The sequence below is a fragment of the Schistocerca americana genome, chromosome 5 (assembly GCF_021461395.2).
Source record: "Schistocerca americana isolate TAMUIC-IGC-003095 chromosome 5, iqSchAmer2.1, whole genome shotgun sequence".
Classification (NCBI taxonomy): domain Eukaryota; kingdom Metazoa; phylum Arthropoda; class Insecta; order Orthoptera; family Acrididae; genus Schistocerca; species Schistocerca americana.
In genome coordinates, this window is record NC_060123.1 from 176,042,309 (window position 1) to 176,114,397 (window position 72,089).

Sequence of the window (72,089 nt, forward strand, 5' to 3'; positions counted from 1 at the left end):
TAATCATTACCAGTTGTGAGGTGAAATCATACTCGATGGCTTCCCACCTCATGATGCGAGGAATAACTCTGCTGTGCCTCTCGAAAACATTGGAGGAAGGGGCTTCTCCCCAGGTCGACGTCACACGCGCGTACGATGGCCATGGGTTGTGCTCAACACAATGTACCGCCATTCATCAACAGTCCGGCAGTTACGACAACCTCCCCCCCCCCCCCTCCCCCCTTCCAAACACAGCCGTTCGTGTCGTGGTTCCAGCACGGAATTTCCTAGCCCGGCTGCTGCTAGTGTCCGAGAAATGGTGCGGAATGACACAGAACGCTGCATATAGTCCCGTACTTGTTCTCGGATGGCAGGCACAGGCTTGAAGAGGTTACGATGTGCCTGGTGCACAAGTCGGCGATCCTCCCTTGTGAGGGTCAGATGTTTCGCCCGGAACACTGAGGACGAATAAGCCTGCCCTTACGTTCCCATGCTGTCCAATATCTGGCCACTGTCACATCAGTATGCCTCACAAACCTGTGCGATTCGATTAGCCGGCCAATTGGAGACCAATTATAAAGTCCCTTTCACGCTGTCAGGAGCTGATAACGCTATCTTACACGAATACACGGCGTCTTCGTATCTTTCACAGTAATCAAATGGTTCAAATGGCTCTGAGCACTATGGGACTTAACTTCTGAGGTCATCAGTCCCCTAGAACTTAGAACTACTTAAACCTAACTAACCTAAGGACATCACACACACCCATGCCCGAGGCAGGATTCGAACCTGCGACCGCGGTTCCAGACTGTAGCGCCTAGAAACACTCGGCCACATCTGCCTGCTCACAGTAATCAATCAACATTTGATCACGCCCCTTAATACGCCACCAAGTCTGGTAACAACACTAAACACAAACACCTCTAATACACTCTAGTGGCCGTTCTACGTGTCACAGAGTATTGCGACCAGAATCACTTACATATCAGCCGGTGATGTGTACGTGTACAAAGTTCAACTGTCGTCCACCCACGTCTTCTTGATGCCTTACTTTCTTTGTCGAGCAGTGTATGTCGGTTGCGGCTTACCACCACTAATACTGTTTAACTACAATAATCCCACTACACACAGCTAGTCGATGCACGGCTCTGTTTGGAATATCGGCACGATATCGCCAAAGGATCGAGCCGTACAAGTCTGCTTTAATTGTAACTTCTGGCATTGGTCAAATTTACCTAAGTGTCGGCAATTACGTGGGTGGTTTGAAAAGTTTTCGGAACGGAATAGAAGAAAAGTACTTACATCAGTGAAATTTATTTTTCAATGTATCTCCTTGTAGATTAATGCACTTAGCCCAACGATGCTCCAGTGCCTTGACCCCATCTCGAAAATGAGTTTCTTGCAGGCCTGCAAAATAGTTGTCAAATCCGGCTGTCAATTTTCGTTTGAAGTGAATCTTCGTCGACCAAGAAAAATTTTCAGTTTTGGGAAGAGATGGAAGTCTGACGGAGACATTTCAGGTGAATAAGGTTCGTGTGCTAACAATTCATACCTTAAGTTCGTGTAATTTTGCCGTGCTGACGACATATGTGTGCGGGCGCGCATTGTCTTGATGGAAGATGACTTTCTTCGTTGCTGAACCTCGCCTTTCTTCGCGTATCTTTTGTTGCAATTGATCCAGTAATTGTTTGCCCAGTGGGGAGATAATTTACAAACAGCATCCCCTTCGCATCCCAGAACACTGATGCCAAGACCTTTCCCGCCGAAGGAATTGTCTTTGCTTTCTTTGGTGGCGGAGAATCAGCATGTTTCCACTGCTTTGACCGTTGTTTTGTCTCTGGGGTATAGAAGTGCACCCTAGTTTCATCTGTGGACATAAACTGGCGCAAAACATCTTGTTCGTTTCTCCTAAAACGGCCCAAACATTGTTCTGATGTGAAACTTCCTGGCAGATTAAAACTGTGTGCCGGACCGAGACTCGAACTCGGGACCTTTGCCTTTCGCGGGCAGGTGCTCTACGGGGCGTGAGTCGTGCTTGGGTAGCTCAGTTGGTAGAGCACGTGCCCGCGAAAGGCAAAGGTCCCGAGTTCGAGTCTCGGTCCGACACACAGTTTTAATCTGCCAGGAAGTTTCATATCAGCGCACACTCCCGCAGAGTGAAAATCTCATTCTGTATTGTTCCGATATGTCCATTCTCATACGTTTTTGATCCAGCGTCAAGAGTTGTGGCATCATCTTGCAGATAATTTTTTCATTTCTAATTCTTCAGTTAAAATGTAATATACCTTTTGAGATGACATCTGGCAAGCGTGAGCAATTTCACGCTCTTTCAATCGGCGATCCTCCATGACCATTTTGTACACTTTTGCAATAATTTCTGGAGTAGTGATACATCTTTGGTCGACCACTGCGCGTATCATCATCTGAGCTGCCCCGATCAAATTTAAAAGCATTTGTCCACTTGGCAACAGCTGAATATGAAGGAGCAGAGTCCCCCAGTGTATTCTGGAAATCGGCATGAATGTCCTTTGCTTTCATACCTTTGTTTACGAAGTACTTAATCACTGCTCGAATCTCGATTTTTTCCATCTTCGCAAATCAACACGCGGGAACAACAACAGAGCCACGTCACCGCAACAGCTCTCTTCCAAGAGCACTGAGGTGCCACTTGTTTACAGGCAACAGTCCAATGAATATGACGTGAACAGCTCGTTGCTCTACCGCAGTCTTCTCGTGGTGATTCCGAGAACTTTTGAAACCACTCTCTTAACACGAATGTAAAAAATACCAGCTGCAGCGCAATAAAAAATAATTAAATGATGAATAAAGGTTAGGTGTATTCTTTTGAATAATAGATGTATTCGATACCAAAGTTTTTAGTTTGTAATGAACAGATCATTTATTCGGTCAGGCAAGCACGAAAGTAACTTAAAATGGTGGTACTATAGATATTGTTTACCCATGAAATGAAATGACAGTAATATTGAAGCGGAGCGAAACTTGCTTGATTACGTATTTCTTGTGGGAGCGGATTCTCCATTTGCTATTTAAATATCACTTGGCAGCGAAAAGAGGAATCCCATTTCGTTGGCTAACCACAAAATATTTGCCAGCTCATAAATATATAAAGTCCACTGTGGCGATGAATATATGAAATTCGCGTAACCACGAATAGGCTACCGCAGTCTATTCAATACTTCCAGATTTGTTGACAAAAATCATCGTGTTGAACAGTGCGCATCGCTTATGACTCGCGAACTGTTAACGTTGCAGATGGCTTACTAATTCTAAGACCCATCTGACTCGAAATTTTTCTAAGTGCCAACAGACGTTTCCCACCCAAAAACTATCATTTCACAAGTCCGGAACCACGCTCTCAGCAGCGTAGCAGACACGACACCTCGAAGAAAGATCCGCACATGGTGACCGCCTGACAAATAATGACCAGGAGCTGCCATTTGTACACACTTAAGAAGCCATTTGTTTGCCCGCCAAAACACATTGTCCTATGTCAAATAATTATGCAAAACCAAATAAAACATGAAATTTGCGCACATGTGCTTCTATGAATAATCAAGAAATTGTTGATAAAACATGAGAAAAAGTAAAGGTGACCTTTTCAATAGAAGCATGTCTTTGCGGTCTACTCAATGCTGATATCAAATATTACATTTAAGTTACTACTTTCAAGTAATGCGAGTCTTTAGTAAAGACCAAGTTTAATATTTAAATAAAATAGAAATCAGCTAATAATCTACATATGTGACATACGGACACATATGGAGAGGTACAAGGAAAGTCATACTGCGCTTATGTTCTGATTAAGCGTGGAGAATACGATTGTGTGACATATTTACATAACCAGAAAGATATAAAACATGTAGTAATTGAATCAATAAATAAAATACATACATGTTTGGCTTTTAGTGATGATACGTAGTGTCCTACACTATCATTTAATACCTCGTTTTGTTAAGATCACATCTACATCTTCATGTACATCTACTCTGCTATTCACAATAAAGTGCCTGGCAGAGGGTTCAGTGAACCACCTTCAAACTGTCTCTCTACCGTTCCACTCTCGAACGGCGCGCGGGAAAAACGAGCACTTAAATTTTTCTGTGCGAGCCCTGATTTCTGTTATTTTGTCGCGATAATCATTTCTCCCTATGTTGGTGGGTGCCAACAGAATGTTTTCCCAATCGGAGGAGAAAACTGGTGATTGAAATTTCATAAGAAGATCCCGTAGCAACGAAAAACGCCTTTGTTTTAATGACTGCCACTCTAATTCATGTATCATGTCTGTGGCACTATCTCCCTTATTTCGCGATAATACTAAACGAGCTGCCCTTATCTGCACTTTTTCGATGTCATCCGTCAATCCCATATGATGCGGATACGACACCGCACAGCAATACTCCAGAATAGGGCGGACAAGAATGGTGTAAGCACTCTCTTTAGTAGACCTGTTGCACCTTGTAAGTGCTCTGCCTATGAATCGCAGTCTTTGGTTGGCTCTACCCACAACGTTATCTATGTGATCATTCCAATTTAGGGTATTTGTAATTGTAAACCCTAAGTATTTAGTTGAATTCACAGCCTTCAGATTTGTGTGACTTATCGCGTAATCTAAATTTAGCGGATTTCTTTTAGTACTCATGTGAATAATTTCACACTTTTCTTTATTCAGGGTCAATTGCCACTTTCGCACCATACAGATATCTTATCTAAATCATTGTACTTTCAACATTGCAGCCCAGTCAGCAATCGTGATAATCTAATATATAAGAAACTATCAGCCTCGACTGCGGTAAGGAAACCAACCTTTACCTAGGTTTCAGCCCAAATAATTGAGCCTTCTTCTGAAGATATACCTGAATCTGTAATTTGTCTAAGAGGAAATGGTCTAGGCTGCTTAGTTTTATTTCTAGACCTTGCCCTCTTAGACAAATTATAGATTAAGTTATCTTCCGAAGAAGGCTTAATTATTTGGGCTGAAACCTAGGTAAAGGTTGGTTTCATTACCGCAATCCAGGCTGATAGTTTTCTTATATATTATCTAAATCATTTTGCAGTTCGTTTTGGTCATCTGATGACTTTAAAAGACGGTAAATGACAGCATCATCTGCAAACAATCTAAGACGGCTACTGAGATCGTCTATGTCGTTCACATGGATCAGGAACAATAGAGGGCCTATAACACTTCCTTGGGGAACGCCGGATATTATTTCTGTTTTACTTGATGATTTTCCGTCTATTACTACGAACTGTGACCTTTCTGACAGGAAATCACAAATCCAGTCGCATAACTGAGGCACACAGTTTGGTTAGAAGACGTTTGTGAGGAACGGTGTCTAAAGCCTTCTGGAAATCTAAAAATATGGAATCAATTTGACATCCCCTGTCGATAGCACTCATTCCTTCATGAGTATAAAGAGCTAGTTGTGTTCCACAAGAACGACTATGTGTCAATAAATCGTTTTCTTCGTGGTACTTCATAATGTTCGAATATAGTATATGTTCCAAAACTGTACTGCAAATCGACGTTAGTGATATGGGCCTGTAATTAAACGGATTACTCGTACTTCCCTTTTTGGGCATTGGTGTGACTTGAGCAATTTTCCAGTCTTTAGTTGCGGACCTTTCTGCGAGCGAGCGGTTGTATATAATTGCTACATATGGAGCTATTGTGTCAGGATACTCTGAGAGGAACCTGACTGGTATACAGTCTGGACCGGAAGTCTTGCCTTTATTAAGTGATTTAAGCTGCTTTGCGACACCGAAGACATCTATTTCTATGTTTCTCATCTTGGCAGTTATTCTTGACTGGAATTCAGGAATATTTACTTCGTCTTCTTTGGTGAAGGAGTTTCCGAAAATCGTGTTTACTAACTCTGCTTTAGTGGCACTGTCATCAGTGACTTCAAATGAAGTGTTCAACAGTTACTAGTTTTTAAAGATTTTTATAAGTGTATAAATTTGGTATCACTACATAAAATCGTTGACATGCACGATGCCAATGTCTGAAAACATGCACCTTAGTACTGTGATTACTCTGACGTGACTGGCTTTGTTATACGTCGAAACTGTAAATTATTGTTTAATTTCAAAGTATTTCTAAGCAGACCTAGTCCAAAATTTGCGATTGCCACCATCTATAGAATCAGCTCCTTCATCCATGTGCTGTCCGAACAGCTAAGCACCTCCCCCCAACTCTAGAGCCCTGAGAAAACCCACCGGTTACCCGTAACTGGCCTCCCACTCGCCAGCGAAGGTGTAGGTACTAACCTGGCAACATGACTTCTCCATACAACTCGAAGCCATTGCTCCACGGCTCCTCAGCCCAATCAAAACTTACAATTCCAAGTTTCCATTCACTTTAGGCGGCTGAACAGTTCCCCAACATGAGCGTTACGTTACAATGTCTATTCTCTGGAAATCATTAGAAAGAATTTGGCGGTTGTTTGTGATTGTTTGTCAGGCTATAAGTCTCTGTGTGAGCTGTTGTCATAAATAGGATACATCCGTTCATAGTAGTCTATCTTTTGCAAGTCTTTTCATTTCTGCATAACTGCTATTATGCACATCCATTTGAACATTCTTTTTGTAGCCACGGCTTGATTGCCGCCTTACTTCCCCCAGTTATCAAATTAACTATTCCTTGATAGCTCGAGATGTTTCCACATAAACCTATCCCTTCTTTCAGATAAACTGTAGCATAAACCTCTTTTCTCCCTGATTCGATTCAGTACCTCTCTAACCCCCCCCCCCCCCCCCCCCCCGAAATCTACGATACTCTTCAGTGCCACCACATTACAAAAACATTTCTGCTTATCGTCCAGATATCAAAAATGTTCAGATGTGTGTGAAATCTTATGGGACTTAAGTGCTAAGGTCATAAGTCCCTGAGCTTACACACTACTTAACCTAAATTATCCTAAGGACAAACACACACACCCATGCCCGAGGGAGGACTCGAACCTCCGCCGGGACCAGCCGCACAGACAATGACTGCAGCGCATTAGACCGCTCGGCTAACGTCCAGATATCAATTCTACGCAAAAATACACTCAGAAGAAATACTTTCAGTAAAAACTCTTTAACACTTAATTTTATTTTCGAAATAAGCAGAAATTTCTCTTTTTCAGAAACGTTTTTCTTGCTATTGCCAGTGCACATTCTGCTTCCCTTTATTCTGCTGTCTCAATTCGTCTGCTGGCCAAGAAGATAAATTCGTCTACTAAAATGAGCATATCATTTTTTAATTTACTTTCTCCCAAATCACCTGCTTTAATTTGCTTACACTTCATTACCGCAGCTTGACTTTTATTATTTTCGTCCTGTATCCAACGTTACAACTTCTTTGTCGCCTCTGACGGAATCACAGTGTCATCCACAAATCACAGAATTTTATTTCTTCCCTCTGAACTTCAATTCCATTTCCAAATTTCTGTGTCTTTTCCTTTTCTTCTTGCTCATTGTACAGATTGAGTAACATGGAGGTACGCTAAAGCTCTGTCTGACTGGAGAAGGACGCGAGGCCAAAGGACAGGGAAGTAGAATAACAGCAGCTTGAAGCGCACAGTGCATTGCACCGCACGGTGGCTCTCTATCACGAATGCAGTCATCATAGCATTTTATGCCACGGCGCGGCTGACGGGCGCCTAGCGGCTAACGGCATCCACCGCGTCCAGTATCAGGTTCTAGCTGCGGTCGTTCTCTGAGGCTTCCGCTAAGAGGGGCTGTGTGTGGGGGTCGTCAGACACGGCTGGTGGCTCAGGGCTGCACGCTTGCTGCAGCTGGAGCCTCCAGCGCAACGACCGGCGCCGCGTGCAGGGACCCCCACCCACGCAAGGAGGGACTGTCGGTTGGCTTCACCTCTCGGCTGCCACTGATGGCACAGTGGTCCTGCTGAGCTTCTGAGAGTGCAGCACCGGTGCAGACGGTAGTAGCGCAGCTCCTGGAGGTACTGGACGGGTTCCTCAAGTTCTGCTGGAAGACAGAGGGTAGGTATCGAAGATGGGCGACATGTAATGAACTATTTCAGTAGCACTGTTACTACATCGCATCTACTCATATTAAGCAAATAATGTGTTACATGCTGGAACATATTACATGTTAAGCAGCAAGAGAAAAACGAGTTTTCGTCATTCACTTACTTTTGGGATAGCAATGAGAAAAACAGTTTTTATTGCACTGCTTGTTCTCATGCTGTTAACATTTCAGTAATCTTGAACAAATCAGTACCACTCGTGAGTGCATCTTGATGTTTTTGGCGGCGGAATAATTCTTACATAAATTTCGGGAACGCGTTGTCATAAACTTTATTTCTTCCGCCGTTTAAAACCAAAGAACACGCGTGCCAGAGATCCTGATATCTGGCAAAGCATATGAACAAACTGAATCTGAGACTACGAGATCGATTTATGCTGGGATATCGATGTGTCGTTATTAGCTACACTGCAACGACGTCTTTGGGAGTTGATTAAAGAAAGGGCCGGATTCCATGATTTGAAATCACTGTCTTTGTTATTTCATTCCTCGCCAAACCTAGACAAATCATGGACTCTGGCTCCTTCTTTAATCGCTACAGTGTAGCTAATAATGACACATCGATATCTCAGCATGGATCCACACCGTAGCCACAGATTCAGTTTATGCTTACTCATTTAGCTCCGATAAACGTTTCTGGTCCTTGTGCTTCGATGGTTTGAAACGCTGGAATAAGTAATGTTGTGCACTATCGCTTCAACCGACACATTCCTAAAGCCGGGTTCACACACGCATGTAATGTGGCGCCACACCTTGTGGCTTGCTGTAGTGGCATCGTGAGCTACCGTTCACACAGGACGCCACAAATTCTATGTAGTTGCTCAACTTTCAATATGGCGTCAATTGAAATTATACCGGCGAGTACGAACGTTGTAGCGCAGGTTATAGCCTTAGACCTTGACAAGAGTTAAATACAAGGAAAATGAAACCCAAGTGTTGGATCCGAAAGTAGATCTCGCACGTGGATAAACCAGGGGATAAAAACACATTTATGAAAGAAAGAACACACGGAGACGAAAATGCTGTCTGCAATGGCAAACTAACCAACAGCTGGCATGTAAATATCATCTGCAGACACGCCACTCTTCCAGGATCTTAGAATCTTGCTGTATTCATTGATATAGGCATTTCTAAAAACTAATTTTTAGTTTAACAGTTGCCACATCACGTTCCGGAGCTATTTCCTGCATATAATCTATCGCTTATACAATGCTTGGTCTCAGGAATTACGAAGTTTATACGAATCCCATTTTTGGTAACATATATTAAGTTTATTTATACACACACTGCTGCAGAAAATCAGGTTGCAATTCTCGTAGTTCTAAAAGCTACGAAAGTGTATCTGCCGACATTGTTTTCACTTTTATTAGGAATAAAATATAACACACTGAAATAGGACTGAGTACAGCAGCAATTACTCCACTATAACTGTTACAAAATGCTAGTGTTTCGAATTACTGCCACCAGAGAGCAGTGGTGGTAGGAAAGTGGCGCAACAAAGTACAACCTATCTTAACTTTTTGTGGCGTGAGAAAAGTTGCATCTCTTAAATTACGCCACTAAATGTTGGGAGTTCTGCAGTGTGACACTAGCCGTGGCGACACTTTTGTGCGTATATGAACCCGGCTTAAGATGGCAGGAAGATACACGGCAGGAATATTAAAAGAAATGAAGTTTATGCGGTTGCATTCCCTAAATTTTATGGATAAACCGTTCGTGTGCTTTGTCATAGCCTCAGAGTTCCATCCCGCAACCTATTACGCACAGGTAAGTCCGTGCGGCCAGGATGTTATCCTCACGATTGCAACGTCGTGTTCATTCCTTGGGAACGTTCTACCACAGCCGTTCGTTCCGTAGCTGTTACTCAGTATTACTGTTATTCAGTTTCTTTGATGATAGCTAATGGTGGGAGAGATGTCGGGTCGTTCCATTGTACAAGCAGTGCTGTCGTTCGAATGCAGAAGCTGTAACGTTTTTACAGCTTCAGGTGTTTTGTGCATTCTTGACTGTAGTCCTGTATTTCCGTAGTATGCAAATGCGATACGCTATAGGTAATCCAAGTGCATAACTTTTGCAAGTAGTCGTGTTTTTTAGTTTCGCGTTGTCTTTCTTTTTAGTTTCGCGTTGTCGTCAGAAATGAATTACAATCTGGGCATTTAAGGGGACACGTATCGTCGGACACGTACGCCATTGGAGCGACCATATGTTATCAGAGAAACTGTGGAAATTTGATTGATGTTATTGCTATTTATCAGCGTCCCACTGATTGTGGGAAACCTGCTAATGGTCTGCAGAATTCTTATAGTTACAAATGGCAGCTGTAGGTTGTGATATCTTCAAGCTTCATTGTTAACTCTCCGCTCCGTATTGCCGCATCGAATTCGTTGACGCCTGCAGATAGGCAACCCGATGTACAGATCTGCCTTCCCGGGGAATTCGTTTGGCTGAATTGCACACTCGCATTGACGTTTGACGCGTCCCAAACGGTGCCCGTACTGAACACCTACCTGCAATGTGAGTTAAAAACTTGGAGAGAGTCTCTGCCCACTGACGTGTATCTGTCTCCTGTAAGCCTTGTAGTTTTTCTGCAGTCGTCTTCTGAAGCCCCAGAGGTACTTACGAATAGCCCTTCCGCAAACTGGAATACGAAACGGTGGGTAATATTTTTTAAAAATTTTGTTAGTTCTGAATAAGACATTAACTAAAATCATTACACATTGTCCGTCGCTCCAATAAAAGTGGCATTTGAAGGTTCAGTGCGAGTGATAGTGAAACGGTTTGGCACGATGGCCACCAGTAAAGGTATTTCCTTTTCCCCGTCGCATGGGACTACTGGGAGGAACGGGACACTCGGTAACTACTTCCTTAGTAGGTAAGTATGTTTACAGAGTTATAACAGTGAGAAAGTCACACTGCACCGTGTGAATAAAACTGAAATGCAAGATTGGAAGATAAAAGGAGGAAGTCACAACATCTACTTGCAAGCAAAAGGATGAAATCAAGCTGTTTTTCAGATTGTATGAATAACTTTTTCCATTTACTTCTAACACAAAAGCTCTTAGCTGTCTGCCTCGCCTGCACTGTCAGTAGCCTTTGTTTTTTTTTTTTACCTAAGGCCTCGTTGCAATTTGTTGTAAGTGTGGCTTATAGATTAACGATGTCCTCATCCGATTCAAATGAAGGATCGCCGTGGAAATCCAGTGCAGTATCCTCAAAATCTTCATCCTGAAGATGTTTTGCAAAATTATGCAGCACAAAGCAGCAAGCTATAATTATTGAATGATTTGTTAAGGCAACTCTGCACTCATACTATACAATAGCAAACCACCTCTTCAGCTGATCAAAACAACGCTCCATCACACTGAATGACTTGTGACTACCCTCTGGTGAATTACGACAGGGTTCATCAGCCAGCGCTCTAGGCCATAGCTTTCATAACCCAAAAAAAGAGTGCTCTTAAAGTCATTTAGCACTTCCCGGGCATTTTACTTTCTTCATATTCGAACGTCGTGTGATGACCCGGGCCAGATAGCCTTAATGCTACAGATATGTTCATTTACATTGCATATAGCATGCACATTTATACCAACGTAACGATTTATGTTAATAAATTCGTAGGCATACTACGCTGGTTTCGGAATTCAGACGCGCAGTCAATTACACCAGTACCACCTGAAATTTACATTTATCTAGCCACTCTTTTTTTGCCACAATCAGATCATGTGGTGACGACTGAAATTTCATCCACAAGTCAGCTTTTTCCATTATCGTTTTAAAAGCACTAATCACTGTAGTTTGATGAGTGCTCATTTCTTCTGCAATGCCGGACTGGAATCCTGGATTCAGCTACATTCCGAAGGAAATGCCTCATCGTCTGTTCTGACGATCGAGCTCCACCTCGGCTCTTCGCTAGGTCTGGCAGAAAATGATTCTCAATCTATTTAACATTTACTTCGTTGAAATGATATAGACCTTAATAATGCTCTCCAGTTGAACATTTGATAGGTCTGTAAAATTTTTCGCGGCGTACACATGCTGCTGGTTGAGCCCCAACTGCACCCTGCAAACAAGACCGTACTACTGACCAGACCTCACACTTTAGAAGCTACTTCTTCCAGAATGAAGTCCAAGCTTCGTTTTATTTATACAGTTTATCCAATGTCGAAAGCAGAGCTCAAGGTGAGGGAAGAGGTACTTTCTCCGTTTTGTTCCCACAAACTAGAGCTCTTGCTTCATCTTTTATTCATAAATTCCGAAACTTAAGCTTCTAACTTGGAAGAAAAGCGTTTCCTTCATTTTATTCATACGGCTCAGTGGTTTTCGTTCGCCTAAAATAGCCGTTAAAAATGAGTGCAGCGATTGCGAATCCTGCCAAACGTGAAATCTGTTCTTTGTAATATGGCTTGTGGCGACAGTAATCTCAAAGCTGTTGTTACTCTCCTCTACACGCGTGATGTGTGCGGACCGAATGTGGTAAGTGGATGTGTTGCGCGTCAATTGTGTCGTTTGTTTCAGAATGAAAGGACGAGTGTTTGTGATGATGACAGAAGTGGCTATACGACTGTGGAATGTGTCTGTCAAATTTCCGGAAGTATATTCAAGTTTTTTATATAAGATCGTGTCTAAACGACAAGGGCCCCACAAGTTCCGTGCTGGTTGGTTTCAAAAGTCTTTCCTATGATCTAGAAATTTAAGAATGACTCTGGACATTCGCTTTTGTTACGATGCAGAAGAGAAATGCCACTTTACATAACTGTAGTCGGTGAAGGGACAGGGGTTTCCTAGTTAACGAAGAGACAAAACAGCAGTTAATTCTATCTGGGATCACGTCCCCTCGCCCAATAAACCAAAACACGTGCGGCAAATCCTGTCAGTCAGGAGGGTTACGACTGTCAAAGAAGCTAAGAAATCCTGCTTTCAATTTTATGCAATGTGTATAAATAATCAATTCTGAAGTGTACGGTGAGACATTAAGAAAACTGAGTGAGTCTTAACCCCCCCTCCCCCTCCCTCCCCTTAAATGTGCATTCAAAGGCAGGTTTCTTGGGTAGAAAGGAAGTTGATACAAGAAAACTAACCAACTCTCTCTGTTATTTTGTACTTATTTCCTAACAAGCTGCTTCTCCAGAGATATCGAAATCGACTGAGCGAGATGCGGCGATAGTATCTTTGTATCAGACGCTTCCTCTTTGGAACGGCCACGACTCAGAAGTCGCGACTGATACAACTACATTGGAGAGCCTAAATAGCAGCGGTTCTCAAACTGTGGGACGCAACCTCCATGGGGATTGTTTAACTCTCTATACAGAGCGACGTGGGGCAGCAGTGGCGCAGTGGTTGACACTCTGGACTAGGTTCGGTAGGACGACGGTTCGAAGCCCGTCTGGCCATTCAGATTTAGATCCTCCGTGATTTCCCTAAATCGCTTAAGGTAATGTCGGGATGGTTCCTTTAAAAGGGCCCGGCCGGTTGCGTTCCCCATTCTTCCTTAATCCGAGCTTCTGCTCCGTCTCTAACGACCTCGTTGTCGACGGAACGTTAAACACTAAAATTACTTCCTTACTCTGAATCTCTACCTGTAACATCACTTTAAAGCAATGTACAAATTGATGTCACCCAACAGTCAACTGGAGTCCCGATCAGTTCATTGGAATAAATAATTATTAAACCAGCTGCCCTTTGTAATAAAAAATAACGATGAACCTGGTGTCATGTGAAGTCCGCTCGGACCAAATGCCGAGAGCGACAAAAAAGAGTGGTCAACGCGACAGACCCTCATCTATTGCCAGGGATTTTTCCTCGGTGGTGGAACTTGACCGGGGCGTACTCGACGTCGTGATGCCAGACTGAGGTGCTGCCTAACTGAGAGGTAGCGAGCGGCTCCAAGGTCGTAACGGCGACAGCGGCCGGGAGTGCCGTGTGCTGATCCCATGTTCCTCCATAGGGCATCCGATGACCGAGGCTGAGGATGACACGGCAGGCGGTCGGCTATCGAGTGGTCTCGAGGGAACGATCGCGGAGTTTCCTTTTCCTTTTTCTTTAAAGCAATGTACTAATTATTATGAAAGACCTTACGTTACAGACATAGACTACTCATACTTTAAATCACTGCTCTAGTTGTATACATATATTTTTCAACACAACTTGTTTCGGCAGCCAAATCATTCTGCGTGTTCAGGAAATTTTTAACAGAACAAGTTGTTGGCTAAGGACACAGTCGAAATATTCACAAAAGTTACGATTATTGAAATTTCCTTGGCTATTAAACCGTAATGGAATGGATTTCCTCGATAAACGCAATATTTCGTCCGCGTTTGCAGAGGGCATCTTCAGAGGAGGAGGGGAGTATTGGTAACGATTAACTGCACGCTATGTGTCTAAGCTGACTAATGGGAAATTTGGTAGTGAAGTATATCAGCAATAGGGAGTGATGTCATATGTCTTTCGAATTCGACAGCAGTCAGCGTTTGTAGGTTATTGTACACTACCGCTACCGCCCCACGGTGGGAGGCTGAATTTCCTCCACAGAACTGGAAATGAGGTCGAGGCCTCCCTCTCTCCTATTGAAACTATTGTTATATTAGCGATGCAGATTGCCAAACACGACAATAGCTTCAGTTGTAGCGAGGAAGTAAATGATAACTGTCAGAGATGCTAGAATAAAAAAAATAGTCGTCACGCTATGTACAAGGATAGGAAATTTCACATCGCAAAGTAGTGAGGCCGTTTGTGCAGTGAATCGAAGCCACGACACCCTCTAAAATGTCTTCCGTCAAGTTTACTGCTCGGCTACGAATCAATAGCCCGGAAAGATTTAACAATCTCCCCGGACTCCTTAATCCAGTGTTGTTCTTAGTTTAGCAGATCCAGCGGTAGATAGATTGTTCGTTTTAAATTAAATATATTTTCAAAACAACGACCAAATAAATAGTTCTGGATGCTAAATACTACTTATTTAGTTGTTATTAACGGAGTGTTTCGTCTTTGGGTACAAATCTTGAACTATTACTTTTCGGATGAAGTTGTGAACAGTGACAAAACGTCTCCAGAAATTGCAATAGTGCTTTTCTGTTCATTGAACTCACTTCATAGTTAATACTGTTTTCAAGCACTAGCGTTAAAGAGTCTTGGCACCGAAAGACTTTGGTCGTCGTGTGGAACAAAAACATTGCACTGTAGTAACTGGAGGCGGTATGTTATCTTAAACTCCAGTGATGGCATTTTTATTTGGATTGAGATAAAAATCATAATGGACGTTTGTATTACGAAAGACCTTGCAACGGTAATGCCATAACCACTATTAAGTCCCAATAAAATGGAATCAGTGAAAATTGACATCCACTACTGATCTCTCTCGCAGCTAGATGTTAGGAAAGTGTACTACAAAGATGTAAATGAGGTTCTATTTTAATTAGACGTTAATTAAAATAGTTTGTCAGTCTAATTTAATTGAAGATGACTTGATAACCATAACATGCCGGTCATTTAGCATGGATTCTAACTTCCGTAGCTTCGAACGACTACAGAAAACACACTGACATAACCATGCCTGTCATTTAGCATGGATTTTAGCTTTCGAAGTCTCCTACGGCTATAGAAAAAAACACTGATATCACCACGTCAGTTGATAACCATTTTTATTTTTTTTAGTTTAGCTCGTGCGACCGTCTTCAAGCTTAGTGTGAACACCTCCCGAATCCTAAGTGGGAGCAACCTGATACCTATCCCAAATTATGTCTAGTAACGAGAAAATCTGTTAAAAAAGATGTAGGCCTTCGATCATCATTGTGGCTGTAGACCGCTGCCGAGATCTGCGGGGGTTAACTCCATTATTATGCCTGAGGTGCTTACAAAGACTACAGAAATGCTGCCTACAATCGTCGGTAACTGATTCTGCCGACACGCAACAATCGCAGCGCTAGTTGATAACCCCTTTCTCTTCTTTCCAGTGAACATGAACTGTAAAGCGTGCATGTCACAGTATGTTTTGGGAATCCATTCACACTTCCTGCCTGACCAACTAAGAGCTATTTTTTTCTTTATTGGTTCGGCAAAGGTTGTGATTTATGCGACTAGCTAAGAGAAGAATAAGCGGATTCACAGACACTGAATCAAGTGCCCACACCTCTGTTCATTATGTGTGAGAAATATGTATTGTGCCAAAGTCTCCAGTCCATAGAGATGGCACGCTGTTAGACAAGGGTAGCCTCGCCGATGAAAGGCAAACGGGTACTCAGATAAACAAATAGAGCGAGGAATGCTGACAGATTCAATTGCGCAAGTGGAAGAGATCGAGTTCGATACATAGAAAGAATAACGAATCATCGCTCTTGGCAGGCCCAGCATCTGAAAAGAATCGACAGCATTATGCGATCTCAACCTGTACCGCTAAAATAGTATTTGTTACATCTTTATGCGTCGATATTGTTTTGTTTCTGCCAGTGGTGCATTTTCGAAAAAAAATGCGTTGTTCTCACAAAGAAAACATTAATTCTTACCACTTAAGCTATTTGTACTAACGATGAGCAAAAATTTAAAAAATGTTTCGTTCAGCTTTATTAACTGATGTAAAAATGTTATATGCGATCGATTTCGTAGCTGCTCATATTTCTTTAACCTGCATAAATCTCGTTACGGTGCATCAATTACTGACGTATAATCTTTTTATGTGGAAACATTGGTACATTGTGTCAGCACTTTACAACTAAGTGATTACGGCGTCTCACTGATTGTCTATTCATAAAAAGAATATTTAGTACAGTAATACCACCTTGCCCAAACTATCCCACCCACGAGGTACGTCAAGCCAGCAGCTGAGGCAAGTTGGCCCATATGATTTTTATCATTTAATTACTTATGACATTGGTTATTTAACTGAAAATATACCGACTTTAATACTCACAGTTTATTTTAATATAAATTCCTACAGCTTTATGACAGAAAATACAATCATAAATTGTATTATCATTGCTTTAAAAACAGTTTTACAGAAAAGCAAGTCCAAAACTTTTATGTCTTCGTCCGATTGTCCGATAGGATCTTGACAGTTCAAACATTCATAAAAATATCCTTTCATGTCATTATTTACACGCGGCTGATATGCCCGCCTCTTGCAACTTGTGGATTGAATCTATTCATCACCTGGATTGCTATAAGAAAATGATTTAAGACGCAGAGCATCATAACCCTCATCTTGGAGGACCTTCTTATGAATGTCTGCTTTTTTTCTGCGCTTAATTCGAGCTTCTGCGCTTTATTCGGCAGCCTTACAATGGCCACAGCCACTTTTGCGCAGAAAATGTATTTCTCTTTAAAGTGTTTTCCTTTCTCTCTTTGGAGGCTTGTTGTTCGCGCTGTAATTCGTCTTTAACTGGAGCGTCTGTCAGTATTGCTGCAGTTCTTCATTTCTTTACTGTCTCTTTTTCTTGTCTGTGACTTATTCAGGCGTTGGTAAGCACGGTTGTTCACGCGATATGACGTTCAACTTAACAGGCGTTGTTACTGACAAAATAGGCGTACCATTATATTCTTCAGCAGTTGAAGGGCAAGCTCCAGCTATCAAACCGCAAACGACGACAGCATTAGGGTCAGGTGTATCCGCTGTATACTTAGGCAGAAAGTCTGTATCTGTGAAAATGTACCTGATTAAGGGGGAGATGCCTGCCATTTTGAATCCAGCCAATATGATTTTAGTTGTAACTGATTTGGTAGCGCAATTTTTACAATGCTTGGGCCCCCGTATATTGTCATTGGTCGTTTGTTTGCTGTGATCCATGCACTGCACGCTGAGGTTACAAATTTCTTAAAAGAGCCGTAAACACTTCGATCTAAGGGCTGTAGTTTGTGACTACGGTGGGCTGGGGAAAACGAAAGTGTGACACCATTTTCTTTGCAAATAAGACTTCAGCTCACAAAAGGGAACTGCAGTTGTCAATTATTACCAAGCGAGGATGGTCTTCGGGACGTCGGACATGTGATACGAAATGTTGCATGTATCTGAAGAAGGTAGTTTCTGTCATTCAGCTTGAGGATCGCGCACTACCATTGCTCCCAACAGGACCGTGCCCAATAAAATGGGGTTTGAAGTTAACCCTCGGGAATATGAAAAATAGAGGCAAGACATTCCCAACTGCACAAACAGCTAAAGCCGTAGTGATAAATTATCCTCTTTCAGTAGATGTTCCCCGCTCTGATGGATGTAATCGCCTTCGAGCTATCATTCTGTCAGGTCTTTGGACAGTGTGATTCCAGTTTAATCTACATTCCAGATATCACCAGGCGTCAGTTGCAGTCCTGTCAAAACGTTGGTCAGGTTGTCAAAAAACAAGGCTATGTTGCGGTTCTTGGAGCTACTGGATCGCACCAAACTAGCTAACTGAGGAGTTCGAATGGAGAGTGTTGGATGTCGTTTCAGAAATCCTGAAGACCAACAGGTCCCGTCGTTCCAAATTCAGTCTAAGGTTGGAGTATTTTGCGTTGAGAGGCAACTGCGTAGATGCAGGGAAACTGTCGAACTTCTTTTGGTGAAAGGCCAAAGTATACGTCACTAGCTTTAAGTGAGGCACTCTTCAATCAAGGTTTCCTCTTCGGGTCAAATACCTGAAAACATGGATTTCTCTCAGCTATGTAGGTCATATTTTAGTAATCCTTGGATAAATAAAGCTTTCAGTAAATTATTAGCGAACCTAGTTTTATATGCTATTTCCGTTACATTTGATGCCATCGTTAAAGTAGCTAAAATATTAAGTACAGTACAACGCTACAAAAGAAAGAAAAACGTTACCTGAAATCTTTTTGCGAAGCTAAATCTATCCCAGAATTTTGTTGGCGTTTCCGAAGGTTCTAATCTTTGAATCTGTTACAATACCTCTCTAATGTTTTTCTAGGTATGTTAAATTCTTGGCTCACTTCCCTAACGGATCTTTCATTTCGTTTTACTGCTATCACTGCTAATCTCATAAGTGCTTCAGAAAGCATTGCACCGTTCTGTTTTGTTTTTATAATTTCGAACCATCCTAAAAACAAAACGGCAAAACGACTATGAGCGGAAACATGATTACATTCAAAGATACACGTAGATTTTATATTTCAAAATATATATCATGTAATGTCCCATAACCAATAATTTCAAATTTATATTACAATCGTTTTGGTTGAATATATGAAGGAAAGTTGTTGGTTTCGGAAGGAAAACAAAGATAAACTTACATATCGAATTATGTTATCAGCTTCAAATCAATTCAGCATAAAATTTTCTCACATAAAAATTGCATTGAGTATCATGTTTGACTATGTTGGAAGTATTAAAGTTTAGAAAAAAAGAACGGGGCAGTTTGACCATATGGGCCGACGTGCCCCTATTTAATGGGCCACTGTGCCCCTTCACCATATTGGAATTATATTAGTCCGTTTACGAAAACTTTTTAAACGTTTATCACCGTCTACAATATAAGATTAATCCTTAGTCCATGGACTTCAATCGCTGCACTTATTTGCTTCGTGAAAGCGTTACCTCGGAGTACACAACAAAACATCTGGAGGAAGTAAATTTTACTCTCAGCGACAATAAAACATAAAAGCATGCCTATCTCGCTCGACAATCTAACTGCGCTAGCCCATTTGCGGAAAGGCGACAATATTGTTGCCATCAATCGTCTTTGTCGGTGGCGCATTCTAAGGTAAGTTCAACGAAACAATACCAGTTGTCCATCGTCCCCTTATGTCCAATGTTCCCCCGTCTCTCCTAGCTTCGAAAATATTTTCATCTAGTATTCTGAACCCAATATACACAGCTGAAGGGAAAGTTTTAATTTTTAATCTCCAAAACCAGCATTTAAGAAATGAGTATAGGTTTTTTGTGTGAGAATGAGACAGAATCCTAGGCCTACATCATTACCGTTAATCTCCGAGACAAACTGATGGTGATGACGGCACTGTTTTGCAGGTATCAGAGAGAGAACCACACCGCCTGGAGCCTACCGCCAGCGCCGCTGACCACCTCTGACATCCAGGATGCGGCTCTCGTTTATCCTGGAGCTGCTGCTCATATTCCTGCTGCTGGCCTTCGCTGCGTCCAGGTCCATTGGTAAGGGCCGAAATCTGGTACGCAGCTGCGCACAGCTCGGTGTGCGTGCTTTGTGGACACATATTCCGAGGCCGTGTCTTTTGACGACGTCACGCACGATACGTGTTTTCTGATATCCACTACGTACGCGGATGATGTATCCACATCATTTGTGCACTTGAGAATGAGCACTAGGAAACTAACTTGTGGTGCTGGTGAGGTATTCATTTAAAGTAACAGCATGGTGGAAACGATGTCATCCTTGAACTTTTTATTTTTTTCTCCATACACGGTTAAGTTTCTTATCGTTTCTGTTATGTTTAACTGAGTTACTGTTGGTATTGTTTCAGTTTTTATTGGATTTAAAGAGACCATTGTGTCTTACACTGAGGTGACAAAAGTCATGGGCTACCTCCTGATATCGTGTGTGGCCTCCTTTTGCCGGGCGGGGTGCAGCAAGTCGACGTGGCATGGAGTCCAGTCGTTGGAAGTCCCCTGCAGAAATATTGAGCCAAGTTGCCTCTATAGCCGTCCATAACTGCGAAAGTGTTGCTGCAGGGTTCTGTGCACGATTATGTCCCATAACAGTCCGACAGGTGACCAAATCTTTCGTTCGAATTGTCCAGAATGTTCTTCAAACCAATCGGGAACAATGTTGACCTGGTGACATGGTACATCGTCATCCATAAAAATTCTATCATTGTTTGGGAGCATGAAGTCCGTGAATGGCTCCAAATGGTTTCCAAGTAGCCGAAAAAAACCATTTACAGACAGTGATCGGTTCAGTCGGGCCAGAGAGCACAGTCCATTCCACGTAAACACATTCAACAACATGGAGCAACCACCCGCTTGCACAGTACCTTATTCACAACTGATGGTGATTGGCTTGTGGGGCGTTCAACGACGCGGTTATCAGCTCCCATACAAAATCCCAATCTTTACTCTGCCCAGTCTCGCCATTTTCCCGAATGATTACGAAGTGATGAGGACAACAGTCCCCAGGAAAACTTGAGTCCATGGCTTCGTGGGTTTTGTGCCACACTCAAACCATGCCGTCGGCTTTTACCGGCCGAAATCGGGACTCATCTGACCAAACCACGGTTCTCCATTCATCTAGTGCCCAACCGCTATGGTGACAAGTCCGGAAGAGGCGCTGCAGGCGATGTCGTGGTTTTAGCGAGGGCACTCGCTTCAGTCGTCAGCTGCCATAGTCCATTAGCGACAAATTTCGGCGCACTATCCTTTCGGATACGTTCGTCCTACGTCCCACCTTAATTTATGTGGTTATTTCATGCGGTGTTGTTTATTTGTTGCCACTGACAACTCTAAGCATACGCCGCTGCTCTCGGTCGTCAGGTTAAGGCCGTCGGCCACTAAGCTGTCCGTGGTGAGAGGTGATGGCTGAAATTTGGTATTCTCGGCACATTCTTGATACTGTGGATCGAGGAATATTGAATTCTCCAACCATTTCTGAAATGGAATGTCCCATGCGTCTTGTTCCAATAATCTGCGTTCAAAGTTTATTAATTCCCGTCGTGCGGCCTTAATCACATTGGAAACCTGTTTACATGAATCACCTGAGTTCAAATGGCAGCTCCGCCAATGCACTGCCCTTGTGTACCTCGTGTACCCGTTACCACCGCCATCTGTATGTGTGCATATCGCTATCCCGTGACTTTCGTCACCTCAGTGTAATGTCGGGTTGTAGGAAATGTGCCCGGTGTTGAGTGTGACACTCTGATGGGCCACGCAGGTCCGAAGCGCCGCCCGGGCCAGAAGCAGGCCGTGGCCCCAGCGCCGGCCCCCGCGGAGGCGGCCACCGGCGACGTGGAGGCGGCCGGGGGCGGCGGGGGCGGAGGGCCCACCCGCTACTGCTCGTGCGCCAGCCTCGTCTGCAAGTGCTGCCGCGAGTTCGCGCTGCCGCTGCTCCGTGGGCCAGGTAAGGCGCCGCCAGCCACACACACATCCACACACACACTCACACACACTACAGAAGCTGGGCCGCAGGTACAAGCATCCACGTGATTCAAGTACCGACGTGTGAATGTTTGTGCGTGCAGCGCTCAACACTGAAGGTGAAGCGTGTACTTGGATAACTTACATGTTTCTTTTACATCTTCTACGTCTACTTCTACAAGCATTCTCTGTGAATCACATTTAAGTGCCTGGCAGAGGGTTCATCGAACCACCTTCACATTTCCCTATTGTTGCAATCTCGTATAGCGCATGGAAAATACGAACACCTCCATAGCCGGCCGCGGTGGTCTCGCGGTTAAGGCGCTCAGTCCGGAACCGCGCGACTACTACGGTCGCAGGTTCGAATCCTGCCTCGGGCATGGATGTGTGTGATGTCCTTAGGTTAGTTAGGTTTAAGTAGTTCTAAGTTCTAGGGGACTGATGACCACAGATGTTAAGTCCCATAGTGCTCAGAGCCATTTTGAACACCTCCATATCTATCCGTGCCAGACCCAGTTTCCTTTATTATGTTATGGTGATCGTATCTCCCTATGTAGGTCGGCGTCAACAAAATATTTTCGTATTCGGAGGAGAACGTTGGTGATTGAAATTTAGTGAGAAGATTCCACAGCAACGAAAAACGCCTTTGTTTTAGTGATGTCCATGCCAAATCCTGTCTCATTTCATTGACACTCTCTCCACTATTTTGCTATAATACAAAACGTGTTGCTCTTCTTTGAACTTTCTCGATGTACTCCGTCACTCCTATCGGGTAAGGATCCCACACCGCGCAGCAGTATTCTAAAAGAGGGCGAACTAGGCAGTCTCGTTAGTAGATCTGTTAAATTTTCTAAGTGTCCTGAAAAAAAAACCGCAGTCTTTGGTTAGCCTTCCCCACAATATTTTCTGTGTGTTCTTTCCAATTTAAGTTGTTCGTAATTGTAATTCCTACGTATTTAGTTGAATTTACGGCCTTTACATTTGACTGATTTATCGTGTAACCGAAGTTTAATGGTTTTCATTTAACACTCATGTGGATGACCTCACACTTTTCGTTATTTAGGGTCAATTGCCGATGTTTGCACCATACAGATATCTTTTCTAAATCGTTTTGCTGCATGTTTTGATCTTCTGATGACTTTACTAGACGATAAACGACAGCGTGATCTGCAAACAAACAAAGACGGCTGCTCAGATTGTCTCCCAAATCGTTTCTATAGACAAGAAACAGCAAAGGGTCTATATCACTACCTTGGGGAACGACAGAAATCACTTCTGTTTTACTCAATGGTTTTCCGTCAGTTACTGCGAACTGTGACCTCTCTGACACGAAATCGCGAATCCAGTCACATAACTGAGACGATATTCCATAAACACGCAATGAGCCGCTTGAGTGGTACAGTGTCAAAAGCCTTCTGGAAATCCAGACATACGGAATCAATTTGAAATCCTTTGTTAATAGCACTCAACACTTCGCGCCAGTAAAGAGCTACTTGTGTTTCATAAGAACGAAGCTTTTTGAATCCATGTTGACTGTATGTCAGTTGAATGTTTCCTTCCAGGTAATTCATAATGTTCGAACACAAAATATGTTTCAAAATTCTGCTGCATGTCGACGTTAATGATACGGGCCTGTAATTTAGTGGATTACTCCAACTATCTTCCTCGAATATTGGAGTGACCTGTGCAACTTTCCTGTCTTTGGGTACGGATCTTTTGTCGGGCGAACGGTTGTACATGATTTTTAAGTATGGAGCTATTGTGTCTGCATACTCTTGAAAGTAACCAAACTGGTATACAATCTGGACCGTAAGACTTGTTTTTTGTAAGTCATTTAAGTTGCTTCATAACTCCGATGATATTTACTTCTATGTTGTTCATGTTGGCAGCTGTTCTCGATTCGAATTCTGGAATATTTACTTCGTCTTCTTTGGTGAAGGAATTTCGGAAGGCTGTGTTTAGTAACTCTGCTTTGGCAGCACTGTCTTCTACTTCAGTCCACTGGCTGCTTGGACTCAAAGTACTTAATCTTCCTTACTTGATATTTTCCATTGAACTATATTGCGCGCACACACACACGCACACCGCACACACATAAATATCACACGAGTACAAGAGTGCCTCCACTAGCACACCGCCTCTTCTCACCCAAGATTCCCATTTTTCTGCTACGTTTCGTAGTGCATAGTTTCCCTCGATTCTACTGTTAGCCCGGTAACAAGGTCTATTTCACGTAGTGCAGTGCAATTCTGTGGATAAATATGGAAATTTGTGGTAAGTTCCTATGGGACCAAACTGCTGAGGTCATCGGTCCCTAGACTTACACATTACTTAAACTAACTTACGCTAAGGACGACATACGCACCGATGCCCGAGGGAGGACTCGAACCTCCGACGGGGGGAGCCGTGCGAATCGTGGCAAGGCGCCGAAGACAGCGCGGGGTAGCCGCAGTTCTAGGGAATGCAATGCAGTACAGTGCATATAGTTAAATGAATGTCCATCCAGAAGTGCAAACAAAAGAGCCAATTAACTCATTTAAAAGACAGGAGAGTTAAGAGTAAACGTTCGCCCTACAACATTACTTATAGCTAACGTAACTAAGCAGTTAACCAAAAAATCTGCAAGGAAACAGTAAATTCTAAACTAGACAACTCAAAATGAAATATTTATAGTAAACAAAAATGTATTGTATAAGGGGCGACCAAAAAGTTTCCTTTCGAAGGCCTTACTGTCCAGAATCGGTACGTCAATTAGGGAAAATCGCGGTGGGCATTCAGGCAATCATACCGCCCACGCACCATGTTGAAGAAACCCGTCTGGTAAAACAGTGTTCCTGCTGCGTGAAGAATTCCGAAACTGTCTGCTGTACATCCTCGTTCGCCAGGTGTTGTCGACCCTTCAGGGCTTGTTTTAAGGAACCGACGGCGTGGTGGGAAGAGATTAGGCCTATACAGTGGGTGCTCTAATGTCTCCCAAGTGAGAACTTCTTCGTTGCGACACTTGCGGTATAGGGCGTACGTTTTCACGAAGGGGAAGCACCCCTTGTCACAGTTTTCCCTCGTTTCTCTTTAATTACCCCATACACATCTTTCATTCTCCGATAGGTGTCTACCGGTGTTTGTCCTTCGGCATCCAAGAAAAGAATAACACATTGGTCCTGTTTGGACGCATTTGGTGATATCGTCACCACAGTTCACGTTTCCACATTTACTGCTCGGACGTTGGAAAGACACGAATGCACACACCAATCCCTTGCCTACATGTCGGTGGTTATATACCCGCATAAGATTCGCGCTACGTTGCGTATACGCTACAGCAACTGCCTCAAACGGAAACTTTTTGATCGCCTCTTGTAATACAACTTCATTTCTAGAGCACCGAGCATACGTTAAACATTTAGATTTAGATAAGATATCTGTGTGGTGCGAAAAATGGCAATTGACCCTGAATAAAGAAAAGTGTGAAGTTATTCACACGAGTACTAAAATAAATTCGCTAAATTTCGATTAAGCGATAAGTCACACAAATCTGAAGGCTGTAAATTCAGCTAAATACTTAGGGATTACAATTACAAATAACCTAAATTGGAATGATCACATAGATAATGTTGTGGGTAGAGCAAACCAAAGACTGCGATTCATTGGCAGAACACTTAGAAGGTGCAACAGATCTACTAATGAGACGGCTTACACTACACTTGTCCGCCCTATTCTGGAGTGTTGCTGTGCGGTGTGGGATCAGTATCAGGTGGGACTGACGGATGATAATGAAAAAGTTCAAAGAAGGGCGGCTCGTTTTGTACTATCGCGAAATAGGGGAGATAGTGCCACAGACATGATACGTGAATTGGAGTGGAAATCATTAAAACAAAGGCGTTTTTAGTTGCGTCGGGATCTTCTCATTAAATTTCAATCACCAGTTTTCTCCTCCGATTGCGATAAAATTCTGTTGGCACCCACCTACACAGAAAGAAATGATCATCACGATAAAATAAGAGAAATCAGGGCTCGCACAGAAAAATTTAAGTGCTCGTTTTTCCCACGCGCGGTTCGAGAGAGGAACGGTAGAGAGACAGCTTGAAGGTGGTTCATTGAACCCTCTGCCAGGCACTTTATTGTGAATAGCAGAGTAAGTGAGTAGATGTAGATGAAACGTGTATGACTAAGAAGCAAAATTAGGCGACAAAAGACGAATAATTGTTTTCTATTGTGCAAAGAAACATATTTGAATAGCTAACTGAGAACAAATTGCTGCCATTATTAATAGCATCACAATTACTTAACAAGTCCGGGAGAGCTGTACGCTTTAAAAAATGACTATTCTTATGGCTGTAGAAGTGTTTTTTTCTATTTCGCTATACCAGTTTCGCCATTACACCAACGTCAGGGATGAATAATTGGTGCTATGTCACGGAACAGTTATGAGTTGTAACTAACGGTACCATTGTACGCTTGTGTCCCACTTTGCAGCAGTGGAGGCAGTAACTGCGACCACCGAGCATAGGTCGTGCTGTTTCTCTTGCAGGATGAAATATAAAGTAAGGACACCGTGCCGTGACAAGGCACCAATAATTTATGCTTGCCAATGCCTTAACGCCGAAACTGCAACAACAAATAAATAAAACTTCTGCAGCCGAAAGAGGGATATTATTTCCTTTCAGAACTTCACGCTGGCTGCTGACCCGTGTTACAAGAGGTTAATGTATACTTTAAATAGTACGACGAGTCTCACGTTTAGTTCTGAGAAGAACTGGCTGTGCTTGACTGAATAAGATTTTGTTACTCGAAAATATTGCATTCTATACGTTGTGACTACCCTACTAAAGACGTCGGTTTTTTGTAGACAAGAGAATATTAAAAACTGCAACTTTTCCCTCTTTCTCTGCTCTTGAACTTGTAAATCAGTAAAGCTCGTGGCCGCGAAACATGTGGTTTTAGAGTTCCTTAAACAGCTCAGTAGTGTCACTTTTACGCTTTGTGTTATAGGAGACACTTGTGATCTTTGTTATTGCAGTCCTTGAACATACACAAATCAGTATGCTAACACTCTCGGTATTTTCATTCAGCAATCTCATGCGAAATTGCATCCTCAACTTAGAGGAAGTAAGTTTCTAAGGAGTTGAGTGTTGTAACTACAACATTCCACCACATATTTTCTCTCTTGAAATTTGTTGTATGTCTCCATCGGCGTTCAGAAGGAATAACCACATCCATAATTACAGTGTTAGAAGAAAAAAATGGTCATCGTTACTCTTCATTACAATTAACTTGAGTTCAAAAAAGGGTGAATAATGCTGCTTTTAGCATCTACGATCACTTACCCGATGTCATTAAATGCTTTAGAGATACAGAAGCCAAATTAGGAACATGAAAAGTTCCTTCTGGACAAATTCTTCTAGTCTACAGAAGAATTGTTATTTAGATACTTGCATCACATTTACTAAAAATGTGTTGCATACTTACTTGTGTTATTAAACCAAACATTGTTTTATGTTATGTGACGTCATCCGTAAATGGTCAACACGTTACTACATTAAAATACCAATTAAATTAATGTTCTCTAAACTGGTTCGTCCAACGTCATTACGATATACCGTGCAAAGTGAACCGTGGGACATGTGTCTAGCTATAAGCCAAAACTCAAAATCTACAATGAGCCAAAACTCACACACCGCGCATAGTTTTTATTTCAACCTTGGTCCCATTTCAAGTCTTTGGAAACTCAGTAAGCAAAACCATGCTATAATAGTTCAAAAGTCAGAGAGTCAAATAAAACATTGTGGTTTCCACAAAAACAATTCGGTTTACTTCTACTTTAACCTCTCCAAGGACTGGCTACCAACTCTCCATTGCTGCCAAGTAAAATATATTACTGTGCTCAGTAAAGATACTTAAGCTGTCTTATCTGAATTTGTTGCTCTGTTTGAGCTGAAATCCTTGATGAAAAGACGGCAGTGAAAGGTTTAGCACTAACGATATTTTGATGGGTCTCTACCCTTGAAAGGTCCAAAATCAGAAAGCATGACAACTTCTGGCAACTGCAGGAAAAGTCTTGAGCATATCAACTTGTTCCCAGATTCCTTTCCTTATGGAAAAAAATGTGAGTGCTGTAAATAGAAAAAATAATAAACATGTAGACTTATGACCTCAAAAGAATACACCTAGGAAGAAGTACCAAAAAGTAAAAAAAAGGAAGTACGGGCAGAGTAGCGGGACTAGGTGGAATGACATTGGAAGAAAGTAAATATGTCGGCAAGAAAGTCCGTTGAGTTTGTAAATTAGCACATTCAGAGTAAATAAATAGCCAGAGTGTGGAGAAAATTTCGAAAGATAGACCTTCTGAAACTAGACAAAGATCCAACATATAGTAAACGCCGCTGCTTGTGTACTGGCTACGCTCAAGGAAAAAACATCCAGGATGGGCATTGAGTGTTTCCTCAATCAGACCGTGTCCTACACAGGTAACGGTAAACATCAACGAAAAAGCTCGCAAGGTAGGCCTTGACGACTTCCTCGACCGAATCCCTGTTCAAAGACGGTGTAGGATATCCTCACAAATTTCTTCTTCTGTGAATTGTAGTGACGACGGTCATTCGAATGAAGCCATTTTAACCGCTGCCGGCTGCTTGTTAGCAGAGCGCATTTATGCTCTCGAGTAGAAGAACTAAAAGAGAACTGTATAGTGCAATGTGTGTCTATTGAAGACAAGAACGATTTTCCACACTAACCACCGTTCGGATTTGAGAAGTTTTCTCGGAGGGCTTAAGAATAATCAAGAATGGATAAACACGCCTATTTTTAAAGGTCACTACTTAAGTTCCGAAAAAAGAAAATTATGGATACAACTATTTATCCACGCTAATAAAAATGAAAAATTTTGAGACAAAAGAGAACATACTCACTGACAACAGAAGGAAATATATGTTGTTCTGCACAGTCACAGCATGCATGGAGGAGCAGAGAAAAGTTTTTAGGTTATACCTGCAACCTGCGGGACATTTCCACAGACGTTCAGGAGACCCTCGAATGTTCAGACTAAGCTTTGAGGACTATCTTCACACTTGCGTAAGATGTAAGAGACGCTGACACGTATCGTTATTTTGTCACATACGCGACACTCGCGGCGATCTTCCTTGACCACATAAGTTAAAGAACATCTTATCCAGGAACAGAGAGCTTTAGATGTGGCAGAAAGTGCACTCCACCACATAAAGGAAGGTTTCGGACGACGGAAGAGTACTTTTACTGGGTGACACATGTAAGTCTCGCGGTAGCTCACAACGCGCTGTACAACAACACTGATTCTTCTTTGCAACACCATAGAATATTATAGTTTTACGCGTATCACTGAAAAGGCCCAGTGAAACCCCCGATTCTTTGTCGAGATCCATGGCGCGAACTGCCAATATAGAGCCAAGATTTTTTCACAACAGAAAATTCATTTGTGCTGATGATTTGGCTTTAGTTCAGCACACTGACATTCAGACCAGTTTCAAGGGTTAGTTAGTTACTTACTTAGTTAGTTTCACGTTCCGTGGACCATTTGCACGATAAATCATAATGATGTGGAAAGAGTCGTTTTATGTACGTTTCACAACTTAATTTTTAAGCTAAACAGTTATAAAGTAGTAGTTTTTTTTAAATGTACAGATGTGAGTTAGTAATTCCCAAATACCACATTTCACACAGTACAGTAACAGAGATTCTTCTACAGAATAGAAAGAATTGCCAAGGAGAAGCTTTTTCAGTTTGTTTTCAAATTTTACTTTGCATCTGTCAGACATTTTGTATCCTTGGGTAAGAGATCAAAAATTATTGTTGCAGCATTGTGTACCCTTTTTTATGCTAAAGACGATCTTAATGTGAAGTAATGAACGAAATTTTTCCTTCGGGTATTATAATTATATACAGCATTGTTTGTTTTGAACTGGAATGGGTTATTTACAACATACTCATGAGGGAATCAACATATTGTGAAGCAGTAATAAGAATGCCCAGGTCTTTAAACAGATGTCAACAAGATGATCGTGGGTGTACACTGCGTAGTACTCTTACAGCAAGTTTTTGAGCAATGAAGACTTTCTTTCTTAAGGCTGGATTACCCCAAAACATTATTTCATATGAAATTATTGAACGAAAATATGCAAAATATGTTAACTTGCTGATTTGTCTTGTGGTTATTACGTGGCGTAGAACTGTAACAACACACTTTTGCAGTCGAATGAACATTTATTGTAACACCGAACAAAGCGAATACAAGAGAAGCTGTCAAACAATGGCGCGCGAGACATAGACAAAGTGAACTAAAGTAAAGTCAAAGAACATCGATTCAAAGACATGGCGCTTCACGCCAGAGGCGCCACAGTCGCTTCCCAAGGTTTGCAATGATTCCAAGTGCAAATGCTGCAGAACAAAATTGTTTTTTGGAATTACAAAATATGCTTTTTCCAGTTTAAATTCTCATCAATATGAACACCTAAGAATTTGAAGTTTCCACCCTACATTATTTCCTCATCATGTGGTACTCTTATCATTGATTTAGTACTCGTAGATGTATAGAAGTGAACATGGTGCGTCTTTTTAAAATGGAGTGAGAGATGATTCGCAGAAAACCAGTCAGTGGTGGTTTGTTTACTATTTCTTCTGTTTCTGTATGCGTGCTAGCGTCATCTGAGAAAAGAACCAATTCATTTTCTTGTATTTTAGACAGAAGATCGTTTACATGCACAATATAATGCAAGGCCGACATCTAAAAGCAAAACTCGCTGTTCTAAATCACAGCATTCGACTTCAAAAACCACAATTGCGAAAAAGTTATCACCAACCAAAGTTACCACTCTAATGTCACAAGTGTCTAGTCTAATTTGCAACCATGTTTCTCCAGAGGTAGCACCTGCAACAGCAGTAAACCAGAGAAGAACTACAGCGATTTCAGATAAACTATCTGCATTTAAAACGTAATTGTGGTTTTCTAAAATGTTCCTTTTTAGATAACGGAAAACGATCGTCTCGAATCCACATCCTATACAACACCAAAATACTCGTCATCTGTTCTGAATGAACAGTTTTCGATTGTTCAGTCCAGCTCCTGAAAACAAATAATTATGACTTAGTATTTTAAACATAGCTGCACAACAGCAACGGTTCCACGTAATAAAATTATAAACAGCCGACCAGTTGCAATGGATAAAGAATTCTTCACCTAGGTTTCATCAAATTAAAATTTGTCTTCTTCAGAAGGTGGCAATTTTACATTAGTAAGGACTAATGTACCATCGTCGTTTTTACAAATGTCGGCATAGATCCATTTGTCAAAATTAAAATATAGCCCTAGAAATAGGGTTTGTCACGCAAATATAAATTAGTACATGGATCTTGCAGAGCTCACAAGAGTCGGTTGTGAGCTCTGCAAGATCCATGTAGTAATTTATATTTACGTGACAAACCCTATTTCTAGGGCTATATTTTAATTTTGACAAATGGATCTATGCCGACATTTGTAAAAACGGCGATGGTACATTAGTCCTTAGTAATGTAAAATTGCCACCTTCTGAAGAAGACAAATTTAAATTTGTTGAAACCTAGGTAAAGAATTCTTTATCCATTGCAACTGGTCGGCTGTTTATAATTTCATTAATTCTGACTTACTTTATTTAATCGTTGTTGAGGTTACACACTGATTGATTTTAGCAATGAGCATTAACAATAGTTTTACGCTCTCCACTACCAGTTTCACTTCCGTGCTGCCCTGACGGTACTGCTCTATTTCTACTACACTTACATCCTTGTCATGGCTTATCCTGCATTACTCAGTGACCTATTGTCGCTTAGATCTGATTAAAAATGGAAAGTGTGAGAGACATTTAGAAATGGGATGAATACAATATAGGTTGCGTAGCTGCTACCGTGTTTATTTAATTTGAATGTATTGCTGAAAAGTGCTATGTTTAAGAATCACTCACAGTTACGTATTTATTGTTTCATGGAGTCTTATATCTTTCTGAAACAGACGCCTTGAAACAACGACCGTTACAAGAGAGAACGCTAAAATAAAAATTTAGACATTATGCCATGTATGAAATTAATTTGCACTTTTTTTTCAGGATGTGCCCGTATCCAGTACCTGCAAGGTGATTCTATGTTAGTGACCATGAGCTTTGCCGATCGAGTCCTACACAACACAACAATCTCAGGTAAGTTGCTCAGAAGGAAGTACTCATCTGCAGTACCGCCAGTACCGCAAACGTGCTGGACTGTGTGGCTACACCTCTGCTGTGAGACAGTGTTTACAACAGCTTATCTTTACAAGTACTTCTTAGTAACGCCTGATGATAATAGGTTCGGAGCTTTTACATAACTATGGTATCAACGTGTTGCCATATATGGCATCCGGAAAGCGTTTCACACGGTGCTCCACTGCGGACTGTTAACGAAGGTACGAGTATAGGGAGAAAATTCCAAGATATGTGAATGGCATCAAGACTTCTTCAGTAATAGAACACAGTACGTTGTCCTCGTCGACGGCGAGTGGTCATCAGAGACAAGGGATCGACAGGACTGCCCCAGACAAGTGTGGAAGGATCGCTCTTGTTCTCTATACAGGGTGGTCCATTGATCGTGACCGGGCCAAATATCTCACGAAATAAGCGTCAAACGAAAAAACTATAAAGAACGAAACTCGTCTCGCTTGAAGGGGGAAACCAGATGACGCTATCGTTGGTCCGCTAGATGGCGCTGCCATAGGTCAAACGGATATCAACTGCGTTTTTTTAAAAATAGGAGCCCCCATTTTATTACATATTCGTGTAGTACGTAAAAAAATATGAATGTTTTAGTTGGACCACTTTTTTCGCTTTGTGATAGATGACGCTTTAATAGTCACAAACATATGGCTCACAATTTTAGACGAACAGTTGCTAACAGGTAGGTTTTTTAAATTAAAATACAAAACGTAGGTACGTTGGAACACTTTATTTCGGTTGTTCCAATGTCACACATGTACCTTTGTGAACTTATCATTTCTGAGAACGTATGCCGTTACAGCGTGATTACCTGTAAATACTACATTAATGCAATAAATGTTCAAAATATAGTCCGTCGACCTCAATGCATTTGGCAATACGTGTAACGAGATTCCGCTCAACAGCGAGTAGTTCGCCTTCCGTAATGCTCGCACATGCATTGACAATGCGCTGACGCATGTTGTCAGGCGTTGTCGGTGGATCACGATAGCAAATATCCTTAAACTTTCGTCACAGAAAGAAATCCGATGACGTCAGATCCGGTGAACGTGCGGGCCATGGTGGTGCTTCGACGACCAATCCACCTGCCATGAAATATGCTATTCAATACTGCTTCAACCGCACGCGAGCTATCTGCCGGACATCCATCATGTTGGAAGTACATCGCCATTCTGTCATGCAGTGAAACATCGGTAGGACATTACATAGGAAATCAGCATACATTGCACCATTTAGATTGCCATCGATAAAATGGGGGGCAATTATCCTTCCTCCCATAATGCCGCACCATACATTAACCAGTCAAGGTCGCTGATGGTCCACTTGTCGCAGCCATCGTGGATTTTACGTTGCCCAGTAGTTCATATTATGCCGGTTTAGTTTCCGCTGTTGGTGAATGACGCTTCGTCGCTAAATAGAACGCGTGCAAAAAATCTGTCATCGTCCCGTAACTACTCCTGTGCCCAGTGGCAGAACTGTACACGACGTTCAAAGTCGTCGCCATGCAATTCCTGGTGCATAGAAATATGGTACGGGTGCAATCGATGTTGATATAGCATTCTGAACACCGACTTTTTTGAGATTCCCGATTCTTGCGCAGTTTGTCTGCTACTGATGTGCGGATTAGCCGCGACAGCAGCCAAAACACCTACTTAGGCATCATCATTTGTTGCAGGTCGTGGTTGACGTTTCACATGTGGCTGAACACTTCATGTTTCCTTAAATAACGTAACTATCCGGCGAACGGTCCGGACAGTTGGATGATGTCGTCCAGGACACCGAGCAGCACACATAGCACACGCCCGTTGGGCATTTTGATCACAATAGCCATACATGAACAAGATATCGACCTTTTCCGCAATTGGTAAACGGTCTAGTTCAACACGGGTAATCTATCACGAAGCAAATACCGTCCGCACTGGCGGAATGTTACATGATACCACGTACTTATACGTTTGTGACTATTACAGCGCCATCTATCACAAAGCGAAGAAAGTGGTCCAACTAAAACATTCATATTTCTTTACGTACTATACCAAAATGTAACAAAAATGGGGGTTCCTATTTAAAAATACGCAGTTGATATCCGCTTGACCTATGGCAGCGCCATCTAGTGGGCCAACCATAGCACCATGTGGTTTCCCCCTATAAGCTAGACGAGTTTCGTTCTTTGTAGTTTTTTCGTTTGATGCTTATTTCGTGAGATATTTGGCCCGGTCACTATCAATGGACCACCCTGTATGCATAAATGATCTGACGGAAAGAGTACGCACTAGGCAGCAACCTGTACTGTTTGCTGATGACTCTATAGGATAGGGGACAGTGTCGTAGTTGAGCGACTGTCGAAGGCTACAGCATGACTCAGAGTTTCTGTTTGGTGTAATGTTTTGTAAATGTAGAAAAATGTAAGCTAATGCATGTGACAAGGAGAAACAGTCCTGTAATGTTCGAATACAGCATTAGCTGTGTGCTGCGTGAGACAGTCACATCTATTAAATATAACGTAACGTTGCAAAACAGTATGAAATAGACCGAGAGTATAATGACGATAGTAGGGAATGCGACTGGTCGACTCGGAGTGTTTTAGGAAAGTGTAGCTTATCTACAAAGGAGAACTCGCATAGAATTCTTGTGCGACCCATTCTTGAGTACTGGTCGACTGTTTGGGATCTCTGCCAGGTCGGATTGAAGGAAGACATCGAAGCAGTTCGTAAGTGTGCTGCTAGATTTGTTAACGGTAGATTCAGTCAACACGCGAGTGTTACGCAGATGATTAGCGATCTCTCTCTTGGAAAGAACGCTCTCGGAATGTCAATAGCAAACACCTCTGTGATACACAGCGGCTCGCCTGTAGCACCTGCCACTGGACGTTGTTGAGCATTTCCGTACTGAACGGCTCCATGTCAAAACGCGCCGCTCTTCGCTTTATATTCGTTACTTATTTTATTAATCCAACATGGTAACGGACTTATACTAATGACCAACATTCAAGAATAGATCTTAGAAATGGTTTGCTACTCATTTCTCTCGTGAATGAATTACGTTTCCTCAAGATTCTCCCGAAGTATATGAGCGTGGCATTTGCTTTTTCTACAGTTCGTTTTATGTGATCATTCCATATCAGATCGCTCCAGACGGTTAATTGTAGGTATTGTACGGTTTCTTCTTTTTCCAGTTGCAGGCATTCTATAGACAACAACATCGTCTGCGAACTACATCACGGGGCTTCCGACGTTATCGGCTACGTTACTTAAAAATATTGTAAACAGTAACGGCCATATGACACTCCATCGAGGTGCTCCCGAAATCACCTGCGCACTGGTCGATTTCGTCCCGTTAAGAAAACGTGCCGACTTCTGTCTGCAAGGGAGTACTGAATACAGTCACAAATCTGTTATGTTGTTCAGTAAGCTCGTATTTTGTTCATTCAACGACAGTTTGAAATTGTGTGGAATATCTTCCAGAAGCCAAGGAGCATGGCGCTGCTCAGGACTGTCAGAGGAGGACAGGCGAAGTTGGGGCATCTCTTCTTTTTGAAGCAAAATTTCACGTTAAACCATAATGAAAATTTATTCATATTCGGTGTACAGCGTCACTAGGAAGACGCCGCCAGTTCAGAGGTGGAGGGCTGAGGGGAAGTCGTCAAGGAGATAAGAGCAGGTCCGTTTGTTCGGTTCAGGAGCCAGCAGAGAAGAGAGCATTGCCTTCATGGCTACGTCTCTTCGCTGATTGCCCCAAGGCATCAAGGCATACAACCCTAACACAGTACTGATTCCCTCTCAGCGGAGCGCGGAAATTGCGGCGTCTGACACTCACCATTTTTATCCAAGAGTTGCTGAGTGGTATTCACTTGGATCGCTAGTGGCGTGGCCGTGATGGGTAGCCAAAACAAGCCAGTTTCGAGTAGGGCTTCTACGTTAACTGATGCTTAATGACAGACATTAAAAATATGGTTTTTTCACTACCACAATTCTTTCTGAACTAGCGGCCCTGTACTGTTCAACCTGCTCACTGTTGTTTACCGTGCCAGAATCTCGTAGAGGAACAGAGCGAACTATCATAGAATAAAGACTTTCACGACCGGATGTCTCATCTACCAGCAAATCTTTAGGGCTGTATGGTCGTAGTCTATGAGAGTTCGCCGTTCCTAACATTTCGGCCACAGCTGCGCTGGACATATCCAGAAATGCTTGTGAGTCCTTCTTGGATGTATTAGTTACGAGACAGATCGACTGAAGATTGGAAAACAAAGGTTTTCAGAAAATGACGCATACGAATAAATATTTACAAAGCTAAGAGAATTAGCATGTCGAAAAACTTGGACTCGAAAATAAAACATCTGAAGCAGGCTTTAGAGAAAAATGGCTATTGAGGAAAAGAAATAAACATAGCTCTACGCCCAGATAACAACAGACCGAAGGTCAACGATAAAGCACGACTATGGAAGAAAACAGTTTCTCAATTTTTTTATTAAAAATGTAACTGATGGGATTGGTAAGATCTTAGGAAAAGCATGACATAGAACTAGTCTTTAGACCAAGAAGGAAAATACGTCGAGCTCTCAGATCTCTAAAGGATAAACGCACTCTTCTGTCGGCGTGCGTGTTATAAAAAATTCCGTGTACGTGCGGTAAGGCACGGCAGTGTGTTTTCGGATGTTCTGCCGAGTTGTTGTTTCCATTTCATGCACAACACAACGACCACCAGCCCACACGCCTTCTTCAGGTGCTGTGGGTTTCACTGTAATGTGGCGCACTGCCTGGACTAAAACCAGAACGTCCGGAAGCAAACTATTAATCAACCGCGTCGTGAAAACCTAAGAGATCGTTCAGTAAGGTAAGCATTAGAACTAACAAGAGAAGCATGCCCTAGGGGACGTGGAAGAATCAGCTGTAGCAGAGCATGCTCTTAAGTAGGAAATTACTAACTGAAGATTTCTGAAACCAAAATTTTGTGACAATGACGAACTACTGTTCAGGGCTATACTGAGATATACACCGAAATATATAGGATCCGGCGGAAAGGCCTCCTGTATTTCGAAAAGTAGTTACAAACAGACGAACAAAGATACAAAGAAAATACTTTTGCTTGTGAACAACAAATACAATGCCATTTTACATTAGGTGGTTTTAAAAATTACTTCCGGTAAGTGGCGCCCTCCACTGTTGACACACTGACGAATCCTTTACCGGAAGTTGTTCATAGCGTGCGATTTCCGATGGAATGGCAGTCACATCCTGGGTGATTGCCTGGATGGTGCTTCTGAAGAATTTCCTAACAGACAGCTCAGCAAATTTCAAAATATCTCTCACTTAGTCCTTTGCCAGACATTATTTTGATGGGTGCATGTGAAGACCTCTGTGCAGCATTCCTCTTACACTCATATCGGTCAATCCCAGAGCAGCTGCGTTTTTGAGTCCTGTACGCTTTGGAGATCGCTGCACTGACGCTCTCGCACGAGCCACATTTTTCGGCGTCGTTATAGTGCGGAGCCCGCCAGCAGACTTTATTCGCAGTGCATAGCCTGATGTTCTAAAGTCTGATAACCAGACTCAAACAGTTTTTGTATCTGAAACAGAATCATGTCGGCCGAATGCGAAATTCCCGCTGAGTAATAATCACAGAACCACCACTACAAATATACTCCTTCGCAACAGATGCACGATGTCAACTTAGTCAAACCATTAGGCCTACTGAAAATGGGATGTATACCGCTATCGATCGATATCCCCTACACAACAGTATCATCACCAGAGCTCACACTGTGGCCTCTCGAAATACGATAGGTCTTTTAGGCGTGCCCTGTACAAACATAGGGATATTGTAAGAGGAAAGAAGAAGCCATGAAACAGCAGGTGTACAGGTTTGATGAATAAATAACATGTTTGACAATCAACAGTTCTATGATTAAGCTTTATCTCTGGCAACGATTACCTCTGCCAGCCCGGCCAGTCAATCGGAAAGACTCAGCGGAACCACGAGCACGCCTGAAGATGTCCAGCGCCGCTGTGGACGAAACGTTAGGAACGCAAAAGTCTCAAGGACCACGACCATACAACCCGCGAGATTTACCAGCAGCTAAGAGCGAGCTGTATTTTTCGCACACAATCCACGTTGACAGAGCTGCCATATATATATATTTAAAAGGCTGGGTCCTGACTGACTTTCTCATCATCGCTCAGCTCAAACAAATAATGACAGAAGCTTGATATTTGGAGTGTGTGTAGATCTTGTACTGTTGGCGCCGTTTAAGAAGCTTTTTCGAAATTACACCCGTAGTAGGAGGAGGGGGATGAGACGTTTTTTTGAAAATCTGTCCCCATTAAGTCAATTTTAAGGCTAAAACTACGAAAATCAGTATTGGTTTCTTGGTCAGAAACAAAGAAATATAAATATTTCAGAATTTTTGGAAATTTAACCCCGTAGCGGGTAAAATAGTGGGTGATTTTTTAAAAAATAAATCAGTATTAAGGAACTACTGAAATATTTTTAAAGCCACATGCATGAAAATTAGTGTTTCAATTCTCGGCTACAAATAGGAAATACGTGTTTCAGCGTTTTTTTGGAATTCGACCCCTGCGGGGTTATAATAATGACGATGTTGGCTTTATATTATCCTTCTCACTCCTAAGTTCTTTTTAGGTGATTAAACTTCGTGCTTAAGCACAAAATTTTCCTAGACAGGCCATACGTTGTAAGCACGTAATGTGTTCCCCATATCGTGACCAACGAATACTTCATAAATGTTAAGACAGTCGAACTGAGTACGTTCTGCACAGGATAACATACACGCTCTTTTCCTCAGCTGTACCTTTCTTTTATTTCACTTTACTAGTAAAGTCGAGGTCAGGAGTTAGGTTCGCGTCTTGTCCCAACAACACACAGTTTATGCGCAGGCGCAAGGTATTGTGTCCGCCTAGGCGGGCCTCATGACGCTACGGTCAGTTCCAGTACAGCACTCGTGGCTGCCGTATCGCGGTCGCAAAGTGGGGCCGTGGCAGTTTTGATTTTGATTTGATTTACTTTCATTCCAATTGATCCGTAGTGAGGAGGTCCTCCAGGATGTAGAACATGTCAGAAATACAACAATACATGACAAATATTTACAACTCAAACAAATAAGCTAATGTACCATTCCACAGGTCCCAAGTGGAATGATCGTCATTTTTTAATGAACACTATATGAAAGAATCATTTTACAAATACTAATGCACTGAATTTAAAATAAAAAAGTTTATTTATTTATTTATAAGGTAATAATCGTGTAATACAACTACTATAATACTTATTTACAATGAGCACATTACTGCACTGAAATGGTGCGGAAGTTAGATTGTACTTACACACACACACACACACACACACACACACACACTTATTTACAATGAACACATTACTGCACTGAAATTGTGCAGAAGTTATATTGTACTTATATGTATACACACACAAATGAATTGGTTCTACTGAGAAATTCATCAATGGAGTAGAAGGAGTTGGCCACCAATAAATCCTTTAGGTTTCTCTGAATTTCATTGGTTGTTATGCTTTTTATGGCTGCTGGCAAGTTATTGAAAATGTGTGCTCCTGAATAATGCACACCTGTTTGTACAAGACTAAGTGACTTTCAATCCTTGTGAAGATTATTCTTATTTCTAGTATTGATTCCATGAATTGAGCTATTGGTTTGAAAGAGTGATATGTTTTAATGACAAATTTCATTAAAGAATAAATATATCGGGAAGCAGTAGCTAGTATCCCTAGTTCCCTAAACAGGCTTCTGCAGGATGTTCTTGAGTTCACACCACATATAACTCTTACTGCACGTTATTGTGCCCGGAAAAATTTAGCTTCGCTTGATGAATTACCCCAAAAAATAAACCCATATGACATTATGGAATGAAAGTAAGCATAGTATGCCAGCTTTTTCATTTTTATATCTCCTATGTCTGACACAATTCGCATTGTAAATAGAGATTTGTTAAGATGCTTCAGCAGTTCTGTGGTGTGTTTTTCCCAGTTGAATTTATTATCAAGCTGTAATCCCAAGAATTTAACAGCGTCCACTTCTTCTATCTGCTGGTCATCATATGTTAGGCATATACTCGTGGGACACCCCTTACAAGTTCCGAACTGCATGAGTGTGTTTTTTCAAAGTTTAGTGACAAGGAATTGGCTAGGAACCAGTGATTAATGTCCACAAATATTTTATTAGCTGATCTTTCTAAGACTATACTTGATTTGCTATTTATTGCAATATTTGTATCATCGGCAAACAAAACGAACTTGGCATCTGGTAATGTTACTGATGAAAGGTCACTGATATACACAAGAAAAGGTAAGGGCCCTAAAATGGAACCTTGTGGGACCCCACATGTAATTAGTTCCCAGTTGGATTATGCCTGATAGCTTGAGACATGTCTCTTTCCTATTAACACCCTTTGTTTCCTGCCAGAGATATAAGATTTGAACCATTTTGCAGCATTTCCTGTTACACTATAATGTTCTAATTTACTTAAAAGAATATTGTGATTTACACAGTCAAATGCCTTTGACAGATCACAAAATATACCAGTTGCCTGCAATTTTTTATCTAATGAATTAAGCACATTTTCACTGTAAGTGTAGATAGCCTTCTCAATATCAGAACCCTTTAGATAAGTTTTTACAGTCTGACGATAATTTATGGAATTTTAGTTTTAGCTTGACCATGTCCACTATGGACAAACGCTAGTTACTTTTATTCTGAAGAAGGTTGGGTTGTTCCCACTAAAACGTAGGTAAATGTAGGTAAACTTTGCAACTGAGGCTGTTGGTTTTTAAAATTAAAATTAAGATGAAATGTTTTATGAAAATGTGTCACTACGAACACATTTTTAAAGCTAATCTATGAAAACTGGAATTTAGCTTCTCAGTTGGAAATAATAAAAAATACGTGTTTGATTCTTTTTGGTAATTCAACCCAGGGGGGGGGGGGGGGGAGTAAAATACGGATGAAAGTGTTCATTTTAATATTTTATCAAGCAAGCGTTTTCAGACTAATTCTATGAAAATTTGCATTTGGTTTATCTGCCTTGTATGTTGGATTCTAGCTACCAGAATCCCTTTTGGTCATATGCACATTTGTAAAATTACTATGGTACTATGGTATCAATTAGGGTGAAAAGGTTAGAAGGTTTTGCAATTTGTGAACGACGTAAAAATTCGGTTACAGAAAAACAAAAATACAGAAATTTGTTGAGACCACAGAGTGTACGTTAGCGAAGCAGCGGGCAATGAGCTAGTATTGAGGTAATTGTTTTTGTTGTCTCCTGCGGCAGGGCGGCGTCCCAAGCCGGTGTGCATGCCGCTGCCGGGCGGCGTGTCGCGCTTCTGCGGCCGCGTGTACGGCGTACAGCGCGACGGCGACCAGCAGTTCCGCGCCTGCCTCGGCCTGGAGCTGCGCACGCTGGAGGACCTGGAGGCGGCCGTGCGCGTCTCCTGCTTCCGCTTCGCGCAGCAGGGCCTCTCGCTGGAGCCCGCGCCGCCTCTGCCGCCGCTCCAGCAGGACAACGACGACGACGACGACGACGATGACGAAGACGACGACGACGATGACGATTACGCTCTGGACGACGATGACGACGACGACGACGACATAGCGCTCGACGACGATGACGACGACGACGACGACGATGACGATGACGACGACGCTTCTGAGAACGACGTATCCCCCGACTACACAGGTTTCAGCGTCTTAGGCGACGACCTCCTCGGACTGTTCGCCGGCGGCGGAAGCGGAGGCGCCAGCAAGAAGAAGCCCGCTCCAGTCAACACTGCCGTTGCCCCCGGCAAGAACAAGAGGAAGCCGGCGGTGGCGCCTGCCCGGCCCACAAAGACGGCAACGACACCCAGACCCGTACGCAAGGGCGCCGCTTCCTCCACGATTTCGCCACCGAAGGCGACGGCCGGAGCGCCTGCCAAACCGGTCAAAGCCACCAGACCGAAACCAACCAAGTCCAGACCGGCCGTTCCGAAGCGCCCGGCGACCCGCCGCAACACTACCGCGTCTACAACTCCGCGCGCGAAGCCGACGAGACCGTCGACTACTCCGCTCCCTCCCACACCGTCCACTGCCGCACAGAAGGTGGTGACGTGGTCGAGCGTCGCAGGAACGGGTAACGACCAGATGGCGTCGTCGACCGCGGCGACGGACAACGCCGCGGAGGAGGCGGAAGCTGTTACGGCGACCGTCACCAGTATCAGCGTGGTAGAGGTTGTCACCAGCGCCCCGACGCAGGTTAACGCAGCTGGGAAAAGGCCAGCGTCGGAGAAACCGGCAACGGCTGCAGCAGCACCCCCCAAGGAGCCTAACACCCACGAAACTGTCGAAGCGTCACCCGCGACAGAGAGCTCAGAGGAAGATGTGGAAGAAGAAGAAGAGGAAGAGGAAGAGGCTGCCGAATCTTCTGACACACCAGACGAACAGGATGAAGAGTATGATGATGATGATGACGATGATGACGAAGAGGATGACGAGGAAAAGGATGAAGAGGTTGCAGAAGAAGGCAGTGAAGAACAGCAAGAAGGGGGTGATAGTGGAGATGATAAGAATGAACAAGAAGAAGAGGAGGAGAAAAATGAAGTGACGACACAGCCGCCAGCATACTCGAAGCCTGCGGATCCTCTAGGAGAGGCCAGTTCTGAAATGGAAGCCGTTGGGGATGATAAACAAGAAGGAACAGCCAGTGAAGAGATTACTATGTTCCCAGATTCGGAGGAAACGTGGAACACGACTGACAATCCCGCTGAAGATCTTATGATGATAGACAGAAATGTGCACCAAGGAAGTAACAAGAAGAAGAAGCCGATAGACAGTAGCAATAGCGTACCTGACGGAGAGGATGACGACGAGGAGGCCGAAGACGATGACGATGACGAAGACGACGATGACAATGACGATGACGAAGACGAGTTGAGCGACAGTGGTGAGGACCTGGACGACGAAGACGACGACTACGGACTGCGGGTGGAGGACAGCGACGAGGAGCAAGGTGCGGACGACGAAGACGACGACGAACTGAGGGGCAGCAAAGTGCCCCCAGTCCCGGCGCTGAGGAGTGGCCGCACTCACCGGCGAATGCGCCTCAGGCGGTGACCCGGCTAAGACGCGGCTAGCAGTCGGACCTGTTTCTTCGCTCTGGGGCATCGGGAAATGCGTCTCACGTGCTGGCTGCACTGCTCTACTGACATACTCTGGACTCCGGTGACCTCATTTCTTCGATGCTTTGAATGAGTACTGATAGAACCAGCAGACGCTTTCGAAAAGAATACCCGTGGATTTTTGCACTCGATTCATTAAACCTCTCATTCATTATCTTATCACAGATGCCAAAGATTAGGACTTTTTGTCTGGCCAATCCAGACACTTAGACCTATTATTTTCTAATCTTTTTGAGCCGTACACAGATGCCTTTATTCAGAAAAGTTAGAAAGGGATATTGGTAACGGTGATAATGGTTTTACGGGAAAGATTACGTTACACTTCGTGTTTCACTCCTGGTGTAATGGTCTGTAACGAACAATTTCACTCTGCACGTTCTTAGTCCTTCAAACACATGATCTTATGTTACTAAGACCAACTGCATTTCATGAGTCACAAGTAACAAGGATTCCTGCTGACTTTTTCCTGTTTTTCAGACACTAGAATTGTCCACACTTTCGAAAACATTCGAAGTGTAACCACTCAAGTGTAACAATTTTTTTCTACCATGACAGAGTTTTCGTCTCAGTATGCACTTTTCCAAAAAACACTTGAGTTTTAAATTTAAGGTTTCTGTTGTTCTGGGAAGTCAAAATAGTATTACGTATGTAATATGTTATTTATTTATTTATTTATTTACATATTTATTTATTTATTTACTTATTGTACTTGAATATTTATTAAATACATTATTAAACGAGTGTGGAGCCTTAAATAAACTAGTGTTATAAAATTAAAGAAAAAACGTAATGAAGTTCTTCATTAGAGCCTTTAAATTTTTCTTTCAACTCGATTTGCTCAGTGTAACACTGACTAGAGTCTATGGCCCTTCTTTTTCCTATCTCTTAGTGGATCGTCTAAGACTACTGACTAAGTTCAGAGAAAACTTACATTACATGATGACAAAATCTTGCTGGCGGAACTACAAACAACGTGAAGAAACAAACTTCAGACTTACGGGAAAATTTTGAATAAGGTGTTAACAAAGCACAAGATCTACTTCTTCCTGGCATGTCTAAAATATTTATATCATTATATATTAAGACTCTATTACAAGAGATCCAGTTCTATGTTGCAAAGAAAGGAAGAACGTCTAGTCGACATTATGAGAGACGCAGCATAAAGCCAATGGCACTTCGTTTACTTGCGTCTGCGTGACATTTCAGATGCTGCTGCTTTTTTGGCATCGTGGAAGAATGTGTAGCCACCGCTATTTTTCAGGTTCTGTACACCACTTGACGATATGGTCGAATCTATGCTTTAACAAATTATGGTAGGATATCATTGCGAAATGCCTTCCTGGAAAGCCAAAGTGCAAGCGTTCTAGAAATATGGAATTTGGAACTATTACATGAGAAACTAAAATTACTCAAGAAACTAAAATATTCTCAGTTTTTCTCATCGCGACTGATTAATAGTGTGCTTCTGGGAGTTCTTCCGAGCTGCTGATTCCAATTTGTGTATAATATTTTGATGGCAGGCCCAGAGGACATACTGTTTCTTCGTACTACACCCGCAATCAAAGTTGACACTCGGCGCGGTGCCTGATGGGAGCGACCGCAAAGGCATTGCCCATTTACAGTCGCTCCTATCAGCCACCGCGCAGGGTGACAACTTTTTTGGCGCTAACATTAGGTACTACTAAATTACAGTTTCCTGTTGTAACTACTTTAGGCTTAGTACAATGGTTTAGAGATCTGTGTAAACTAATGATTCAGATTGTCGTAATTATGTAAATGAAACAGCAGGTGGTACTTACATATGAGAAATAACTTTTCCTCCTTAAAAACATTTCGATTTGCATCCATAGCAGCAACAATGACTCGCAGTTTTCATTATTGATTAATAAACGTGTAATACGGAGCATGCAGATGTGATATTAAAGCTCTGGTCTTAGCGTAAATTGTAAACAAATAGCCTTATACTAAAGTCACGTCACAATTCCGTCGGAGATTGGCGAAATTCGCGAAACGTTATCTCAACTCCAGAGGTATTCCTGTTTTAGGTTACGATATTGTAGTGCACATGGAAGTAGCGCCATTGAAGCCAACGTCCGCCATGTTGGTTACCCCAAACAATAGTTTCTGGTGGAAATGTTTTGATTTAAAAAATGATAACTTGTGTTTTTTACGAGTGTATTTGTCATTCTGATTATAGTTTAAAGTGTAAAAGGAACACATTTCATTCGTAAGTGGACTCGTTCAGGCAGTAATTTCTTTTACGTGCATGAATTTTGGTTGTGCTGTTTATTTCTACTGTCGTGGTTTTCTTTCTGTAATTTGAGATTAGATTTCCGGTGAGTTCAGTTCTAAAAGCTCTCTTCGTGAATGCTGTGGGAAGAAAAGGTCGGAAACTGACAAAACATTGGGAAATAAATTCTCAGCATTTTTGGGAAGAGCACATAGACAGAACATCATTTCGTCAGTGCGTATGAAGAAAATGCTGGACTCCAACAGCGGTCTTTTCATATCGCATACTTCTGTTCTTAGTTATTCGCAACATACAACAAAAAGGAAGTTATACTAACGAGAGGAAATTCGTCATATTACGGGATAAAATATGCATTTAAGACCAGAAAAATGCTGTGTTATTCGTGAAAGCAATTTAATGTTTTCTATTTAAGACTTTGTTAGTGCACGCCATAGAAATTAAAATAACAGTAGTCTGCTAATGTTTTGGGGCATCTAACATGGTGGCGCGGGCTTCAAAGCAACGTACAGCGTAAGTCTGTACCGCCATCTCCTCATTTTATACCTTCAGGACAGCGCAGCTCTCTACAAGCAGTATGCACTTTCTCCGTTACCAAACACAGAGCAGGAATACCTGTGGAGCTACCACAGTGTATTTCTCAGGTCGCCGATACCAAACTGCCTGAGATTGTTATGTAACCGTCGTATAATATGGTTTACATTTTGTAGTAAGACTGATACTTCATTATACACCTATTTCCTTTGTTTCTACATGTTTAGTTAACAGTTCCGGTAAGTGCAATGGTCAATAATTTTTGCTGTTATGGATGTAAATTAAAAAATGTCAAAGAAAGAAAAGTTACTTTACATAGGGAAGTGTCACAAAGATATAATTATGATTATCACACTAGTAAGAAGCGCTTCTTATGTTGAAAAATATCGAGAGGTAGAGTAATAACGAATTAATACCAGAGGGCTAATTCAAGTGACTGAGTGGTCATATATTTACAAGCGTCATATATTCTGGTAGGGTGATAGTGAGAGCAACTACAAGATGTAGCAGACTGGGTGTTCTTGGAGGAAATCCATGAATTCGTTGCAGGTACAAATCTCACATGATGTGGTACCCACCGTCACGACTATATGAAATGGAAATCGAGTCCCTGCCAAGGGCTGCGAGAAAATTTTGGAGCTCTCCCACCATTAGAACAAAAGCTCGCATTCTTCAGTGATGAGTCCCGCTTTGAACCGAGCTCCAATGACACCCTGGACAGCGATTGGGTACCAACTTGAGTGTCGCCTGCCATACGGCCCGAGAACAGCAATGATGACCTGGGGTGCCATTTCAGGTCACAGCAGGACTCCTGTTGTAGCCATACGCTGCAACCTTACAGCACAGCGGTACCCCGACGATACTCTACGCCCTGTTTTGTTTCCCTTCATGGCTAGCCATCCTGGGCCTACATTTCGGCAAGATAACGCCCTCCCGCCCATGGCGAGAGTTCTAGTGCTTGTCTTCGTGCTTGTCAAATCCTACGGTTGGCCAGAAATGTCGCCGGATCTCTCCCACACTTAGAATTTTTGGAGCAGTATGCTCAGGATCCTTCAACCAGCATTGGATTTTGAAGATTTAATGAGCCATTTGGGCAGAATTTGGCATCATATCCTCAGGACAACATCCAACACCCTATCAATCAATGTCAAGCCGAATAATCCAGGATGGCTGGTCATAAAGGGCAACAAAACGTATTGTCGTGCTGTAACGGTGCTGAGGATGACGAATAAGGTGGTTCTCGCGTAAGAGCCAGAGGCGGACCAACTCGTTATTGAATTGCTCTTTCTCTTGAATAAGTCATACAATTTTTTCGGAAACCGTAATCATTGCTAGTCTGTACAGGTACAGCACACATGCCGATTCCGTCCTATTCGGATAATTTTTTCGTAGTGTGCTTTTTTTTGTTTTAATGTTTTTTTTTTGTCTTAGAGAGTGTGTGTTATAACGTCAGTATCGTACAGTACACAGACCTGTAAGGTGTGCCTGAAATGGTAATGTAATTGCACATTAATATCTGCTATCAGGTTGTCCCTAATATGCAGAGCTTTGGATCTCACTGATATCTGAGTAAATGTTCGAAGCGATACACTCGATTGCTTACAAACCAACTGTGGTGCGGCTTGGCGCATGAGCTATGATGCCAAGCACAAAATTAATTCATTTTAAAGAAACTGAAATTAAATTACACATTATAAGTGTAAGGTTGGTCGCTGAACACAGGATTTCGATGAAATTATTCTCAAGATACTATCAATCACACACTCAGTTTCTCTATTATTTTTCGAATAACAAATAATGTTTAGCCCACTAGGTTTTAGTCCTAAATATCGGTGGCGCAGTGCTACTTTTTTCTGATCTGAGGGTCGACACAGATACTAACGGCTCGGTGTCAAGAATGCGGTTTTGTTCTAATAATGCGAGGAATCCAAGATTTTCTCGCAGCCCGTGGTAACGATTGGATTTACACTTCGGGGAGTCATCTCGTTGAGTGTAGGTTCCCGTAAGATTTATATTCGCAACGAGTTCATGATTTTCTCCGTCAGCACATTTAAAGTCTTTAATCACCACACAGAGTGCTAGATTTTGCAGATGCGTTCACTAACACACTCCTGAAATTATATAACGCTTTTAAATATACTATATGACCACTCAGTCACTTAAATTAGTCCTATTGTATTAATTCGTTATTACTCTTTGTCTCGATGCTTTTCAGCATATGAGGCGCTTCTTACTAGTGTGATAACCACAATTAGGTCTTTGTATCACTTACCTATGAAAAGCTTCCGTTTTTGACATACTTGAATTTGCATCCGTAATAACAAAAGTTATTGATCATAGTTGTTACCGGTACTACTAAATAAAGGTTTAGAAGTCCGGCCCCGCTAGCTGAATGTTCGATAGCTCAGCGTGTTCCGTCAGAGGGCTGCGTGCTCTCTGTAATAAGAAAACTGAGTCAAGGAATCAACGATCAATTTCAATGGATGTCTTGCATCGTCCGCCCAGACCAGACTCAACGAACTATATCGAACAAAATGATAGAAGAAAAAAAAAAGTAATAAGTGGTCAGCTCGACAGAATGTCAATCCTCAGGGCCCAGGTTCGATCCCCGGCTGGGTCGGAGATTTTCTCCGCTCAGGGACTGGGTGTTATGCTGTCCTAACCATCATCATTTTATCCCCATCGACGCGCACGTCGCCGGGGTGGCGTCGAATCGAAAGACTTGCACCCGTCGAACGGTCTACATTTTAATGTAGAGAAACAAGGTAAATACATCTCTATTGAAGTTTCAATCTTACAATTAGCATAAAATGTAAACACCTTTATACGAAAGTTACGCAACAATGCCAGTTGGGTGTTGACGACATGAGCAGTACGCTATTGTCATTCCAGAGTGTACAGAGATGCATTGAGATGCGCAGAGTAGATTTTGTGTTGTCAACATACATTGTCACCATGATCACGTGATCTCGGGACGACTTAGGTTTGTTCGTAATGCGTTCTAGAAATTTTGAATGTCGCCATATCTCTAGAACAGACCGATTTCCTTTGTACGTCCCGTGAACATGATAGAGGCGTTTTGCAGACCACAATAACAAATTGCGTTTGATACCTGGAACAAACTGGGCTCTTAGCTTTGAAGAGCAAAATGTCACGAACCGTCATGTCAGCGTGTATTCGCAGTGTCCGTCACATCACGTGACGTCAATTCGCTTTGCCCAGTTGCGACCGGCGAAAGTCAGGTTATTAGTCACAATCTGAAGTACAAAGAGTCAGAGTATGTCATCGGAAGTCAGGAACTAACAACCGACAAAAATTCATTAATTGCCGAAGCAAAATTAACAACTTATGTTCTTGATCAATTTTATTTGCTTAAGTGCTGAGAAGTGAGACAACATTTGGAAACATCAACATTTATTTGCTACGGAAAATATGTAGCTACAAACACGTTAAACAATAACTATAAAGGAATAAGTCCAGCCTGTTAATCATATCAATTATGTTTTTTCTTGCGTAACTAATAACGTCATAAAGGACTGTATTTTTCGCCTCCATTAAAGCTGACTTTATCATTTTAAATGTTATATAATGGAAATTGCATCTTCAAGTTATGTTGTTATTTATATATATTACGGGCGTCAGCTCTATCGTGCTATTGTGTAACGTCACTACGAAAAAAACGTCCAAGTCGTCATGGAACATTTACAGTTTGGTACGAAAACAAAGATAATAATAAAATAAAGATTACAAAGACACAAAAACATGAACTCCACTATTATAACACGAGTCACGAGTCTGCGCCGTAAAATAGGTTACTTAACAATTTTCTCAGATGACGACACTGTCAAAACTTTCTTCCCCAGAAATCATGACATAAAGCGACAACTCTATGACGACCCTAGTGAATTCCACCGTTTGAAATGTATTGTGGAATGTTTTGACATGGTCTTAAACAAAACAGCATCGTCCTGAGATTAAGTGACAGTTCCAGGTTAATGCTGACAACACGCGCAGAAGGCAATGCTCATTTGACAGATATTTCTGCTACTCCGTGGGTAGCGCCAAAGATATCCCTTCTCTATGGTAACTGAGAAAGAATGTTATAAACCTAGAGAGGTGCGCTATCATGGTGGTGATAGCAACACAGAATTACGCTGTACGTTGTTTTGAAGCCGGCGCCGCCAAGTTAGATGCCCCAATACATTAACAGACTACCGTTTACGACTGCTTATGTCGTTAGAAGACATTTTTGGACGTTTTTCTGTTCGTAAATACATATTTGATCTTGTAATAGGACGCACTTCATGTCGTTAATGGAACTTCCTTTTTGTTATAAGTTGTGGATTACTAAGAAGAAAAGTATGTGATGTGAAGAGGATGCTTTCATAGCCCAGCATTTTCTTCCTAAGGACTAATGGAACTAACATTTGGTCTACGTCCTCTTCCCGAAAATGCTGAGAATATATTTAGCAATTTTTGGTCAGTTTCCAAACTTCCCTACTCACAGCGTTCATACAAAGATCTTATAGAGTTGAACTCATTGGAAGTCTGAACTCAAATTACTGAAAGATGGTCGCTAGAGTAAAACTAAACAGTGCAACTAAAATTCATTTATATATAAGCTATCATCACTCGAACAAGTCCACTTACGAATGAAATGTGATGCTTTTACACTTTAGACTATAATAAGAATGATTAACACACCTGCAAACATGGCAAGCTGGCATTTTTGAACAAAACCTTCCACCAGAAGCTAATATTTGGGGAAACTAACACGGCAGATGTCGGCTTCGAGTTTGTGACTTCATGACAACTCTCCACGAGACCCACAAGTAAGACAGAGTAAGAAAGAAAAAAACAATGGCAATGATAATAAATGTCCTCTTATCACGAAAATAGATGCAATCCATTGTCTTTCCGTTTTATGAGAAAATCGGCATAGTTTTTATATTTGACTGCAGGATAGAATTTGTATCTCTCTTTCCAAGCGCCTCCTGTTATTTTGCGACATCCAACGAAGTAAAAAAAAGCTACAACACTCCTGCCGACGATTACAGATCATCACGCTGCAGAGGTTGCAGTGATTTATTTCAGTTTGACAGACAAAATTACATGGCTTGAGAGTGTTCCATACATTCGAACCAGCGTCTGTAAATAAATTGACATGCACGTGTGTATTACAAACGTTCCACACACGTGAGATAACACTACAGAACACAGCCTTTCACACCAGCTGCTCACAAGTCAGAAAGAACACAATCTTTTACGTTCCACAACAACAACCTATAATTCAAGAGTACATTGCGTTTTGTGCACTATTGGAGGTCCTCTTTTACCAAAGTGATGCTGTATCGCACTGGTGTTAACGAAACAAATGGTGAGTGCATGTCTTGTAACAGAACCTCCTAACATCACTTAGTAGAGAATCCTGTAAGATTCCTCCGATACATCGAAAACAAATAACGTATGCATAATGGCGTCTGACATTTATTGCTCCATAGCTCGCCTCTAGCGACCTGTGTGTCGAGTTTCTGTCATCCAGTAGACAATAATTTGCAATAGCAGCAGATGTTTGCATTCTCATTTTGTAAGCAATTTAATCATCAGAGAACAGCCTATTTCGTACAGTCTACACATATGTCGCGAAAAACACTATCATTTCTAGGTTCCACAATGAGCTACAATTCAAGTGGTGTCTACTTTATAATTAGAGGTTATAAAGTATGAAATAACACAAGACTTGTGGTAACACCTCCTTTTAAACATGCAGCCGTGATGATAATAATGAAAACAGTCACGATACCATGTTGTTGTTGTGGTCTTCAGTCCTGAGACTGGTTTGATGCAGCTCCCCATGCTACTCTACCCTGTGCAAGCCTCTTCATCTCCCAGTACCTACTGCAGCCTACATCCTTCTGAATCTGCTTAATGTATTCATCTCTAGGTCTCCCTCTACGATTTTTACCCTCCATGCTGCCCTCCAGTACTACGTTGGAGATCCCTTGATGCCTCAGAACATGTCCTACCAACCGATCCCTTCTTCTAGTCATGTTGTGCCACAAATTCCTCCCAATTCTGTTCAATACCTCCTCATTAGTTATGTGATCTACCCATATAATCTTCAGCATTCTTCTGTAGCACCACATTTCGAAAGCTTCTATTCTCTTCTTGTCTAAATTATTTATCGTCCATGTTTCACTTCCATACATGGCTACACTCCATACAAATACTTTCAGAAACGACTTCCTGACACTTAAATCAATACTCGATGTAAACAAATTTCTCTTCTTCAGAAACGCTTTCGTTGCCATTGCCAGTCTACATTGTATATCCTCTCTACTTCGACCATCATCAGTTATTTTGCTCCCCAAATAGCAAAACTCCTTTACTACTTTAAGTGTCTCATTTCCCAATCTAATTCCCGCAGCATCACCCGACTTAATTCGACTTCAATCCATTATCCTTGTTTTGCTTTTGTTGATGTTCATCTTATACCCTCCTTTCAAGACAATGTCCATTCAGTTCAACTGCTCTTCCAAGTCCTTTGCTGTCTCTGACAGAATTACAATGTCATCGGCGAACCTCAAAGTTTTTATTTCTTCTCCATGGATTTTAATACCTACTCCGAACTTTTCTTTCGTTTCCTTTATTGCTTGCTCAATATACAGATTGAATAGCATCGGGGAGAGGCTACAACCCTGTCTCACTCCCTTCCCAACCACTGCTTCCCTTTCATGTCCCTCGACTCTTATAACTGCCATCTGGTTTCTGTGCAAATTGTAAATAGCCTTTCGCTCCCTGTATTTTACCCCTGCCACCTTCAGAATTTGAAAGAGAGTATTCCAGTCAACATCGTCAAAAGTCTTCTCCAAGTCTACAAATGCTAGAAACGTAGGTTTGCCTTTCATTAATCGTTCTTCTAAGATAAATCGTAGGGTCAGTATTGCCTCACATGTTCCAACATTTCTACGGAATCCAAACTGATCTTCCCGAGGTCGGCTTCTACCAGTTTTTACATTCGTCTGTAAAGAATTCGCGTTAGTATTTTGCAGCCGTGACTTATTAAACTGATAGTTCGGTAATTTTCACATCTGTCAACACATGCTTTCTTTGGGATTGGAATTATTATATTCTTCTTGAAGTCTGAGGGTATTTCGCCAGTCTCATACATCTTGCTCACCAGATGGTAGAGTTCTGTGAGGACTGGCTCTCCCAAGACTGTCAGTAGTTCTAATGGAATGTTGTCTACTCCCGGGGCCTTGTTTCGACTTAGGTAGACTTAGATACCATGAGAACAGATAAAGTGGATTTCTATCACTTTTATAAACAAATTCAGTGTAGTTTGGGTGCATTGCACATGCATAACAAATTGTCATGCATGAGGGCATTACATTCATTTCAGGCATATGGAATACCGATGCAGATCTATACATTCATATAGGTCATCATTATTTTGTAAGATCCAGAACAGGCAAAAACTACCAACTATCTGCATCCAAACCTTAACCAATCATACCACTCCTTGTAATACATCCTCCTGTAAGATTTTATCCCATCTCTCTCTTGCAATGTCTGCACGTTGACATCAAGCATATTACAGACACAGGTATCGCTCCATTGGAGAAGTTGGCCAGTGGTTGAAGTTGCTTGTGTAGACCTGTGTAAAGTTTTGTCACCTGTACTGGAGGAAGACTATATCCAACGTACTATCAATCATAAGATGGTTCAAATGGCACTTAATACTATGGGACTTAACATCTATCCCCTAGATTTAGAACTACTTAAACCTAACTAACCTAAGGACATCACACACATCTATGTCCGAAGCAGGATTCGAACCTGTGACCGTAGCAGGTGCACGGTTCCGGACTGAAGCGCCTAGAACCGCCCGGCCACAACGGTCGACTATCAGTCATAAGAGATGGTTCCAGTGTTGTTCTCTCATAAGCAGGTTAATGCATTGTTTTTCAACTGTAACACATCTAAGAAGTGTGTGACTACAGCTTTGTACACCACCACACACTTTCTTTTTCTATCATGACTTCGAGATCTGTGTCAGATGCTTAATCGACATTAACAAATTTCGATCCATTGGCTCTCACAGTAGCTGAACATCGCATCGTTTAAACTACATAGCACCCACAACACAATGGATGGTAGAAACAATAATGTGGAAGACACAGCAATATGTGAAACTGGAAAATTTGGCGGCATTGTAGAGCATTTCCAAACAGCTATCAGAAGGTGGTGACATATGCAGTTAATCTCATCTTCCACAGTGACAGAGTAGCAGATTTCTTGGTGTTCCTGTTCAGAGGGCACTGCTTCCTCATTTTTCACTTATGTACATGATTACTGTTCCAGTGTTTACCATTGCCAGAAGGTGCTGTCCACAACACATGTGGGATAGCAGAAATAAAAAGAAGGTACTGTTATCTTATTGGTGAGAAAAATGTGGAGGGAATCGCAGCATATGGAAATAGGACGAGTCTGCAGCCTTGAGGAAAGCTTCCAAACAAGTGTCTGAAGGTGATGACCTCTACATTTAATCCCATGCTCCACAATGACAAGTAGCAGACGTCCAGACTCCACCAACGCCCTCTCCATCTCAAACAAGTAGTGTCAGTCAATCATTACGTGGTAATCCACTGTGTAGCAATGGATGGATTGGATGGGGAAAACGCTGTTGGTATAGGATGAGGTACAGCAATAACCATCGCATGAGACAGCATGAGCAGTTTTAGCAATTTTACTATTTGTTCTGTAATTTCAATGCCAGTCAATGGCATCGGTTAACTATCCCATTATTATTTTGCAACCACCATGCACTATATTTCAGATGCAGATAGATGACCGTGCAGTATGTCCATTTGGTCAGATACACCAAAGTATATCAGACAGAATCCTATACCAATGCAGTCAAGTTATCTACATAGCCACGCGGAGCGGCCGCGAGGTTTGAGGCATCCTGTCACGGACTGCGAGGCCCCTCCTGCCTGAGGTTCAAGTCCTCCCTCGGGGATAGATGTGTGTGTTGTTCTTAGCATAAGTTAGTTTAAGTAGCGTGTAAGTCTAGGGACCAATGACCTAAGCAGTTTGGTCCCTTAGGAATTTACACACATTTGAACATTTTTATCTACATATTTCTAGGCCATCAATTGTAGTGCATAAACTGCAGTTACGATTGGCCAATTTTCCCTGTGTGGATGGAGGTCACAGGGTATTCACCCAATGGCATGATAATATCGGAAACTGACAGATCCCCCCGCCCCCCCCCCCCCCTCCGCATTGTCCTTGATCAGTCCTCCCTGCAAGCCATGCAGGGTAGCCGAGCGGGGTGAGGTGCCTTGTCACGGTCCGCGCGGCTTCCCCCGTTGGAGATTCGAGTTCTCCCTCGGCAATGGGTGGGTGTGTATTGTCCTTAGCGTAAGTTAGTATAAGTTAGATTAAGCAGTGTGTAAGATTAGGGATCGATGATCTCTGCAGTTTGGTCCCATAAGACCTTACCATATATTTCCAATAATTCCTTCCCTGCAATATGATCACCAATTTAATCTGCAACTGACGAGAAGTGTGAGGGTACTATATCTGATACATTCCATCTCTTGAAGGTACCGAGTGATCTGTGTCTGTAAGTGCTGTTCAGCAAAGACTGTTCTGCACCAATCTTACACATGGCACCCCTTCCAACTGCACAAGGTATGTACAGGTGCATGCATGTCAAGTAGGTTAGCACCCCTTATCAGTGTATAGTAGACATGAGAATGTTGTGGGGATATAACAGATAGTTAAGAAGGAACATGTGGTTTATGCATGATGGAGATAAAGGCGGATGGAGTTTGAAGCATTTCATGTAAATGAACTGTGCTATCAATTGTGGAGTATTATTCCAGTGTCTGGAGTCAGTACCAAAAGGTAATGGTATGGAGAAATGATCTCCATCTACATAGATACTCCTCCGTCGTGGAAGGTACCCTGTAACAATACTAGTCATATGCTTTCATGTTCCACTCGCAAGTAGAGCGAGAGGAAAACGACTGCCTATTTGCTCCTAATTTTCTCAGGGAATTCCCATTTGAGTTCCCAAAGCATCTCCGTAACACTTACTTGTTATTCGAACATACTGGCAAGAAATCTAGCAGCCCACCTCTGAATTGCCTTAAGTCCAACCTGGTACCGATCCCAAACACTCAAGCAGTACTCAACAGTAGGTAGCAACAGCGTTCTATATGTGGTCTCCTTTACAGGTGAACCACTCTTTGCTAAAATTCTCCCAATAAACCGAAGTCGATCATTCGCCTTCCCTACCACAGATCCCACATGCTTGTTCCATTTCATATAGCTTTGCAACGTTACTCCCAGGCACGAAGGACTGTCTCCCTCCTTCCAACGGACATCTAGCACACAAAGTAGTGGACTGGGATGATCATGTACTGTCATCGTGAATCTTTAAGAGTGTACACGGAGGTGTGAGAGTTGTGGCAGGATGCTTTGGTTTGTTTTGATTACTGGAGAATCTGGATAACATCCTTACGAAATACTGGTATTGTAACTTGCACTGAAGATGTTATGTGCTTTAACAGGATGAATTTAAATGTTCTTACATCCCCTGTAGAATTGTTTTGCGAAGCTGTGTTCGCTATTTACAGGGCTATAGCACTGTCGAAAATAACGTACAAGTGGTTGAAATCGAGACTTCTCGATTTTTGATATGCATGCATAGTCTCTATATATGTGTGTGTGTGTAGATCTGGCAGCAGTGGATGGCTCGAATGCATAACGTGCTAACTGTTCATCTATAAATTACGTTGACTGGGAGACGCACTCTGTGGGTAGGGAGAAGGTGAACTCTTACAGTCTAACTGCAGTCGACACACTGTGAACTAACAAATCTTATCACTAGGATATAAAAAAAAAACTCTATAGTTTGTAGATGTCCTAATAGGCTTGTGGGAACGTACCGGAGTTGGAAGGTATAAACCAAAGTAGCGAAGGTCATCTAACAAGCAATAAGAGCATACTTATGGGAAAAAATATCAGAGCAGCATTGGAAATCAACTCTGTACACATGTCAGCTCCCTGTTGCAGATCCATATACAGTAGAGTGAAAGTCAAATGAACATGTAGAACTGTGCCAGATTTTGAGTTTCCATCAGGTACATCGCTACGTGAGTCTGCCGACAAGTTCTCTGATGTTTCGTAGCAGTACAGGCTTCCAGACTTCGAGTTACCAATCTGCACCGCTAATTGTGCCTCACATAGGTATGAGGCGAGGGTTACAATACTTTGTATGTTCTTGTTATCCAAAATTCATGCATGTAGATCATCGGGAAGAGAGGAATTCTTAGGATTTTTTTGTAGGTTGTGTGTAGTATATGAAAATATCCTTGTATAAAATGAAACAAGGAATGGGTATGCCAGCAATATGACCACATACAGACGGAAAACTATCGAAAAAAATGAAAAAAAGACATGAAATCGACAAAAATCGAGGAAAACCTGGTATAATTAGGACAAATACATGAAAAATACGTAAAATCGGGGGCAATACGACGAAATATGTAAAATCACGCAAAACTTGCAAAATTACGTAAATTAACTGAGAATACATAAAATTAGATAAAAAGTACCATGAAATAGCGGGGAACTGATGTGGGTTGGGGGTACCCGGACACTCAGGACGAGAAAAGCTTAAAGATTATGCTTTGTTGGCATTCGCTTTTAATCCTTTCCCTCCTCTGTAAACTACATAGCTTTTTGTAACACATGCTTCAACAAATGGGATATAAGTATTACACAGAGGCGCTGTATTAAAGCAGGCAAAACACGTGTATCCCATTCTAGAACTGTCTTCTCACACATGCAGTCGAATATAGATATTATCGAATTACGGTTGGTTCTCACAAGCAGTGTTATTCCTTAAGTATTGCGGAGAAGAATCAAAGTGTTTACCAGACTTAAGCCATTCCGTAGAGTGCTCTGTAGGAGCGTGGCCTGATGCCACATATATCAGCTTCAATTGTTTGGGGAGGAGATACTCTAGAGTCATAGCGCTAGGACGAAATTCCTATATTATCCTATGCATGAGAAAAACTACATAACATCAGCCCAGGACTTTTGTGTAAAAGAGGAATGCTACCAGAAACGTGGGGATGCTACTGTAAACAGAAACAAGAGTGTTACATCTCCTTTGACTTCTGATTGCAGTGCTTAATTCCTCGTAAGACGTTGCTGCTTCTTCCTGTGCATTATCGTGCAGCAGGGCGTGGGTGGTAACTAAACGTATCAACTACCGAAAATATTCATGTCGTTGTTTCCTCGCTCTGTTTCCTAGTGAGGCATAGCTGCATCCGTCAAAACCTCTACTACCACTAATGATAAGCAAAACTGACTTGGGAAATGATGGTACGCATGTTACTGACTTATAAAATCCATCAATTTCCTAAGAGACCGAACAGCAATCTCTTGACCTAGTTCTAGTTGAAGCAGCACCAGCGGCGGATGTACACCAATGATGCCTTTGTAGTGAGGAACATCTCAGTCAGTTCCTAGGACACCAAAATAATCTAGAAGGAAGTAATTTTATCATTTTAAAGTTTGACGCCATAGAGACTGGGTTAGGAATCTAGTCAAGTGGTTGTGTGTCTGATGATGGACAAATATATCCTTCATTAGAGCATTAAGAGAGTTGCGTTCTGCGCAACTAATACTTCGAAAACCATATGGCTTTATCAATATAGCATTTATTAGGTGCAGAACTGTGTAGCCATAGAAGGTGTGTGTTTAAGCTCTACTATCATTTCTCCCGCCCCAGTACCTTCGTGATACTGACTCTAGACACTAGAATAATACTCCAGAATTGATAGCACAGTTGATTTACATGAAATGTTTGGATCTCCATTTGTCTGGAGCTCCATCATGTATAAACCGCACATTTCCTCTTAACTGTCTGTTATATCCCCGTAACACTCTCACTTCTGCTATACACTGGTAAGGGGTGCTTAACCTCCTCGACATGCACGCATCTAGAGAGATCTTGTGCACTTGTATGGGTGCCGTGTATAAGACGTGCGGAACAGTCTTCAATGAACAGCAGTTACAGACACAGCTCGCTGTGTTACCTCATGAGACATGTAATGTACTGGGTACAGTATCCTCATACTTCTGGTCGGTTGCAGATCAAATTGGTGACTACGTTCCAGGGAGGACTGGCCAAGGACAATGCAGAGGAATCTAACAGTCTCCGACTTTATCCTATGAACGCGTGAATACTCTGTGACTCCCGTCTACACAGGGAAAGATGGCCAGCCGTAATTGTAATCCTGCACTATGATCGATGGGCTAGAAATGTGTAGATAAGTGCGTCGGTATAGGACGCTGTCTGGTAAACTTTGATGTATATGACCAAATGGACATATTGTACAGACATCTATCTGCATTTGCAATCTAATATATGCTAGTTGCAAAGTAATGGAGGGATGGTTTAGCGATGGTGCAGAAACTGGGAAGCATTCTGCTGTGTCCCTGGTTGATGTTGAACTTCTGGAACAACTGGTAAATTTGCTAAAACCGGTCACACTATCAAGTGCGGTGCTTATTATAGTACATCATCCCGTATCGATGGTGGCTTTCCCATCCCATCCGTCCACTGATATGCTGTGGATTACCACATAATGATTGACTGACACCACTTGTTTGTGATGGAGAGAGCGTTGGTGGAACACTGGACAATTGCTACTTGTCTTTGTGGAGCATGGAATTAAATGTAGAGGTCATCACCTTCAGACAGTTTTTTGGAAGCGTTCGTCAATGCTGCACACTATTTCCATATGCTGCGATGCCCTCCACATTTTGTCTCGCGAGTAGGATAACAGTACCTCCACTTTATTTCTGCTATCACACATGTGTTGTGACAGCACCTTCTGGTGATGGCCAACACCGGATCAGTAATAAAGTATTTGACTGCAAAGTGAGGAATCAATCCCCTCCAAAATGGAACAGCAAGACATCTGCTACACCATCACTGTAAAAGATAAGATTAACTGCATAGGTCATCACCTTCAGATAGCTGTTTGCAGATGCTCTACGCTGCTGCAAACTCTCCATATGTTGTGATGCCTTCCACATTTTGGTGAGTGGGAAACATTACTTCTGTGTTTTATTTCTACCATCTTGTGTGTTTTGGGAGCTATGTAGTTTACACTGTATGATGTCCAGCTTTCCGTGAGAACCAATGGATCGAAATGTGTTCATGTCAGTTTAGCACCTGACACAGACCTCGAAGTCATGATAGAAAAAAAAGTGTATGTTGATGTACAAAGCTGTAGTCATACATTGCTTAGATGGTTACAGCTGAAAAGCAAAGTGTTAAACTTCGTATGATAGAACAGCACAGGAACCCTCTCTTGTGACTGATAGTATGTTGGATATGCTCTTCCTCCAGTACAGGCTACAAAACTTTACACAGGTCTACGCAAGCGACTTCAGCCACTAGCCATCTGCTCCAATGGAGTGATACTTGTATCTGTAATATGCTCGATGTCAACAGGCAGACATCAGAAGAGAGAGATGGGGTAAAATCTTACAGGTGGTCTATTACAAGTAGTGGTATGACTGGTTAAAGATTAGATGCAGATAGTTGGTGGTTTTTTACCTACTCTGGATGTACAAAATAATGATGACCAAAATTATCGTATAGATGCTGATCTGTATTCGTATTCCATGGGATAGTTTAGCGATGTCATTGACTGGCGTTGAAATTACAGAACAAATGGTAAAATTTCTAAAACTGATCACGCTATCAAATGTGATGTTTATTGTAGTATATTATCCACACCAACAGTGTCTTTCCCATCCAATCCCTCCACTAGTACACAGTGGGTTACCACATAATGACTGACTGACCCTACTTGTGTCAGTTAGGAGGGCGTTGGCGGAGTCTGGACGTCTGCTACTTGTCATTGTGGAGCATGGGATTAAGTGTAGAGGTCATCACCTTCAGACACTTGTTTGGAAGCTTTCCTCAATGCTGCAGACTCGTCCTATTTCCATATGCTGTGATGCCCTCCACATAGTTTCTCACCAATAAGATAACATTGCCTTTTCTTATTTATGTTATCCCACAAGTGTTGTGGACAGCACCTTCTGGCGATGGTCAGCACTGGAACAGTAATCATATACATAAGTGAAAAATGAGGAAACAGTGCCATCTGAACAGGAACACCAAGAAATCTGCTACAAAACGTTACACAGGTCTACGCAAGCGACTTCAACCACTAGCCATCTGCTCCAATGGAGTGATACTTGTATCTGTAATGTGCTCGATGTCAACATGCAGATATTTTGCTATGTCTTTCCCTAATTCATTCAATGATCCCCACTTGTTTCCTTTTCAGTGTAACATTATTTCAGCTCGTGTTAACTTTTTATGCTTATCTTGACACGTCATTAACCATGTTCCATGTGTATTTGTCTAAAATGTATGTATAAACTGAGTGCCTTCCATCTGTAACTCAGCAGTCATAGCAGAAGAAGCATTTTGCTTACTGTCATTCTCTTCTGGTAAAGTATTTCATGTGTTTTCTGAATGTGGTTTATCTATACTGCTTCCATACCGTCAGGCAAAGTGTCTCTGGAGTTTTCTAAATGTGTTATATTTTGTGGTAATGTCCTAGAACCAGATTTATTAAACGCTGTGTCGCTAATAACCGTAACGAGATTTTCGGAATCCAAAGCAGCAGATAACGAAGTCTTTCCAATAGAGCCGTTCCGATATTGTTGTCGCGGTGGAAGAGATCATCGTTTCCGTAATTACTTCGTTTCCACGTGGCGAGTTCACTACTTCTGCCTCGAGGTCCTCCGCGATTATGAAAACCACTCCTGGAATGAAAATTATGTTTCCTGTACGCCTAATGTCTGTTGTCATCTTGACTATCATAAAACCTCTCCCTCGAATGCCAATGTGGCGGATGGTCAAGCAGTGCGTGGTAGTTTTGCCCTTGATCATCACTATAATGGTTACTACGTGGAAGCCGTGGGCCATAGTTCCGTTTGTGATTGTTATAGAGGTCATCATGCGGCGGCTGTTCGTCGTTGTCAAATTCTAGTTCTTGCACAAGCTCCTGAATGTTTCGATGTCATCATCTACATCTACATGAATGCTCTGCAAATCACATTTAAATGCCTGGCAGAGGGTTCATCGAACAACCTTAACAATTCTCTGTTATTCCAATCTCGTATAGCGAGTGGAAAGAACGAACACCTATATCTTTTCGCAAGAGCTTTAATTTCCCTTATTTTACCGTGGTGTTCGTTTCTCCCTGTGTAGGTCTGTGTCAACAAAATATTTTCGCATTGGAGGAGGAAGTTGGTGATTGGAATTTCGTGAGAAGATTCCGCAGCAACGAGAAACGCCTTTCTTTTAATGATGTCCAGCCCAAACCCTGTATCATTTCTGTGACACTCTCTCTCCCATATTTCGCAATAATACAAAACGTGCTGCCCATTTTTGAACTTTTTCGATGTTCCGTCAGTCCTATCTGGTAAGGATCCCACACCACGCAGTAGTATTCTAAAAGAGGACGGACAAGCGTAGTGTAGGCATTCTCTTTAGTAGATCTGCTACATTTTCTAAGTGTCCTGCCAATAAAACGCAGTCTTTGGTTAGCCTTCCCCACAACATTTTCTATGTGTTCCTTCCAATTTAAGTTGTTCGTAATTGTAATACCTAGGTATTTAGTTGAATTTACGCCCCTTAGATTAGACTTGTTTATCGTATAACCGAAGTTTAACGGATTCCTTTTAGCACTCAGGTGGATGACCTCACACTTTTCGCTATTTAGGGTGAACCGCCAATTTTCGCATCATTCAGATATCTTTTAGAAATCGTTTAGCAATTTGTTTTGATCTTCTGATGACTTTATTAGTCGATAAACGACAGGGTCAACTGCAAACAACCTATCACGGCTGCTCAGATTGTCCCCCAAATCGTTTATATAGATAAGGAAAAGCAAAGGGCCTGTAAAACTACCTTGGGGAACGTCAGAAACCACCTCTGTTTTACTCGATGACTTTCCGTCAGTTACTGCGAAGTGTGACCTCTCTGACAGGAAATCTCAAATCCAGTCACATAACAGACAATATTCCATAAGCACGCAATTTCACTACAAGCCGCTTGTGTGGTACAGTGTCAAAAGCCTTCCGGAAATCCAGAAATACGGAATCGATCTGAAATCCCTTGTCAATAGCACTCAACATTTCATGCGAATAAAGAGATAGTTGTGTGTCAGAGGAACGATGCTTTCTAAACCCATGCTGATTGTGTGTCAATAGGCAGTTTTCTTCGAGGTAATTCATAATGTTTGAACATAATATATGTTCAAAAATCCTGCTGCATATCGATGTTAACGATATGGGCCTGTAATTTAGTGGATTACTTCTACTACCTTTCTCGAATATTGGTGTGACCTGTGCAACTTCCCAGTCTTTGGGTAAGAATCTTCCGTCGAGCGAACGGTTGTATATGATTGTTAAGTATGGAGCTAATGCATCAGCATAATCCGAAAGGAACCTAAATGGTATCAGTCTGGACCAGAAGACTTGCTTTTATTAAGTGATTTAAGTTGCTTCACTACTCCGAGGATATTTACTTCTATGTTGTTCATGTTGGAAGCTGTTCTCGATTCGACTTCTGGAATATTTACTTCGTCTTCTTTTGTTAAGGCATTTCGAAAGGCTGTGTTTAGTAACTCTGCTTTGGCAGCACTGTCTTCGATAGTGTCTCTATTGCTATCACGCAGGGAAGACATTGATTGTTTCTTGCCACTAACATACTTCACATACGACCAGAATCTCTTTGGATTTTTTGCCAGGTTTCGAGACAAAATTTCGTTGTGGAAACTTATAAGCAACTCGCATTGAAGTCCGGGCTAAATTTCGAGCTTCTGTAAAAAATCGCCGGTCTCGGGGATTTTGCGTCTGTTTAAATTTGGCATGTTTGTTTCGTTGTTTCTGCAACAGTGTTCTAACCCGTTTCGTGTACCAAGGAGGATCAGCTCCGTCGTTTGTTAATTTATTTGGTTTACATCTCTCTTACAACGACCAGCCAATACTGTCTTATACTAATCGGTAACTTCGTCAGATCCGTAGTTCAGAAGGATTGTACCGATTCCTCAAATTGATTCTTTCGCATTATGAACTCGAAAAGCCCTGCAGGACTTGCAAAATCAGATTGGTCTTGAGCATATTAATGCTATGTTTAATACGGCCCTGCGTTGTCTCTGGCCACTTTGCAGACAACAATGCATGATAGAAATCACTGTAATTTACTTCTTAGTGAACGCATTCTTGTGTCTCATATGCCCTCTAGGAAACTGGTCATAAATTCTACAGGGTGTATCGAAAAGAATTATCCGATCTAAAAAATATCATAATTACTATGTTATCTGAGATATGTGCGTGAGGAATATACTGTTGGAAAGATCAAACTCTCGAATTTTACATGGTTCCCGCTAGGTAGCAGCAGTGTGCACCCACTTCAGTTCTAGTAAAAATGGTGTTCCACGTTTTGCGCTATGCGGATCAACAATAACTGTTCAACGTGACTTTCGTACTAGGTATGGTGTGGATCCTCCTACAGCACAGAGCATCAGACGATGGTGCGAACAATTCCGAGAAACAGGTTGTTTGTGTGAAGGCAATTCGCCGGGCCATCCCCGAGTCTCTCGCATAGACGTCGAACGCATCCGCCGTAGTTCCACAAGGAGTCCGCAAAAATCCTTTCTCCATGCAGCTCGACAGCTGAACATGCCCCCGATGTCCGTTTGGCGTGCAGTGCGTCGACGTTTACACATGAAACCATTCAAAATTCAGCCGCTACAAGCTTTTCGTGAAGGTGACAAACAACAACGTGTGGAGTTCTGCAATTGCGTTCTTGGCAAGATGAAGGATGACAGTTTTCTTCCACACTTAGTGTTTTAACGAAGAGGCAACATTTCATTTACGTGGAAAGGTGAACTGTCATAATGCGAAAATATGGGGTGCGGATCAATCGCATGAAATTGTACAACATGAGAGGGACTCTCCAAAATTTAATGTGTTCTGTGCAGTTTCACAGGAAAAGGTGTACAGTCCATATTTCTTTGCCCAGAACACTGCTACAGGAACCACATATCTCGATGTGCTTGAGAACTTTCTTTTCCCACAGTAGGAGACTGATTCGAATGGTTTCATTTACCAACAGGATGGGGCATCATCATACTGGCACCCGGAAGTGCAGGAATTTTTAAATCAAAATGTTACTGAACGATGGGTTGGTCGCACTGGACCAAATGATTCAGCCTCACATTACTGGCCTCCATGGTCACTGCACCTGACTGTCTTTGATTATTTCTTGTGGGGGTTCAGAAAAAACTCTGTTTATGTGCCTCCCTTACCAACAACAATGAGTGAACTGACACATCGCATGACAGCAGACGTGGAAGCTGTAACTCAAGACATGCTTGCTGCAGTGTGGAACAATTTAAATACCGCATTTTCCAGTTCATAAAAAAATCATTGTTTATGTTTATTAGCTTCAGAAATACAGCCATGCCAAATCGGATGATTCTTTTTGATACACCCTGTATTTTGTGACAAACTGCCATGTAACTGGAAGACAATAATCAAATTGTTGTAGCCATTTCTGAGGGTGAATTTCGTTCCTGCAGGAATAAAAGACGGATTTATCTGTAAGTATTTTCACACTGTTAGAAATTTCAAAGTTTTCAGAAATGTTGGTAACGAAATTCACCCTCAGAAATGGCTACAACAATTTGATTATTGTCTTCCAGTTACATGGCAGTTCGTCACAAAATACAGGGTGTATCAAAAAGAATCATCCGATTTGGCATGGCTGTATTTCTGAAATTGTTGTTTAAAACACTGCAACGATTGAAATTCTGGGGAATCAGCAATGGGGAGAGACTGAGTGTCTTCAGAATTTTTAACGGTGTTTGTCAACAAATGTGATATAATTGTAGTGTTTTGTGATGATACTGAAACGCTGATTAAATCATGAACCATTGTTTCTAATGGTTGTATGCATGCATCGTGCTGAATTCCTTGGCCTTTTAACTGCACAATTTAGACAGTATCTAACTGCTCGATTCGGGACTCTGTTTTATTCATCTCAGACTTGACAGTTACATTCACTTCTTTTTAAATCTGGTTTCATAGTTCCATAAAGTTAACTACCAAGTTTTCAGGTATTTTCTTCTAGCCTCCTATCAATATTCTCATCTAGTTTTTGCTGTATTTTTGTAGACTCCTAACAGTACTTTCTACAAAACTCATAACAATATTGTCTTCCTGCGTCCGGAAATTTTCTTGCTGCTTTCTGAGATTCTCTTCCTTTGATTTACCACTTTCTGTAATTTCTTTAATCATGTCAAGTATAGTTTGTGTAATACTCCAATTCCCAACTGCAGGATTACTATTTCGTGAAGAAAAGGTTACACTCGTCTGTAAAATTGTGAGGGATCGTTCCTGCCAAGTTCTGCCATACTACTCGAGGATGGTAAATATACATTTTGGCATTAATGTTACAGTGATAAGACCTGAGACTTCGATCATTGAACTTGTATTGTGATGTATAATGCCTTGCGAAAATGTTTTCACGTGAGAAATCTCCTATCACATTCTCACGTTCATCTCTAACTACTAATATATTACTACTTTGACCCTGTCTGTTTGTCATTATCGCACCTACCTCACTTGCACTGAAAATCTGAGCAGCCATTCGTTCGCTCTTGGTTCCTGCATCTAGCATTTAATTTCGGTCTGGTGCTTATCGACACGTTAACGCAGTTGTAGTCGACAACAAATAAAAATCATAATTCTTCCAACGCAGCCAATGCTCAATAATTAATTGCAAAAATGCTATGCACCGTACAGGCACATTATTATTAACACATGATACACAAGAGAAAGATCAAAACACATCATTTCACTTATACTGTAGACGCAGTTGCAGAGCAGAGCATCTTCATCTACCCACGAAAGCAAAAGCTACCAAAAAGAACGTGTTATGAGCAGAAAGGTCGGAAGGTGAAAGTTACCTATTTTAGTGTTGGCTGTACACTGAAACTAATTGTAACTGAATTTTTCGCTAACAATATGAAAACTGCCTGAATTCTAAATTACTTTTACAGACTCAGATCCAGAGTCGGCGTAGCTATTCTGCTTTTGAACATGTACTTACTTATGCAGTCTTATTTTTATGAATGTGATTTTAATTAATTTGAAATGGATCTGACCATCTGTAAATTAGATTACATAAAAAAATTATTCACAAGAATACTCAGAATTACTGACTGTTGAGATATGTCCTGTTACAAAAACGCATCTGTTGAATTTACATAACATTTCATCAGTTGAAAACTATTAATATTCTGTCAAAAGCATTCATGTAGGCTAAATTCACACCTTGCAAGGGATAACTTGGCTCAGCTCTGGCTGCACTGGAAATTATGATCTGAAGTAAATCACTGCGCAGCAGTTTGCCTTCTTATTGTTATTTCTGTTTAAGTTACTGTTTTAGCAAATTAGTTTTTTTTTAGTTCTGTTTTCCTGTTTACTTATTGTTCACATCAAAGTGCAAGGCGTGACAACGCAAATGTTACTGAACATGTTTGTTTGAACAGTGGATAAATGCTTCGTGAAATATTTATAAATGACAAAGGGAAGTGCTTTGAAATTGATTTTTTTTATGATACAAAACTAAAATTCAACTAATATGAGTAATCAGCATTATCTCTCGCCACGTCGTCATACTCGATGATGTTTACCTCGACAAAATATTTCTATTATGAAAGTTTGTTTTCTTGGCTTCCTAACGCTATATTATTTAACTAATCTAAATGAGGGAGGCCTCATTAAAATGCTGAACACACGATTACCAGTACATAGACGTTATTGGACACGATAACATCCTTGTATGGTAAGAATTACTAAAGTCGCGTTTGCAATTAGCAAGATCAAAATAAGGTACCTTTTTCTGAACTGCTGGTTCTTTATAAAGTCATCTTCAGAATCATCTTTCATCCTCAGGTTACACATCATGGAACGTCTCAGACAGAAATCTCTGTGTGCCACCTCTGCTGTCCAAGCTCCTCAATCCACCATGATCCAATACCCTCACACCACGACACTAGAACTATAGTTGGAGTCAGAAACGATGCTGGTCGAGTTACGTTCATTCTGCACACATATGTCACGCAGTCTGCGACAGCCAGTGATCGTGAGTATTGTAGCCAAAGCGACCGTTAAACATGACCGTAGCGAGTTACGAGTATTTAGCGAATTTTTATTCCATTTGTTGCAAATTGTCATAGGTGATGGTGGTGCTAAGTTATACATTCCAAACAACCAAGTGAGAGACATAATTTGCAGGATACACCCTTACATCAATGGGAAAGCACTTCTATGCCTGAACAGCAACTATCGCATGGAACCGGCATCAATACAATCCCTGTCTGTTTCTCGACTTGCACGAACCGCCACAGTTCGTGGATTGGACCATAGTACTGCTCAAGGCTGTGACTCGACTTGACTATTATCTACTAGCTTCCCCGCTCTTTTCTCAATAATGCAACCTCTGGAAAACAGAGACTGTGTATCGCTCAAGTATTCAGCATGCAAAGATATTTAAAGTGGCAATATTCCGAATAAAAAGTAGTTTTCATTCAAAGATGTGTAAAGTGGTAATATACCTAACCAACTCTGATTTACTATCATTTCATTTAATGTATAAAACTTTCAATGGACCATCTCTCTGTACTATAAGTAGCCACCTTCTGACGGCCTCTCCTATGTGGATGGGTCAACTTTGTTTTTTAAAATTGGGAACTTCATATTTATTGCATGCTTACTCAAGTCATTGTTTTACCCTCGTCGTAGATGGCGATGTAATCGACAAATATCAAGTGTGCCTGTTTGTACAGTTAAGAAATGACCCATTTATTCTCCATTTCATTTACCTTCGTCTTCTGACGGTTGATATTTGTGTTTGAAATTAAGTTTAGTGTAGCAAATTTAATTATACAGTACAAAATGGTTAGCCATTGCAGTGTTGGGTTACAAACTACGTTTAGCGTGATTCAGAACAACGGCGTGTATCTAAAAGTTTTCTGTTCGCATCAGGATGCTTGATTTCGGTTAATCCCCTTGCCTCTCAACATTGGGGTGCTTGGTGCCGGTGAGTATCCATGGGGGTGCGCTTGTCACTATCACTTGATGTATATTTCACCTTTTTACAATGTCTGTGCTTTGTATTGCACAAGTAAACGTGTAGCGACCAGTGCGAGCGTCATGGCGGGTTGGAATAGAAACACACATTGAAATGAGTCAACCTGATGGCACTGTTCGAGGGCGGCCACCGGAAGCAAGCATTCCGATGGTTTGAGGACTCACCACAATCAACCTGGAAGGGAACAGAAAACTGTGTTACCAAATAAATGGCTTACTGGGCAGAAATGTGAATGTCTAGGGTGGTACAACTTCGATATAGGTACAGTTCTGATCAACATAACGTTTCGTCCGTTTTTCAGTTTCATAGTGTTGGTAATACCTGTCTTCGTATGGCGTTGCAGTGCGGAAGGTTTCTGCAGCCCCGCCTGTACTTTCCCTCAATACATGAGTTCATACTACAGAAACATGAATTTTTTCTTGTTGAGAGGTAAGTGAAGTTACTTAGTTTTATGCGGTCTTATAAACTGACTAGGTTCCATGTGCTTCTGAATTCTACATTAGTCAGTTTAGAGGCTTGTTTTCCATTCCAGTTCACGTGTGTTCTGAAGCATCCATAGAGAAAGACTGTGTGACATGTGCTGCCATCTCTTGGCACAATTCAGTACCATATTTTCATAATTTCACTCTCACCAGTAGTACATTTTCCGTCAAAGAAAAGGTACAATTTCGGTACCTTCAGCCTTACTGTATGGTTGAATGATGATGGCGTGCTCTTGGGTAAAATATTCAGGAGGTAAAGTAGTCCCCGGGAGGGGACTAGTCAGGAGGGCATCGTCATCAGGAGAAACAAAACTGGCGTTCTACGAATTGGAACGCGGCGTGTCAGATCCCTTAATCGGGAAGGTAGGTTAGAAAATTTAAAAAGGGAAATGGTTAGGTTAAAAAAATGGTTCAAATGGCTCTGAGCACTATGGGACTTAACTTATGAGGTCTTCAGTCCCCTAGAACTTAGAACTACTTAAACCTAACTAACCTAAGGGCATCACACACATCCATGCCCGAGGAAGGATTCGAACCTGCGACCGTAGCAGTCGCGCGGTTCCGGACTGAAGCGCCTAGAACCACTAAGCCACACCGGCCGGCGATTAGGTTAAAGTTAGATATAGTGGGAATTAGTGATGTTCGGTGGCATGAGGAACAGGACTTCTGGTAGGGTGAATACAGGGTAATGAATACAAAATCAAATACGAGTATGCAGGAGTAGGTTTAACAATGAATAAAAAAATCAGAGTGCGGGTAAGCTACTACCAACAGCATAGGATTACTGTTTTTATTTATTTTTTAGCGTATGGCATACATATGAACAGCAACACACATTATTGTAGTCAATATAGACACGAAGTCCATGCCTACCGCAATTCAAGTTTATATGCTAACTAGCCCCGCAAATGAAGCAGAGACTGAAGATTGATATGATGAGATAAAAGAAATTATTCAAATAGTTAAGGGAGGCGAAAATTTAATAGTCATGAGGGCTGGAATTCGATAGTAGGAAAAGGAAGAGAAGTAAAAGTAGTAGGTGAATATGGACTGGGGATAAGGAATGAAAGAGGAAGCCACCTGGTAGAATTTTGCTCAGAATGTTGAATCCTGCCTTTACGTCAAGGTGTCTAGGAAGCCTGCCTTCTCGTATCGCTAGACAACATTCAAACAAATCGTATTAATGAGTTTTATTACGAAATAAAAAATGACAATACTTTGACAATAACACTGAAGTATCGCAAACAAAGGGCGACATGCAAATAAGAAACTCTTCAGTATATACAATTCCTAAGTCGGTGGTCTCGAAGTGCGTAATCTTGATGCTGTTGTATAACTGCAGCGCGACCAGTCGGCGCGGCCCTTATGACCTCTTGACTCAGAGGTCACCGCCGTAGCGTTGTCGTCCTGGAGAGGGGTCGGTCAGCGTGCAATTAATTGACTGACGTCTTGTTCACAGCCCCCTCTGCTGTGTCGTTTCCGACTGGCGTGCCGGCGCTTGACTTAACGCCATAACACACAGCATAACTTAATCATCGCTAACACTTGGTTTAAGAATTATGAAAGCAGGTTATATACTTTGAAGAGACCTGGAGACATCGGAAGGTTTCAGATCGCTTATACACTGAAGCGCCAAAGAATCTGGTATAGGCATGCGTACTCAAATACTAAGATATGTAAACAGGCAGAACACGGCGCTGCGGTCGGCAACGCCTAATTAAGACAGCAAATGTCTGGCGCAGTTGTTAGATCGGTTACTGCTGCTACAATGGCAGGCTATCAAGATTAAAGTGAGTTTCAACGTAGTGCTATAGTCGGCGCACGAGCTATGGAACAGCATCTCCGAGACAGTGATGAAATGGAGAGTTTTCCCTTACGATCATTTCACGAGTGTACCGTGAATATCAGGTATCCGGTAAACATAAACCTCTGACATCGCCGCTTTCGCAAAAAGATCCTGCAAGAATTGGACCAACGACGACTGAAGAGAATCGTTCAAAGTGACAGAAGTGCAACTCTTTCGCAAATTGGTGCAAATATAAATGCTGGA

General features: G+C 41.9%; 1 protein-coding gene across 1 annotated transcript; it reads left to right on the top strand.

Moving 5' to 3' along the window:
* Window positions 1-7,890: 7,890 nt before the first annotated feature.
* LOC124615937 (nucleolar protein dao-5-like) lies at window positions 7,891-44,111 on the top strand. The gene is made up of 5 exons (XM_047144127.1): window positions 7,891-7,985; window positions 19,976-20,133; window positions 21,929-22,034; window positions 32,155-32,244; window positions 41,610-44,111. Exons 2-5 carry the CDS (start codon window positions 20,044-20,046, stop codon window positions 43,424-43,426), a joined length of 2,103 nt encoding a protein of 700 aa, XP_047000083.1. The 5' UTR covers window positions 7,891-7,985; window positions 19,976-20,043; the 3' UTR covers window positions 43,427-44,111.
* Window positions 44,112-72,089: the final 27,978 nt, after the last annotated feature.

Coding starts and splice junctions, on each gene's coding strand:
- LOC124615937 (XM_047144127.1), top strand. CDS start 20,044: ATGCGGCTCTCGTTTATCCTGGAGCTGCTGCTCATATTCCTGCTGCTG. Junction 20,134..21,928: donor TTGGTAAGGGCCGAAATCTG/GTACGCAGCTGC, acceptor GGCGACGTGGAG/GCGGCCGGGGGCGGCGGGGG. Junction 32,245..41,609: donor ACACAACACAACAATCTCAG/GTAAGTTGCTCA, acceptor CTCCTGCGGCAG/GGCGGCGTCCCAAGCCGGTG.